The sequence below is a fragment of the Ranitomeya variabilis genome, chromosome 1, assembly GCF_051348905.1.
Source record: "Ranitomeya variabilis isolate aRanVar5 chromosome 1, aRanVar5.hap1, whole genome shotgun sequence".
Taxonomy (NCBI): domain Eukaryota; kingdom Metazoa; phylum Chordata; class Amphibia; order Anura; family Dendrobatidae; genus Ranitomeya; species Ranitomeya variabilis.
Window position 1 is genome coordinate 504,797,598 of NC_135232.1, and position 72,089 is coordinate 504,869,686.

Sequence of the window (72,089 nt, forward strand, 5' to 3'; positions counted from 1 at the left end):
TAAACCACTGGGTGCATGGCAGAGCTCGGAAGGGAAGGAGCGCCATTTGACTTTTCATTGCAAAATTGGCTAGAATTGAGATGGGATGCCACGTTGCGATTGGAAAACCACTAATGTGCCTAAACTTTGAAACCCCCCACAAGTGACACCATTTTGGAAAGTAGACCCCTTAAGGAACTTATCTAGATGTGTGGTGAGCACTTGGATCCACCAAGTGCTTCACAGAAGTTTATAATGTACAGCCGTAAAAATAAAATATAATATTTTTCCACAAAAATGATCTTTTCGCCCCCAATTTTTTATTTTCCCAAGGGTACCAGAAGAAATTGTACCCCAAAAGTTGTTGTGCAATTTGTCCTGAGTACGCTGATACCCCATATGTGGAAGTAAACCACTGTTTGGGTGCATGGCAGAGCTCGGAAGGGAAGGAGCGCCGTTTGACTTTTCAGTGCAAAATTGTCTGGAATTGAGATGGGACACCATGTTGCATTTGAAGAGCTCCTGATGTGCCTAAACATTGAAACCCCCCACAAGTGACACCATTTTGGAAAGCAGACCTCCTAAGGAACTTATCTAGATGTGTTGTGAGAGCTGTGAACCCCCAAGTGTTTCACTACAATTTATGACGCAGAGCTTTAAAAATAAAAAATTCCACAAAAATTATTTTTTAGCCCCCAGTTTTGTATTTTCCCAAGGGTAACAAGAGAAATTGGACCCCAAAAGTTGTTGTACAATTTGTCCTGAGTTTGCTGATACCCCATATGTGGAGGGGAACCACCGTTTGGGCGCATGGCAGAGCTCGGAAGGGAAGGAGTGCCATTTGGAATGTAGACTTAGATGGATTGGTCTGCAGGCGTCACGTTGCATTTGCAGAGCCCCTGATGTACCTAAACAGTAGAAACCCCCCACAATTGACCCCATATTGGAAACTAGACCCCCCAAGGAACTTATCTAGATGTGTTGTGAGAACTTTGAACCCCCAAGTGTTTCACTACAGTTAATAACGCAGAGCCGTGAAAATAAAAAATAATTTTTTTCCTACAAAAATGTTTTTTTAGCCCCTCAAGAGTAACAAGAGAAATTGGACCCCAGAAGTTGTTGTGCAATTTGTCCTGAGTACGCTGATACCCCATATGTTGGGGGGTAAATCCCTGTTTGGGCACACGGGAGAGCTCGGAAGGGAAGGAGCAGTGTTTTACTTTTTCAACGCAGAATTGGCTGGAATTGAGATCGGACGCCATGTCGCGTTTGGAGAGCCCTGATGTGCCTAAACAGTGGAAATCCCCAATTCTAACTGAAAACCAAACACACCCCTAACCCTATTCCCAACCACACCCCTAACCCTATTTCCAACCACACCCCTAACCCCAACTCCAACACACCCGTAACCCTAATCCCAACCATAACCCTAACCACACCCCTAACCCTAATCCCAACCATAAATATAATCCTAACCCTAGCCCTAACTCTTACCCTCATGGGAAAATGAAAATAAATACATTTTTAAAATTTTTTTATTTTTCCCTAACTAAGGGGGTGATGAAGGGGGGTTTGATTTACTTTTGTAGCGGGTTTTTTAGCGGATTTTTATGACTGGCAGCCGTCACACACTAAAAGACGCTTTTTATTGCAAAAAATATTTTTTTGCGTTACCACATTTTGAGAGCTATAATTTTCCATATTTTGGTCCACAGAGTCATGTGAGGTCTTGTTTTCTGCGGGACGAGTTGACGTTTTTTATTATTGGTAACATTTTCGGGCACGTGACATTTTTTTATCGCTTTTTATTCCGATTTTTGTGAGGCAGTATGACCAAAAATCAGCTATTCATGAATTTCTTTCAGGGGGGGGGCTTTTATACCGTTCCGCATTTGGTAAAATGGATAAAGCAGTTTTATTCTTCGGGTCAGTACGATTGCAGCGATACCTCATTTATATAATTTTTTTATGTTTTGGCTCTTATACGATAAAAACTATTTTATAGAAAAAATAATTATTTTTGCATCGCTTTATTCTGAGGACTATAACTTTTTTATTTTTTTGCTGATGACGCTGAATGGTGGCTCGTTTTTTTGCGCAACAAGATGACGTTTTCAGCGGTACCATGGTTATTTATATCCGTCATTTTGATCGCGTGCTATTCCACTTTGTGTTCGGTGGTATGACAATAAAGCGTTGTTTTTTGCCTCGTTTTTTTTTTTTTTTTAACGGTGTTCACTGAAGGGGTTAACTAGTGGGACAGTTTTATACGTCGGATCGTTTCGGTTGCGGCAATACTAAATATGTGTACTTTTATTGTTTCTTTATTATTTAGATAAAGAAATGTATTTATTGGAATAATATTTTTTTTTTCTTTATTTAGTATTTTTTTTTTTTTACACAACTAAATATTTTTTTTTTACTGTATAACATTGCCCCAGGGGGGCATCATGTTATAAGGTCAGAACGCTGATCTGACACTTTGCAGAACACTGTGTCAGATCAGCGATCTGACATGCAGGGCTCCTGGCTTACCAGCGCCTGCTCTGAGCAGGCGCTTGGTAAGCCACCTCCATGCAGGACCCGGATGCAGCCCCGCAGCCATTTTGGCTCCGGGGCCTGCAGGGAGAAGAAGGTAGGAGACCCTCGGAGCAACACTATCACATCGTCTCATGGAAGCATGCAGGGAGCCCCCTCCCTATGCTTCCCTATACTGCCGGAACACTGCATTCATGTTTGATCACAGTGTGCCGGGGATTAATGTGCCGGGGGCGGTCTGTGACAGCTCCTGGCAAATAGTGCCGGATGTCAGCTGCGATAGTCATGATCGCTATGACGTACTATCCCGTCCGTGGGAATTAAGTCCCAGGTCACCTTGACGGGATAGTAGATTGTTGTTAACTGTTTTTTGTACTTTTTGGAAGTTGTATGTCCCATTACATCTGGCCATTACCGTAATTCTGCTGTCAAAAAATCCTGAACGAGAATATCCGGCCATCTGTTCGTGTCCTCAAGCTGAAGCACATTTGGGTTATGCAGCAGGACAATGATCCAAATCAGACTAGCAAGTCCACCTCTGAACGGCTTAAGAAAAACAAACTTAAGACTTTGGAGTGACAGTCAAAGTCTTGACCTTAATTCGATTTGAGATGCTGTGGCATGACCTTAAAAAGGCGATTCATGCTCGGAAACCCTCCAATGTGGTTGAATTGCAACAATTCTGCAACGATGAGTGGGACAAAGTTCGTACAGAGTGTTGTAAAAGACTCATTGGCAGTTATTGCAAACTCTTTATTGCAGTTGTTGCTGCTAAGGCCGGGGTCACACATGCGTGTTTTACGGACGTAAGAGCGCAGAAACTACGTCCGTAAAACTCGCATTACATACGGCACAATTATTCTCAATGGGGCTGCTCCTATCAGCCGTATATTACGGATACGTAATATACGGCTTTCTACGGCCGTACAAAATCGCAGCATGCTGCGTTTGTCAGCGTATTGCGCAAAAAAATCGCCAATGAAAGTCTATGGGGGCGAGAAAAATACGGATTCCACACGGACCAGCAGTGTGACTTGCGAGAAATACGCAGCGGTGTTAGTGAAAAGTCGGTAATTCAATTGCCGGCTTTTCATTTCTCCTGCACAAACCCGACAGGATATGAGACATGGTTTACATACAGTAAACCATCTCATATCCCCATTTTTTTTTTCCATATTCCACACTACTAATGTTAGTAGTGTGTATGTGCAAAATTTCAGCGCTGTAGCTGCTAAAATAAAGGGTTAAATGGCGGAAAAAATTGGCGTGGGCTCCCGCGCAATTTTCTCCGCCAGAATGGTAAAGCCAGTGACTGAGGGCAGATATTAATAGCCAGGAGAGGGTCCATGGTTATTGGCCCCCCCCCGTGGCTAAAAACATCTGCCCCCAGCCACCCCAGAAAAGGCACATCTGGAAGATGCGCCTATTCTGGCACTTGGCCACTCTTCCCACTCCCTGTAGCGGTGGGATATGGAAAAATAATAAACGCACAAGATACATACCTTCTGATGTCCTATCACGTCCAACAAGGTAATCCATCTGAAGGGGTTAAAATATTTTACAAGCAGGAGCCCTGCAAATGCAGCTGTGCTCCGTGCCTGTAATCCCCGGCGAATGAATGAAATGTAGGTCATTGACCTACATTTCCTTCAGTCGCGGTGATGCGCCCCCTGGTGGATGTCCTCATATGACCTGGAGCGTGGGAAAAAGTTCCCAGGCTGCAGTTCATAAGAACATCCAGCAGGGGCGCATCACCGCGACTGAATGTAAGTATAGATCACTCTGCTTTCCTTTCAGCACCCGGGGATTACAGGCACGAGCGAGTGGTTTAGCGCAGCTCGTGCCTGTAGTAATATTAGTTAACCCCTTCAGATGGATTACCTCGTTGGACGTGGTCATCTGAAGGTATGTATCTTGTGCGTTTATTATTTTTCCAAGCGAGGGTGTTGCTGATGGATTGAGAGAGCAATAAATTATTAAAACAGCCGTTGTGTTTATTTCATTAAAATACTTTTAAATTACTTTTAAATCATGTGTGTGTGTGTGTGTGTGTGTGTGTGTGTGTGTGTGTGTGTGTGTTTTTTAACCCTTTCATACAATTGGATTAATAATGGATAGGTGTCATAATTGACGCCTCTCCATTATTAATCTGGCTTAATGTCACCTTACAATAGCAAGGTGGCATTAACCCTTCATTACCCCATATCCCACTGCTACACGGGAGTGGGAAGAGAGTGGCCAAGTGCCAGAATAGGCGCATCTTCCAGATGTGCCTTTTCTGGGGTGGCTGGGGGCAGATGTTTTTAGCCACGGGGGGGCCAATAACCATGGACCCTCTCCTGGCTATTAATATCTGCCCTCAGTCACTGGCTTTACCATTCTGGCGGAGAAAATTGCGCGGGAGCCCACGCCAATTTTTTCCGCCATTTAACCCTTTATTTTAGCAGCTACAGCGCTGAAATTTTGCACATACACACTACTAACAGTAGTGTGGAATATGCAAAAAAAATGGGGATATGAGATGGTTTACTGTATGTAAACCATGTCTCATATCCTGTCGGGTTTGTGCAGGAGAAATGAAAAGCCGGCAATTGAATTACCGACTTTTCACAGATATCGCGCTGAATGAAATCTAAATACAGAATATATATATGTGTCTCAATGACATATATATATATATACTGTATATATGTTTTAATGAACATTTGAGCACATAAATCCATTAGATGTCGGTTTTGCAAGCCTGCGCGAAAATCTCGCAGTACGAATGCCATACGGATTACATACGGAGGATGCCATGCGCAAAATACGCTGACACACCCTGACTACGGATCAATATTTTGGGAACATTTCTCCGTATTACGGCCGTAGTACGGACGTATAATACGTGGCGTATTGTCTTACGCCAAGTGTGACCCCAGCCTAAGGGTGGTCCAACGCATTGTTAGGTTTAGGGGCAATCACTTTCACAGCGCCCTGTAGGTTTGGATTTATTTTTGCTTAATAACAAGTATCTTCATTCATAAACAGCATTTTGTGTTTACTTGTGTTATCTTCTGTCTAATATTTAAATTTGGTGATCTGAAACATTACGCGTGACAAACATGCAAAAGAATAGGAAATCAGGAGGGGGCAAACACTTTCACACAACTGGATATCAGGATGAGGGATATACCATATACCAGGATGGAGTGTGTGTATATACAGTGTCCTTCTCAAAAAATTAGCATATAGTGTTAAATTTCATTATTTACCATAATGTAATGATTACAATTAAACTTTCATATATTATAGATTCATTATCCACCAACTGAAATTTGTCAGGTCTTTTATTGTTTTAATACTGATGATTTTGGCATACAACTCCTGATAACCCAAAAAACCTGTCTCAATAAATTAGCATATTTCACCCGTCCAATCAAATAAAAGTGTTTTTTAATAACAAACAAAAAAACCATCAAATAATAATGTTCAGTTATGCACTCAATACTTGGTCGGGAATCCTTTGGCAGAAATGACTGCTTCAATGCGGCGTGGCATGGAGGCAATCAGCCTGTGACACTGCTGAGATGTTATGGAGGCCCAGGATGCTTCAATAGCGGCCTTAAGCTCATCCAGAGTGTTGGGTCTTGCGTCTCTCAACTTTCTCTTCACAATATCCCACAGATTCTCTATGGCGTTCAGGTCAGGAGAGTTGGCAGGCCAATTGAGCACAGTAATACCATGGTCAGTAAACCATTTACCAGTGGTTTTGGCACTGTGAGCAGGTGCCAGGTCGTGCTGAAAAATGAAATCTTCATCTCCATAAAGCATTTCAGCCGATGGAAGCATGAAGTGCTCCAAAATCTCCTGATAGCTAGCTGCATTGACCCTGCCCTTGATGAAACACAGTGGACCAACACCAGCAGCTGACATGGCACCCCACACCATCACTGACTGTGGGTACTTGACACTGGACTTCAGGCATTTTGGCATTTCCTTCTCCCCAGTCTTCCTCCAGACTCTGGCACCTTGATTTCCGAATGACATGCAAAATTTGCTTTCATCAGAAAAAAGTACTTGGGACCACTTAGCAACAGTCCAGTGCTGCTTCTCTGTAGCCCAGGTCAGGCACTTCTGCCGCTGTTTATGGTTCAAAAGTGGCTTTACCTGGGGAATGCGGCACCTGTAGCCCATTTCCTGCACACGCCAGACTCAGTCCACTGCTTCCTCAGGTTCCCCAAGGTCTGGAATCGGTCCTTCTCCACAATCTTCCTCAGGGTCTGGTCACCTCTTCTCGTTGTACAGCGTTTTCTGCCACATTTTTGCCTTCCAACAGACTTACCATTGAGGTGCCTTGATACAGCACTCTGGGAACAGCCTATTTGTTGAGAAATTTCTTTCTGGGTCTTACCCTCTTGCTTGAGGGTGTCAATGATGGCCTTCTTGACATCTGTCAGGTCGCTAGTCTTACCCATGATGGGGGTTTTGAGTAATGAACCAGGCAGGGAGTTTTTAAAAGCCTCAGGTATCTTTTGCATGTGTTTAGAGTTAATTAGTTGATTCAGAAGATTAGGGTAATAGGTCGTTTAGAGAACCTTTTCTTGATATGCTAATTTATTGAGACAGGTTTTTTGGGTTATCAGGAGTTGTATGCCAAAATCATCAGTATTAAAACAATAAAAGACCTGACAAATTTCAGTTGGTGGATAATGAATCTATAATATATGAAAGTTTAATTGTAATCATTACATTATGGTAAATAATGAAATTTAACACTATATGCTAATTTTTTGAGAAGGACCTGTATATATATATATATATATATATATATATATATATATATACAAAAGCAAGAAAAAAGCGAATGGCACTGAGTAGCGCACTTTACTTACTATTATCGCAGAGTAGACGCGGAATCATGGACACAATACAGTGGTTGAATCACGCTGTTGAAGGTGCTTGCTGGAAAGCCACATGAAGAAATCCCAAAATGAAGAAAAATAGCAGCAACAAGGTCTGGACCCGTGGAAGCATGAATAACGCGAAGCGGCCGTCCTGTTTCTCTTTTCTGCATAATCTGCACTTGTCCTTGCACGCATAATCCATGCAATTCTTTTGAAAAATAAAGGACTAAGGCATTTTTTCACCAACATTTGGAGTGTTGCTGCTATTTTTCGTCATTTTGGTATATATATATATATATATATATATATATATATATATGTACTGTGTATATATATAGATATATTATACATGCACTACCATTCCAAAGTTTAGAGTCACTTAGAAATTTCCTTATTTTTGAAAGGAAAGCACAGTTATCCAATGAAGCTAACATTATATGATTCAGAAATACACTTCATACGTTGTTAATTGTGGTAAATGACTATTCTAGCTGCAAACGTCTGGTTTGTAATGCATATCTTCATAGGTGTATACAGGCCCATTTCCAACAGCCATCACTCCAGTGTTCTTATGGCACTTTGTGTTTGCTAACTGTGTAAGAAGGTTAATGATTGTTTAGAATACCCTTGAAAACCCTTGTGCAAGTATTTTAGCACAGCTGAAAACAGTTTGGCTGATTAGAGAATCTAGAAACCTGACCTTCCTTTGAGCCACTTGAGAATCTGGTGCACTACAATTGTTGGTTCCATTAAACTCTCAAAATGGCCAGAAAAGTTTCATGTGAAACTCGACAGTCTATTCTTGTTCTTAGAAATAAAGGCTTTTCCGGGGGGGATAGGGGTTAGGGTGGGCGTGGCCAGCAGCAGGAGCAAGATGGGCTTTCCTGAGCTCCTCTGTTAGTTTTAGCAATTGGACTTAATTATCGACTTTTGGAGGCCCATCCACATCACAAGGACACAATTTCAACTTGCCCCAGGGGCATTATCTAGCCTTCTCGGACTTATTTGGTGAACCCAGATTCAACACAGAATCGAGGCCTACTGGCGGGCCGGAGACCTATCGGAGGCACCCCACGCCTGCCGTCTGCCTGTGCAGCCGGCCGTATCTCCCCTATTGTCGGACCGGAGATTGCTGCGGACCTGTAGTGGAGCTTCTCTCTACATACTTGAAGAACCGGTGTGTGGGTTCTGGCGTGCTCAAGTGTTTGGGGGAGAGGAGAGAACTCACGGGCGGTGAGTTAACCAGAGACACTACAGCGGCGTATCCCGCCTTCCCCACTTCACAGTAACTTCCGCCACACAGATCTATCCGCCGCGAGGCCCGAGCAACATCAAAGGGGACCCGGTGAGGCTCACCTGACTGCTGGACATACCGGACACCGGAGCCACCTCTCTGCCGCGGAGTCCATTCTCCCACGGCATCTCCTGCCGATGGGTCCCCCGCCGAGGCATCTGCCAGGAGGCCAGCTTCAGAAGGGGTATAGCCCTCCCAATTTCAACAGCAGCGCTGGATTGGTCTCGGATGGCACTTATCTGATCCAGGCATCACTACTACGAGCAGTGAGTCACTCTCTCTGTCAGAGACCCAGGAACACTCCCTTGGAGCCCTTAAGAGACGCAGCAGATACAGCATAAGGGATCGGGGCCACATAACCCCTACACCCCGGGCTTCTGGAAAGGGGCCCTTACTATACTTTACTTAAATTAACTTGTCTGTAGGTGTATCTTCAAGCAATATCTGAGGGTGCGATAAGGACACAGGCAGATTTCCCACCATTTTAGTCTTGCAGCCCAGTGCAGAGCTCCTGACTAAATCCTGCAATGGTGAGGAATCAGTTTAACCCTCCTTGACCAGCACTTAGCTCGGTTGGATATATTAACATCTGCTATACTCTGGCATTGGCAGAGTTATAATTGAATTGGACTATTCTTTACAAATTTCATTTAAGCCCATACTTTGATGATAAAATATAAGAACACTAAATAGTATTGCAGCTATTCTGCCGATTTTTGAGCAAAGTCCGCCACCTGCTGGTCATTTCAAATATCTCAAATAAATAATGTCCACTTTATAAATATGGTTATTTAACCACACTTGTGGGCCCAAACGGCGATCACAGCATATAAAATTGCTAACAGAATGGTACCCTCCAGTAAGAACGGGCAAAAAGTTTAACCAGAAATGCCTCTGTGAACCTACAGTCTACCTCATGTGGTGAACTTGATAAATATCTAATGAAAAAAGCTGAATCTCGAAAGTCCCCAGGCAAATTACAAGGCCAGGACACTGATTCTTCTGTACTATCTAAAAATTCAGATATGAGTCCAGATGAGTCAGAATGTGAATCTACAACAGATGACCAGGTTCCTATCTCATAAAATTTTATGAAAAAACTGTTAGCCACTTGCATGAAACCCTTGATTGAAGAGGTTGCGGGCTTATGGTCATACGTAAAACATATCGGCCAAAGAGTTGAGGCATTGGAAAGTACTCAATCTGACATCATCAAACCTACAATACGATGAGGGAGCACTTGTTGGCCCACCAAAAACATAGACTTGGTCTCTCTGGCTATTGAAGACCAAGAGAACAGGAGCAGGAAAAATATAAGAATTAGGTGTATACCAGAGTCCTTTGCCCCAGAGACTCTTAATAAAGTCTGCAAAGAGATATTTTCCCCCATCCTGAGCCAAGACCGAGCAGATACTGTTATTATTGAAACAGTCCACAGAGCGCTTAGACCGAAACCTAAAATCTCTGAACCACCCAGGGATATAATCTGTGGTCTTCTCAATTACCTTGATACTGCAGCAATTTTAGCAGGGGCCAGAGAGAATTCCCCATTGACGTATGGAGATTCGAATTTTCAAATCTTTCAAGACATCTCTACCTCCACTCTGTCCAAGAGAAGAATTCTGAAACCGCTGATAGAACAATTGGTAGCTAAAGGTTTAAGATTTAAATGGCTCTTCCCTTTTGGTATTGGGATCTCCAAAGATAGTCATCAGATTACCATTCGAACCCCGAAGGACTTCGAGAACTCTTGGGAATTATTGCATATCAACCCTATTCAAGTCCCTTCTTGGATGCCTCTGGATCTTGGTCTAGACATTCGGAAACTTGACAAGCAAACAGAGTGGTCCACAAATTCTTCTCCAAGGGCCAAGAAGAATTCCTTCAAACGGCATCCTACATGAGTAGACTCTGTGGTTTTTCTTTCTTTTTTGTCAGATTTGAACTTGCCTTAGCGTTTTATTTGCTAAAATGGGAACCTATTGAGGTCCATTAGATTTAGACAAAGATCCGGAGACCTCTCGCCTCCACTTTCACTCCATTAGTAACTGCATTGTTTATTGTTTATTAATGCTTTTATCTTAGAGGGAGGAAGAGGGGTGGAGGTCAGTTAGCGGAGTTTAAATTCACGTGAGAGATTTCTCGAGTTGCTTGTTCCGTTTAACCTTCGTAGATTGCTATTTGGGTCAACTATGTCTCGTCTTCAGTGTTGGGGTTTCTTATTCCCCCCCCCCCCCGCCAAAGATGAGAATGTTTTTATATATAGTTCTATGTTGTCTAATTTGTTATTCTACCCCAGGTGCACACTTCTGGCATCAAGACCTATTTTTTCAACATGCTGATGACTAACAGGAACCAAGGAGACTCGATCACTGTGGCCTCATTTATTGTAAAAGGTATTAATATTCCTTCAAAGCGCAGTCAAATACTTACACTACTACGAAAAAATGGTTTAAAGAAGGTCCTTTGGTTTTGGGAGAGATCTCAACATTAAATCCGCACCTTGATACATCAAATGGAAAGTCTGCAATACCATTAAATGAGAGGAAAAACATCCAACACAACCTAAACTCACTAAACCTTATAGATCCATGGAGAATCTTGCACCCTACTACAAAAGACTATACTTTTTATTCAACGCCACATGACTCTTACCAAAGATTAGATTATATATTGATGCAATCTTCATCTATCACACTAATTGAAGACACTTCAATAGGCTCTATCACAATCTCAGATCACGCACCAATCTTTTTGAAATTACGTATCACCTCCCTCCCACGAGCTGTCCCGACGTGGCGACTAAATGAATCCCTTTTAGATAATACAAACCATATATCCCAACTAAAAGTTTGTATTGTTAGATTCTTTAGAGAAAATATATTGGAAAAAGACACTACTCCTATAAGGCTAGTTTCACATTTGCGTTTAAAAACGCAGCGTTTAAAACGCAAACGCAGGTGGTGAAAAAAACGCATGTAAACGCGTGCAAACGCTGCGTTTTTTAGACGCATGCATTTTCTCATGCGGTTAAAAAAACGCGGCATTTTGACGCGTTTACATGCGTTTTTTCCTGCGTTTGCGTTTTTGAAACGCATGCTGAGAAGTGTGTGACAGCTGCCAATCATCAAAATCATCTAGAAAACCCACTATAAATAGAAATAGCTAGGGTTGGGGTTAAGGTTAGGGGTAGGGTTAGGATCCCTAGGGTTAGGGTTAGGATCCCTAGGGTTAGGGTTAGGATCCCTAGGGTTAGGGTTTGGATCCCTTTATCACCTTGATGGTGGGGGGTGGCTTATCAGTGTGTATTCTTGTTTTTTTCTATTGAAACGCATGCGTTTAAAACGCAACCAAACGCATGTGCTTAAAAACGCATGCGTTTACATAGACAGCAATACGTTTTTTTGCGGCAAAAACGCCTCTAGAAATTACTACATGTTGCATTTCTGCAACAAAACGCAAGCATAGAAAAGACGCATGCGTCGTCAAACGCGGCAAAACGCATACAAAAAACGCATGCGTTTTTTATGTTAAATATAGGAAAAAAAACGCATGCTTTTTTTGCGCTAAAACGCAGCGGCAAAAAACGCAAATGTGAAACCAGCCTTATTTGGGAAACCCATAAGGCAGTCCTCAGGGGTGAACTAATAGCATTAAGCACCCACATTAAACGAGAGAGAGATAAAGAAATGTCCTCTCTCTTACATCAAATTAGAGTGATGGAAGGGTTTCATAAGAAAGATAGGTCTGAACGCACCTTAGCTGACCTGTGCTCCCTGTGAGGTAAACTTAAGGACTTACTAAACATTAATACTGGCAAAATGTTTGCACGATGTAAACAAAAAATCTATATGCACGGCAACAAAGGTAGTAAACTTACTTCCAGAATGCTTAAAAAACAAAAGGAAAAATATTTTATAAAGCAGATTTGCTTAAACGGAAATGTTAGAATTAGCGAATCAAAGGATATAAGCTAAAGCTTTTCAGAATTATTACCACTCACTGTATAATCGAGATACTCCTGTTTCCATGGCAGACCCCCAAAAGGCTTCACAGAGCATTCACAATTTTCTTACCCCACTTTCTCTACCTGGGATTTCCCCTTTGGGTCAAGCTATGCTCTTGAAGGAAGTTACCACTGAGTGGGTGACAGATATTTTAGCGGCAATCCCGAACGGGAAATCCCCGGGTCCAGACTGTTTTCCCGTCATTTACTACAAAAAATTTGCAGATGTTTTAATCCCGCGCATGGTTGAACCCTTTAACACCTTTCTTCGAGGTACAACTCCTCCCCAGACTTTAGAAGCCTATATCACAATCATTCCTAAGGAGGGGAAAGACGACACCCTGTGTCGCAGTTACCGCCCTATATCATTACTTAATACAGACGTCAAATTGTGGGCTAAGCTTTTGGCAACTGGAATTAATCTGGACCTGGCAGATTTGGTTCATCCCGACCAAGCTGGGTTTGTGCGTAACATAGAGAGAGCAAAGATAATTCCACTAGGATTCTGCAGGCCATCTCCTATGCGAAACATACTCATCAGCCACTCGCAATTCTTTCTACTGACGCCGAGAAGGCTTTTGACCGTATAAGCTGGCACTTCTTGGTTTGTGTCCTGCAGAAATTCACCTTCCCCGCTACCTTCATTGAAGCTATAATGTCCTTATATGCTCAACCTAAGGCTAAAGTTAGAGTTAATGGAATTTTGTCTGAGCCCTATAAGATATGCAATGGTACCAGGCAGGGTTGTCCTCTTTCCCCTTCCCTATTTATTTTGGTCATGGAGACACTTATACAATATATCAGGAAGGATAGTGATATTAGGGGAGTTAGAATCAACCAATTAGAAGTAAAAGCGGCAGCCTTTGCTGACGACCTCTTATTATTGATCTCCAACCCGAAGACCGCTTTTCCAAAGCTGTTGCAGACCTTCTCATTATTTGGGGAACTATCTAACTTTAAGATCAATCTTGATAAGTCTGAAGCCCTCAATATATCAGCAAAAAGGTCAGACATCCACTTACTTAAAAATTCTATGCCATTTAAATGACATAATGATAAAATTAAATACTTGGGAATCTTTATCTCCAAAGATCCAAGTTCTCTTTTCCTACATAATTTTACCCCTCTCCTGGAAAACATTAGAAAATTGCTCACTTCTTTTGATATGCCCTTCCTATCTTGGATAGGTAGAGTTAATATATTCAAGTCGTATGTCCTACCCAAAATCCTCTGTGTAATGAACATGGTGACATGTCGGACGCTATTCACACTAGGGCATCCGACAGACAGCGGTAATTCCGCATTCGTCCACTATACGCTCAGTGGCGCCTACTAGATTTTATCTAGGTTGTCAGGGGTTAATCTAGCTGGTACTCGGGTTGGAGGCTGGGTCACGCCCACTGCCTTTAAATAGTTCTGCTGGACTTTGGGCGTCGCCGATTATAGCTTGTGCCTAGTGATTCCGGTCTGGAGTGGTTGTCTTGGAGTAGAAATATCGTATCTGGTGGTGTATTATCCTTTGTCATATTTCTCCTTCCTATATTTGTATTTGTTTTGCCCTGTGCACGTTATAGTCTTTTCCTGTGTGTCTGCGGCGTGGTGCGTTTTTAGTTTTCCCTGTCTGTGCTTTCTGTTGAGGTTGGTGTGTGGTCTAATCACTGGGTGGCGGGTGGAGGTTTCAGCATAGGGCTGAAACAGGAGTCAGGGTCAGGCCTGGTGGCCCAGACAAGCACACCATTAGTGTAAATTCTGGGAGAGGGACAGACAGGGTTTTCCCTAGTCTGAGGGATATCGCAGGGGCCCGGGTAACCAGCCTTAGTCTACCCAGTACCCCCGTGACACATGGTCCCTATTTCACTCCCGAAATCTTTCTTTAACGTTCTAAACAAAATTATCTCAAAATTTATCTGGAAATCTAAAAAAGCTAGATTACCTTTTAAGACACTTACCGTATATACTTGAGTATAAGCCGAGATTTTCAGCCCAAATTTTTGGGCTGAAAGTGCCCCTCTCGGCTTATACTCGAGTCACGGTTGGCGGGTGAGGGGGAGAGGGCGCTGAGGCATACTTACCTGCTTCCGGAGCTCCTGGCGCTGTCCCTGCAGTCCCACGGTCTCCGGGTGTCGCAGCTCTTCCCCTGTTCAGCGGTCACATGGGACCGCTCATTAGAGAAATGAACATGGACTCCACTCCCATAGGGGTGGAGCCGCATATTCATTTCACTAATGAGCAGTAACGGTGACCGCTGATAGAGGAAGAGGCTGCGGCACCAAAGACCAGCTGTCCGGGGGAAGGAGCGGGACGCCGGGAGCAGGTAAGTATTACATATTCACCTGTCCGCGTTCCACACGCTGGGCGCCCTCCATCTTCCCGGCGTCTCTCCGCACTGACTGTGCAGGTCAGAGGGAGCGATGACGCATATAGTGTGCGCGCCGCCCTCTGCCTGATCAGTCAGTGCAGAGACGCCGGGACGGGACGCTGAGGAGCTGCAAGCAAGAGAGGTGAGTATGTCTTTTTTTTTTATTGCAGCAGCAGCAATGGCACAGCTTTCTATGGTACATCTATGGGGCAATAATGAACAGTGCAGAGCACTATATGGCACAGCTATGGGGCAATAATGAACGTTGCAGAGCACTATATGGCACAGCTATGGGGCAATAATGAACGGTGCAGAGCACTATTTGGCACAGCTATGGGGCAATAATGAACGGTGCAGAGCACTATATGGCACAGCTATGGGGCAATAATGAACGGTGCAGAGCACTATATGGCACAGCTATGGGGCCATAATGAACGGTATGGAGCATCTATTTTTATTTTTGAAATTCACCGGTAGCTGCTGCATTTTCCACCCTAGGCTTATACTCGAGTTATTAAGTTTTCCCAGTTTTTTGTGGCAAAATTAGGGGGGTCGGCTTATACTCGTGTCGGCTTATACTCGAGTATATAAGGTATCTTACCTAAGCAACTTGGGGGTCTGGGCCTTCCAGATCTTATATCTTATTATCATGCTATACATATAGCCAGATGGATAAAACTAACTCGTTTGGTTGACCAAAATGCACTAGCACATATTGAAATACAATTATTAGGTCAGGATTTGGAAAAATTGTTATGGACCAGTCACCCTATTTCAAAAGTTAGCTTTAATGAAATTCTCTCCACGACTATTCAAATTAAAAGCTCATTGATACCAAACCACCCACCTTCTGGCCTTTTCCTAGATAAAACCCCAATCAGCCTGATTCCTTACATTTTTAACCCGGATTTCACAGACCCCTATTGTATTTGGTCATCTCTCCTGAATAGACCAATCTCTCATCTACTAAATAATAAGATCCCCTGTAATAATTTATGGCTCTTAGATGCTTCAAAGCGTCCACGTAACTTTATGCAACAGATACATGTGTCACATTTTATGACACGAATCAAAACATCACCCACTCCACCTCCTGAGTGGTTTTGGTTAGACTTATTGATTAAAATCAAACCATCTCGAGGCTATTATCAAAAGTCTACGTTAATCTCCTAAGCTCTAAAATTAATACTAAACCATTATTTCTTCACTCTTGGGAGATTGAACTTGGAATCTCCTTATCATCTTAAGACATACAGAGGATTTATTCGAACTCCCATGGCTTTTCTAGATGCATTTTACTCCAAGAATCTGTGTTTAAAATACTGTCACGATGGTATTTTACCCTGGAGAGACTCTTTCATTTAGGCCTAGCTGATTCTCCACTTTGCTGGAGATGTAAGTCATCTAGGGGTACACTAACTCACATTTTTTGGTCTTGTCGGAAACTCCAGCATTTCTGGTATCAAATTAACAAATCTATGAGGGCCATGGGAGTTCTGAAAACGGACTTCACTGCTCCAGAAGTACTCTTGTCCCTTCCCACACCAAATTTTAAACCTAAGAAACATGTTCTCCCGCCTCTCCTGCTGGGAGCAGCAAAACATTTGATTGCTTTGAAATGGAAGCAAACAACCCCACCATCACTGGGGAACTGGATAGAGAAGGTTAGGGACATTTTTCATCTAGAAGAATTGACAAATTGGGAGACTCTCTCACATGACCGTTTCCTAAAGACATGGTCCCCTTGGACCAAGTGGTCTGGAAAGGATTAAAGCATATGGCCGCAACTTTTACTATTTCACTATATTACTATTTCACTTTTTATAATTTACTATGGTGTCCGGGCCCTTTTTGGTGTCGTGCTCCTTCTGTACTAAGGTGACAAGGTCTCCCTTTCCTGTTTCGTTCTCAGTAAACAAATTTATTAACTTCATCCTGATGACAAAATTTGTCTTACAAACTAAAATTTGACAGTAATTTGGCACATACATGTTGGTCTTACGCCATTGTTGGTTTATAGTGTCACAGTTTCTTCCGTTTTTGTTTTGGTTGGTTTGTCATATCATACAGGTACAAACCCCTCTGCTGTTTGCTGTTATCTGCCACCTATGATCCTGCAACCTTCCCTTTAATGGTACAAACCCCTCTGCTGTTTGCTGTTATCTGCCACCTATGATCCTGCAACCTTCCCTTTAATGGTACAAACCCCTCTGCTGTTTGCTGTTATCTGCCACCTATGATCCTGCAACCTTCCCTTTAATGTACCTGCTGAATGTTTGTTAAATTCATTTGTTGCATTGTATTACTTACTGCTGTACATCCATGCTGGGGTCACAGGAGATATTACTGTGTTCAAGGTGTTAGAGCATATGTTTGCAGCCAGGCCCAGTGCCTTTGATCATGTAACCTCCCCTGGGGTGTTGGCCAATTGCTAATTTATCCCAAATAAGGACCCACAATCCCTCTCACCTGATCCTTTACTCTGCCCTATAAATTTAGTAGCTTCTTAAGGGGGGCACGCGTGTGGGGTCAGGCACGCGCATTTCTGCAGCAAAGCATTTCGAAGCTAAGCATTAAGACGCTGCAGTTATTTCAAGGGCAGTTAGTCACGGCAGGAGTCAGAACCCCACTCTATGATCTGTCTCTTTTGGGTATGTCGGCTGAGTAAGCACTTCTTACTACTTGGACCTTGCTTTTCTATTAACCCATCTTACTCCTTCACAATATTTACCTATGCCCTTACAGTATTTGCTCCACTAATCCTCTCTCTCCTTCACTATCACAAACCCCAGCACTCTCTAACCTAGTAATCATCTCCCCTTCTCTCTTACCTCCCCACCTGTCCTCCTCTGCTGATCTGATCCTCAACCTCATATCTGTCCTAAGAGAACATAAAACAAGTCGGCCACTGTCTTTCTCCCACCTGCTCTCTCTCTCTGCTTCTCCTCACTGCTGAAGACATACAGTATCTCCCATCCCTGGACCCCCACATCCCATACCTCCCATTACTACTCCCTCCTATCGCTCACTATCCAACATGAACTACCACAATCTTTCCAACATAAAATCCGTGCCCCTGACACCAACCCCCCTGCTCCCTCTCTCTGGAGCACTCTGGAATGCCCGCTCAATCTGCAATAAGCTTCATGTGATTCACGACCTTTTTCTCTCCCGCAATCTTGCCTTCCTTGGCCTCACAGAAACATGGCTAACACCCTCTGACACCGCCTCCCCTGCTCCTCTGTGTTACGGAGGCCTCCACTTCACCCACACTCCTCGACCCGGCAACAAACATGGTGGAGGAGTGGGTCTTCTCCTTTCTTCAAACTGCACCTTTAACCCAATCCTGCCTCCTCCCTCCCTTATTCTCCCCTCTTTTAAAGTCCATTCTGTCCGCATCTATTCTCCCTCCAACCTCCAAGTGGCAGTCTTATACCGACCTCCAGGCCCAGCCACTGCCTTTATTGACCAATTCTCCACCTGGCTTCTTCACTTTCTCTCTTTCCACCTCCTGTCGCCTCCAGCTCAAAAATATCTCCAGAATCCGTCCTTTCCTCAACCTTCAATCTACTAAAATGCTTGTGCATGCCCTCATCATCTCCCGCCTTGACTACTGCAACATCTGCGGCCTCCCTGCTAACACCCTTGCACCTCTCCAGTCCATCCTTAACTCTGCTGCCCGACTAATCCATCTCTCTCCTCGCTACTCCTCCGCTTCCCCCCTCTGCAAATTTCTTCACTGGCTCCCATTCCCTCAGCGTATCCAGTTCAAATTATTAATACTGACCTACAAAGCCATCCATAAACTGTCTCTTCCATATATCTCTGAACTAATCTCCATATATCTTCCCTCACGTAATCTCCGGTCCTCCCAAGACCTCCTTCTCTCCTCCACACTTATTCGCCTCCAAGACTTCTCCCGAATATCCCCCATCCTCTGGAATTCTCTGCCCCATCACGTCCGGTTATCCACCACATTCGGATCCTTCAGACGGAACCTGAAAACTCATCTCTTCAGGAAAGCCTACAGCCTGCACTGACCCCGCTGCCTCCTCATCACCACCGAAGCTACCGCCTCACCAACACCGGAGCTCCTGCAACCCCCAACCTACTGTCTCCTTCCCCATAATCCTGCAGAATGTAAGCCCGTAAGGGCAGGGTCCTCGCCCCTCTGTATCAGTCTGTCATTGTAAGTTTGTTTACTGTAAGTGATATCTGTAACTTGTATGTAACCCCTTCTCATGTACAGCACCATGGAATCAATGGTGCTTTATAAATAAATAATAATAATAATAATAATGTCTATCTAGATATGTTCAAAATAACTTGTATGCACATACAATGTCTCCTTATAAGTTATGTTATGATGTGAGTCACATGTAACTTTTTGTTAAAAATCATAAATAAAGAATTGAAAAAACAAGAAATGAAGGCTATTCCATGCGAGAAATTGCCAAGAAACTGAATATTTCCTACAAGTACTCCCTTCAGGGAAGAGCACAAACAGGCTCTAACCAGAGTAGAAAGAGAAGTGGGAGGCGCCGCTGCACTACTGAGCAACAAGACAAGTACATTAGGGTCTGTAGTTTGAGAAATTTGATGCCTCACAGGTCCTCAACTGGCAGCTTCATTAAATAGTACACGCAAAACGCCAGTGTCAACGTCTACAGGGAAGAGGCGACTCTCGGATGCTGGCTTTCAGGGCAGAGGCAAAGAAAAAGCCATTTCTGAGACTGGCTAATAAAAGGAAAATATTAATATGGACAAAAGAACACAGACAATGGACAGAGGAAGATTGGAAAAAAGTGCTATAGACACATGAATTCAAGTTTGAGGTGTTTGGATCACACAGAAGAACATTTGTGAGACGCAGAACAACTGAAAAGATGCTGGAAGAGTGCGTGACGCCATCTGTCAAGCATGGTGGAGGTAATGTGATTGTTTGGGGTTGCTTTGGTGCTGGTAAAGTGGGAGATTTGTACAAGGTAAAAGGGATTTTGAAAAAGGAAGGCTATCACTCCATTTTGTAAAGCCATGCCATACTCTGTGAAAAGCGCTTGATTGGAGCCAATTTCATCCTACAACAGGACAATGACCCAAAGCACACCTCCAAATTATGCAATAACTATTTAGGGAAGAAGCAGGCAGCTGGTATTCTATCTATAATGGAGGGGCCAGTGCAGTCGCCAGATCTGAGCCCCATTGACCTGTTGTGGGAGCAGCTTGACCGTATGGTCTGCAAAAAGTGCCCATCAAGCCAAACCAACTTGTTGGAGGGGCTTCTGGAAGCATGGGGTGAAATTTCTCCAGATTACCTTAGCAAATTAACTGCTTGAATACCAAAGGTCTGCAATGATGTACTTGCTGCAAAGGGAGCATTCTTTGACGAAAGCAAAGTTTGAAGGAGAATATTATTATTTCAAATAAAAATCTTTTTTTCGGACCTTGTTAATGTCTGGACTAGATTTTCAATTAATTTGGCAACTCACTTGATTAATAAAAGTATGAGTTTTCATGGAAAACACAATTGTCTGAGTGACCCTAAACTTTTGAACGGTAGTGTGTATATATTTATACACTGCTCAAAGAAATAAAGGGAACACTAAAATCCCACATCCTAGATATCACTGAATGAAATATTCCAGTTGTAAATCTTTATTCATTACATAGTGGAATGTGTTGAGAACAATAAAACCTAGAAAATTATCAACATAAATCGCAACTAATATCCCACGGAGGTCTGGAGTTGGAATGATGCTCAAAATCAAAGTGGAAAATGAAGTTACAGGCTGATTTAACTTCAGTGGAAATGCCTCAAGACAAGGAAATGATGCTTCGTAGTGTGTGTGGCCTCCACGTGCCTGTATGACCTCCCTACAATGCCTGGGCATGCTCCTGATGATGCGGAGGATGATCTCCTAAGGGATCTCCTCCCAGACCTGGACTAATGCATCGGCCAACTCCTGGACAGTCTGGTGCAACGTGATGTTGGTAGATGGTGCGAGACATGATGTCCCAGATGTGTTCAATCGGATTCAGGTCTGGGGAACAGGCGAGCTAGTCCATAGCTTCAATGCCTTCATCTTGCAAGAACTGCTGACACACTCCAGCCACATGAGGTATGGCATTGTCCTGCATTAGGAGGAACACAGGGCCAACCGCGCCAGCATATGGACTCACAAGGGGTCTGAGGATCTCATCTCGGTAACTAATGGCAGTCACGCTACCTCTGGCGAGCACATGGAGGGCTGTGCGGCCCTCCAAAGAAATGCCACCCCACACCATTACTGACCCACTGCCAAACTGGTCATGCTAAAGGATGTTGCAGGTAGCAGATTGCTCTCCACGGCGTCGCCAGACTCTCACGTCTGTCACATGTGCTCAGTGTGAACCTGCGTTCATCTGTGAAGAGCTCATGGAGCAAGTGGCAAATTTGCCAATCCTGGTGTTCTGTGGCAAATGCCAAGTGTCCTGCACAGTGTTGGGCTGTGAGCACAACCCCATCTGTGGACGTTGGGCACTCAGACCATCCTCATGGAGTCAGTTTCTAACCATTTGTGCAGACATATGCACATTTGTGGCCTGCTGGAGGTGATTTTGCAGGGCTCTGGCAGTGCTCCTGTTCCTCCTTGCACAAAGGCTGACGTAGCGGTCCTGCTGCTGGGTTGTTGCCCTCTTACAGCCCCCTCCACATCTCTTGGTGTACTGGCCTGTGTCAGGACTCTGAACATTTTTTACCTTTTGTGCATTACTGCCCTTTTCCAAGATAGCGTCTTTGGTCTCATGTGCACTGTGTCTTCCTGCTATAAAACTCCACCCCAGCCTTCAGTCTGTGCTAGAGTGTTCTGCCTTGCATCCAGCTCCTGACCTCTGATTACTCCCTGGCTATACACCTGCTCCTGTTAACCTGTGTGGTGATCCTGCTACTCTGCTCTGAGTTCCTGCTGCATACACAAGTTTCCAGTAATCCTCCTTCATCTGCTGCTCATGTTTACTTCCATCTGCACTTGCTGGACATGTAAGCTGTTGCTGCTTTGCAATACCCTGACACTATTAACCAGGCCTCTCTGGTTGAGCTAAGATATGATTTGAACTGCCTAATAAGCATATCTATCTGTGTCTGGACTAAGACAAGGATTTATTCGTGTCAAGTATCCTCAAGAATAACTGTGCTTCATAGACTTTCTGCTTGACTCCGCTGAAGTTTCCTATAGACTGCTAAGCTGCGTTTATTATTTGCACCAAGTGTTGTGGACTTGAGTTTCTCTCTGCACCTCTTTGAATCACCGTGTGATAATATAGACTTTACCACTTATAAAACGGTGTCCTGTAGTTGTCTTGTTCCATGCAAAGAGTCTCCTGAGTTATCACCTATAATTAATACAGCCTGTCTACTGGTAGCACCTCCAGCCTCTGGACACTACGCTGACAGCACAGCAAACCTTGCCACAGCTCGCATTGATGTGCCATCCTGGATGAGCTGCACTACCTGAGCCACTTGTGTGGGTTGTAGAGTCCGTCTCATGCTACCACGAGTGTGAAAGCACAACCAACATTCAAAAGTGACCAAAACATCAGCCAGAAAGCATTGGTACTGAGATGTGGTCTGTGGTGCCCACCTGCAGAACCACTCCTTTTATTGAGTGTGTCTTGATAATTGCCAATAATTTCCATCTGTTGTCTATTCCATTTGCACAACAGCATGTGAAATTGATTGTCAAATAGTGTTGCTTCCTAAGTGGACAGTTTGATTTCACAGAAGTTTGATTTACTTGGAGTTATATTCTGTTGTTTAAGTGTTCCCTTTATTTTTTGAGCAGTGTGTGTGTGTGTGTGTGTGTGTATGTATATATAATTATATTTACAACAGTACTCAGCAGCAGCTGCTAAGCAAAATATGGTGCTGATGTGGTGTTCCCTTACTTCACTTATCTGGTTTATGTTGGAGCAGTATTCAGGAGATTGGACAGGGTCCAATACATAGCACCTCACCAATTTTATATGAACACCTATCCCACAGTTAGGTCTTTAATTGTTAAATCCTGACCATCCATTTAAATAAATTAATGGGATTTGCAGTAGCGTAGTAGAAAAGAAAAGGCAGCACTCACCCTTGTATGCTTCTGTTGTGATAGTTTCTTTAATCCATAAAGGTCAGACTTTACAAACAAATGCGGGGTTGGCTAAGGCATAAAAGTGGAGAGGGAGCGGTGATGACAAGACGGATGACGGCCGTTTCGCTCTTACGAGCTTCTACGGGTCCATGTGTACTTGTGCAGCAACGTCATTTCCTTTATCAGGTGAGAGACGTAACACGTGCTGAATAAATACATATATCATTAAAAACAACATTACATTCTTTTATCTATTTCTTTCGGATTTAAATGAAAATGGCCATATCTAATCTGTCGTTTAATCCCCAGAGACCCTGGGCATTAGTTTTTAGGATCCATTTAGCTTCGCTCTGGAGGAGTAATTTATTGTGATCTCCTCCATGGGGTGGAAACTTAACTATTTCTAACCCTGAAAATTTTAGCTGATTAGGATCTCCTCCATGAACTTCTTGGATGTGTTTAATTAAACGAACACGTCCCTTCCCTGTGAGCACTGAGTTGTAGTGCTCTCGGAAGCGGACATAAGAGGCCTAATTGTTTTCCCTATATAGAATTTATTACAGGGGCAAAGGATCACATACACGACAAATTTAGTTTTACATGTGATGAAGTCTCTTACGGAATGGGTTAACGTGCCTATTTTAAGAGGATTATTAGTACAATGCAAGTGGCACATACTACAATTTCCACATTTGAAATTTCCCTGTGGACGTGACTTTTTAATCCAATCTGGATTATCTATTGTGATTTTATTCTTTACCACTAAGTCACCTATATTTCTCGAGCGTTTGTACGCAAAACGTGGGCGACAATCGGGCAAGTTCCTAAAATCTGCATCATTTTTTATAATGTGCCAATTTTTTCGTATCACTGAATAAATTTCCTTGTCCAGTGGACTATGTTTAAAGATAAAGGTAAAAATCCCTTCTCTCTTTTCCCTATCATTTCCGTTAGTTTTTTTTCTTTTTTTATTTTTCCCTTTTTTCAGGAGTTCTAGTTGGGAAAGATTTGCTGCCCGTGATTCGGCCTGCTGCAAAATATCTTTAGGGTATCCTCTCTTACTAAAGCGCGATTTCAGATCCTGTACCTGACTTTTATAGCCTTCATCGTTGCTATTTAGTTTTCTCAAACGTACCATCTGGCTATATGGGATACTGCTCTTTGTGTGGTGAGGATGCGCACTTTGAAAGTGTAATATATTATTGGTGGCTGTTTCTTTTCTATGGGCCTTAGTGACGATTGTATTGTCCTGAATCTCAATTTTCACATCCAGGAATTCTAGGGAGTTTCCTCCGAAGACTGCTGTGAACAACATGTTATCCATATTATTATTGTTTAGGAATGTTACAAATTCATTAAAACTCGATTCATCACCGTCCCATACCATGAATACATCGTCTGCAAATCGCAGATACATTCGTATATGATTCAGAAAGGGATTTTGGGGGCCGGTGACGTGCCTCTCCTCGAACGCTGCAAGGAATAGGTTCGCAAAGACGCACGCCACCGGCGTACCCATCGCGGTACCGACCCGCTGAGAATACCACCTATTAAGAAATTTAAAGGTGTTATTGGTGAGTACGAAGTCCAATCCTTCTACGACGAAGGAAATGAAATTCTCGTCCTTTTCCGTATTTACTAATATCCGCCTTATGGCGTCCAGGCCTTTTTCGTGTGGTATGCGGGTGTATAGGTTGACTACGTCAATTGAGACCAGTGAGAACGTGGGTTGCCAAGTTAGATCTTTTAATGTCAACAGAAAATCCCCCGAGTCTTTAACAAAAGATGGTATCTCCAATAATAAAGGCTTCAAAAGCCAGTCAAGAAATTGGGATAGGGGTTCAGTAATAGAATTCTTTCCTGATACTATTGGGCGACCTGGAGGGTGTTTTGCATTTTTGTGGATTTTTGGGATGCTATACCAGTTTGCGTACTGGGGGAATTCAGGAATTAGTTTTTCTGCCCGTGTTTTTGTTAAAGTGCCCATTTCTACATATCTGCGCAGGAATGTTCTTAATTTTGTTTTGATGCCATTTGTAGGATTTTGTGCCAGCAATACATACGTATTAGAATCATTCAGCTGAGAGAGAGCTTCATCTTTATAGTATTTTTTATCAAGGATAACGATGTTGCCCCCCTTATCGGCCCTACGGACTACCACATCGCTCCATTTTTGTATGTTTTTTAAAGCTGTCAATTCCTGTGCAGGTATGTTTTGGTGGGCCTGTTGGTATAATAGGGCTTCTATATCTTTGATGACTAGGTCTTGGAATAAGTCTATGTTATTTCCGGGGGAAATTGGGGGCATCCAATTTGATGCATTATACTTATATTACTATATTATACCAACAGGCCCACCAAAACATACCTGCACAGGAATTGACAGCTTTAAAAAACATCGTTATCCTTGATAAAAAATGTAGAAATGAAGATATGTAGAAATGGGCACTTTAACAAAAACACGGGCAGAAAAACTAATTCCTGAATTCCCCCAGTACGCAAACTGGTATAGCATCCCAAAAATCCACAAAAATGCAAAACACCCTCCAGGTCGCCCAATAGTATCAGGAAAGAATTCTATTACTGAACCCCTATCCCAATTTCTTGACTGGCTTTTGAAGCCTTTATTATTGGAGATACCATCTTTTGTTAAAGACTCGGGGGATTTTCTGTTGACATTAAAAGATCTAACTTGGCAACCCACGTTCTCACTGGTCTCAATTGACGTAGTCAACCTATACACCCGCATACCACACGAAAAAGGCCTGGACGCCATAAGGCGGATATTAGTAAATACGGAAAAGGACGAGAATTTCATTTCCTTCGTCGTAGAAGGATTGGACTTCGTACTCACCAATAACACCTTTAAATTTCTTAATAGGTGGTATTCTCAGCGGGTCGGTACCGCGATGGGTACGCCGGTGGCGTGCGTCTTTGCGAACCTATTCCTTGCAGCGTTCGAGGAGAGGCACGTCACCGGCCCCCAAAATCCCTTTCTGAATCATATACGAATGTATCTGCGATTTGCAGACGATGTATTCATGGTATGGGACGGTGATGAATCGAGTTTTAATGAATTTGTAACATTCCTAAACAATAATAATATGGATAACATGTTGTTCACAGCAGTCTTCGGAGGAAACTCCCTAGAATTCCTGGATGTGAAAATTGAGATTCAGGACAATACAATCGTCACTAAGGCCCATAGAAAAGAAACAGCCACCAATAATATATTACACTTTCAAAGTGCGCATCCTCACCACACAAAGAGCAGTATCCCATATAGCCAGATGGTACGTTTGAGAAAACTAAATAGCAACGATGAAGGCTATAAAAGTCAGGTACAGGATCTGAAATCGCGCTTTAGTAAGAGAGGATACCCTAAAGATATTTTGCAGCAGGCCGAATCACGGGCAGCAAATCTTTCCCAACTAGAACTCCTGAAAAAAGGGAAAAATAAAAAAAGAAAAAAAACTAACGGAAATGATAGGGAAAAGAGAGAAGGGATTTTTACCTTTATCTTTAAACATAGTCCACTGGACAAGGAAATTTATTCAGTGATACGAAAAAATTGGCACATTATAAAAAATGATGCAGATTTTAGGAACTTGCCCGATTGTCGCCCACGTTTTGCGTACAAACGCTCGAGAAATATAGGTGACTTAGTGGTAAAGAATAAAATCACAATAGATAATCCAGATTGGATTAAAAAGTCACGTCCACAGGGAAATTTCAAATGTGGAAATTGTAGTATGTGCCACTTGCATTGTACTAATAATCCTCTTAAAATAGGCACGTTAACCCATTCCGTAAGAGACTTCATCACATGTAAAACTAAATTTGTCGTGTATGTGATCCTTTGCCCCTGTAATAAATTCTATATAGGGAAAACAATTAGGCCTCTTATGGTCCGCTTCCGAGAGCACTACAACTCAGTGCTCACAGGGAAGGGACGTGTTCGTTTAATTAAACACATCCAAGAAGTTCATGGAGGAGATCCTAATCAGCTAAAATTTTCAGGGTTAGAAATAGTTAAGTTTCCACCCCATGGAGGAGATCACAATAAATTACTCCTCCAGAGCGAAGCTAAATGGATCCTAAAAACTAATGCCCAGGGTCCCTGGGGATTAAACGACAAATTAGATATGGCCATTTTCATTTAAATCCGAAAGAAATAGATAAAAGAATGTAATGTTGTTTTTAATGATATATGTATTTATTCAGCACGTGTTACGTCTCTCACCTGATAAAGGAAATGACGTTGCTGCACAAGCACACATGGACCCGTAGAAGCTCGTAAGAGCGAAACGGCCGTCGTCCGTCTTGTCATCACCGCTCCCTCTCCACTTTTATGCCTTAGCCAACCCCGCATTTGTTTGTAAAGTCTGACCTTTATGGATTAAAGAAACTATCACAACAGAAGCATACAAGGGTGAGTGCTGCCTTTTCTTTTCTACTACGCTACTGCAGATTGAATGTGTTGTCTTTCATGGCTCAAGCACCGCCCGAGCTCTTGAAGTAAGCATTAACCCCCGGAGATCTGTGCTCCATAACTGCAACAGTCAAGCAGGAACATTTGAAGTATATTCAGTGCCAACCAACCCTTTCTTCTCTCATATAACTTTAAATTAATGGGATTGTCTTGATATGAGTCAATTAATTATTTAGCTGAAGTGCCTCTAGTTTCACTCTATTCTCGCTCAGCATGCTGCAGTGACTGGGAACCATAAGGTAAAAAAAAGACAGCAGGCTAAAAGAAAGAACTAAGAACTGGTCTAAAAACTGCTCCTTCTCAGGCCGGGGTCACACTCAGCGTAGGGAAATACGGTCCGTTTTTTACAGGCATAATACGCAGAAATGATCCCAAAACAGTGAACCGTATGTAATCTGTAGGCAAGGTGTGGCTGCGTATTTTGCGCATGTAATCCTCCGTATGTAATCCGTATGGCATCCGTAATGCGTATTTTTCACGCAACCTTACAAAATGGACATTTCATTGTTTTGAGGCCTGAAATTAATTTAAATCATCAGCATGAACCTATTTAAGGCCTCTACAACAGGTTGAACCCTCCCATATGGCCATTTTGTTGCTGTGCTTGTGTAGGTGTTTTGGTGTTACTTGGGCAACATGTGTGACCTCCTGCATTTCACACCAACTCAGCGTGTCTTCTCACGCCGCTTTGGGCAGCCATACCCCGTGATAGTTCATCCGCAAAGGAGGAGAAGAAGAATGTGGGTGCATCCACTTTTGCGGCAACGCCTCACTAAAGGGCATTTTCACAGGCTCTATTCATCTCTGCAGACACATCCAGACAAATTCTTCCAGTACTGTCGTATGAAAATACCCACTTTTGATATCTTGTTGGAGACAGTACGTCCAGGAATTACGTATCAGGATACCAGGATGCGGAAATGCATATCCGCAGAGGAGCGTCTTCTCCTTACCTTACGGTATTGTCACGGGGAGACTAGGTGGGCAAGCGCTAATAACCCGGGCCCCTGCAATTTCCCTCAGACTAGGGAAATCCTGACTGACCCTCTACCTGGAGTTTACACTGATGGTGTGCATGTCCAGGCCTCGAACCTAACCCTGTCTCCTGTTTCAACCCTAGGCTGAAACCTCCGCCCACCACCCAGTGAAGAGGTTATACACCAATACCCACAGTTAGCACAGACAAGGATAAAGGAAAATATACACCACGCCGCAGTCACTCAGGAATACACTATAAATGTGCAGGGCAAAATAAATACAAATATAGGAAGGAGTAAATAAGACTAAGGAAAATACACCACCAGCAACGAATCTCCAACTACCAGCTCACCACTCCAGACCGAGATAACAACGCACAAGACAGAAGCTATAATCGGCGAACTATATATATATAATATATATAATAGGAGAACTATTTAAAGGCAATGGGCATGGCCCAGCTTCCAATCCGAGCATAAGGTAAATTAACCCCGGACCAGCTAGATAAAATCTAGCCGACGCCAATGAGCACATAGTGGTCAAAAGCGGAATTACCGCTGTCTGTCGAACGACCTGGTCTGAACAGCATCCAACATGACAGTACCCCGCCTTCTACGAGGGACTGGATGGCGACGGTGAAAAAACCTGACCAGCCAATCCGCATGAATGTCCGAGGCTGGTACCCAGGACCTCTCCTCAGGCCCATAACCGCGCCAGTGTACCAAGTACTGTAAAGTGCGGCGCACTACACGAGAGTCAACCACCTTGGGGACTTCAAATTCCAAATTACCATCCACCAAGACTGGAGGTGGCATAGGCGCCGCGTCCACAGAACCCACCACCTTCTTTAGAAGAGACCTGTGGAACACATTGTGTATATAATACACCGTAGGGAGCTCCAATCAGTACGCTACTGGGTTAATGACGGCGGTGTCCCTAAATGGACCAATAAACCGTGGACCCAATTTAAGGGACGGTATTTTTAGTCTTATGTTTTTTGTGGATAACCACACCCAGGCTGAAACAAAACTCTTCTTAAGAAATTCAAATGCGCGCACAGCAGCCTCAGGCCAAACGGAGAAATTGGTACCCTTTTTAGTCATGTCAGTTAGCGGTTTAGCAATGATGGAAAAATCCTTGATAAATTTCCTATAGTAGTTAGAAAACCCAAGGAACCGCTGAAGTGCTTTCAGGTTATCAGGACGTTCCCAATGCAGCACCGCTTGCACCTTAGCGGCATCCATTTTAAAACCAGAAGCAGACACAATATAACCCAAGAAAGGCAACTCTTGAACAGAAAATACACATTTCTCAAGTTTAGCATACAGCTTATTCTCTCTGAGAAGCTGTAACACCTGCCTGACATGATCTAAATGAGCATCACGGTCGCAAGAATATATGAGAATGTCATCTAGGTACACGATAACGAATTTCCCCAATACATGCGAGAACACATCATTGATGAAATGTTGGAACACTGCAGGTGCGTTAGTCAACCCAAATGGCATCACCAAATTTTCAAAATGACCCTCAGGGGTATTAAAATCCGTCTTCCACTCATCACCTTGACGGACTCTTATGAGGTTGTACGCCCCCCTGAGGTCAAGCTTGGTAAACCACTTAGCACCTGCCACCTGGTTGAACAAATCTGGTATCAGTGGCATAGGGTATGGATCACGAACCGTAATCTGGTTCAACTCCCTGACATCCAAACACGGGCGTAATCCACCATCTTTCTTCTTCACGAAGTAGAACCCTGCTGCCACAGGCGAAGATGAAGGCCTGATGTGCCCTTTGCTCAAATTTCAGCAATGTAATCTTTTAACGCTTGTCTCGCCGGACCGGAGATGTTAAACATCCTTGCTTTAGGCAATTTGGCCCCTGGTTTAAACCTGATAGAACAGTCATAGGGACGATGTGGCGGCAACTCTGAACAACCCTTCTCAGAGAACACATCCACAAAATCCAGAAGTAACTCCGGAATGCTTGAAGTCACCGCAGCCACACATGTGGCCAGGCAATTCTCCTGGCAGAACTCGCTCCACTGAATTATGTCCTGAGTCAATTACCGGGTTGTGCATAGACAACCATGGAAAACCCAAAACCACCTGAGCAGGAAGATTCCTGAGCACCTTACATGTAACCCGCTCGGAATGTAGAACCCCAATGTGGAGTTTCACCTCAGCCACAAATTCAGTAATCTCCCCCTGAGAGAGAGGAGCAGCATTGATGGTGACCACGCGGATAGGATGAGGCAGTTTTTCAATCCTAAAACCTGCTGTGCGCGCAAACTCCTCATCAATGAGATTTGTGGCTGAACCACTATCCACAAAAACAGTAATTGGCAGCTCACTGCCAGCGATAAAAACCTTAGCAGGGAGCATGCATTGAGAAACCACCATGGAGGATATACATAAGCTCAGATTGGTCTCCTCCACACCCTCTGAGCTTAGAAGTTTTCCGTTGCATTTTTCTTAGACAGCTGAAGACAGATGTTAATAAAATGACCAGTTTTACCGCAGTAAAAACAGGCTCCCTGCTTCCTGAGCTCAGGGGCTCGACGCTTCACATGTGACACCCCTGCGATTTGCATAGGCTCCGTGGGCTCACCTGCAGCAACCTCACGTGAACCTAAGCCCTCTCCCATAGGCGGTGTCTCATGCTCCCCTTGATGCAAACTGCGATCAATGCGGACAACCAGACTCATAGCCGAATCTAGAGAAGCAGGAGTCTTATACATCAGAAGGGCTTTTTTAACCCTTCCAGAAATCCCATGTATAAACTGACTCCGCAATGCTGGATCATTCCATTGTGTATCGATCGCCCAGCGATGAAATTCAGAACAGTAATCCTCTGCAACTCGCTCCCCCTGGTGAATAGTGCTTATCTTAGATTCTGCTAGAGCCATTCTGTCAGGTTCATCGTAAATTTTTTGAAGAGAGGAAAAAAAACTCTCCACAGAGTCAAATGCAGCAGAATCAGATGGCAAAGAAAACGCCCATGCTTGGGGATCCCCGCTTAACAATGACAACACCAAGCCCACACGCTGAGCCTCATTGCCCGAGGAGATCGGGTGCATACGGAAATATAGTTTGCAAGCTTCACGAAAAGAAACAAATTTACTGCGTTCCCCAGCAAATTTTTCAGGCAAAGGAAATTTAGGCTCAGCACCTCTTCCTGTCGCTCCAGCTTGCACATTAGATACTGCTAGTCCCTGTTGCTGCACTGCCCCCCTCAACTCAGTGACCTGTAGGGACAGCGCCTCCAACTGGCGGGTTATGGAAGTCATGGGATCCATGACAAAACAAAAAAAAAAAAAGAAACCCTTTTTTTGTGTTGTTGGGCCAATTATAATGTCACGGGGAGACTAGGTGGGCAAGAGCTAATAACCTGGGCCCCTGCAATTTCCCTCAGACTAGGGAAATCCTGACTGACCCTCTACCTGGAGTTTACACTGATGGTGTGCATGTCCAGGCCTCGAACCTCACCCTGTCTCCTGTTTCAACCCTAGGCTGAAACCTCCGCCCACCACCCAGTGAAGAGGTTATACACCAATACCCACAGTTAGCACAGACAAGGATAAAGGAAAATATACACCACGCCGCAGTCACTCAGGAATACACTATAAATGTGCAGGGCAAAATAAATACAAATATAGGAAGGAGTAAATAAGACAAAGGAAAATACACCACCAGCAACGAATCTCCAACTACCAGCTCACCACTCCAGACCGAGATAACAACGCACAAGACAGAAGCTATAATCGGCGACGCCCAATGTTCAGGAGAACTATTTAAAGGCAATGGGCATGGCCCAGCTTCCAATCCGAGCATAAGGTAAATTAACCCCGGAACAGCTAGATAAAATCTCACCGACGCCAATGAGCACATAGTGGTCAAAAGCGGAATTACCGCTGTCTGTCGTACGACCTGGTCTGAACAGCGTCCGACATGACAGGTATGTATTCACCATCCTCACATACTGCATGTTGGTGATGTTTTTTTGCCCTATTTTGATTTTCTAAGCATCAGATTTAAATGATATTATTCAATTTTAACAAAATATGAAACAAATATGTAGTTAATGTAAAATGTAAGTAGCCAGTGTACATTTTGTAAGGTACACTGGTATCCTGCCTTTTAATATCCTCATATTACTTGGCTTTACTTTGGATTTTAACAAGCATTGTAACATTGCTACTATTTTATTTTTGTTGTTTGCTTTCAGATTCCTGTCAACTAGATTGTCTTCTGCTGGAATACATCTGGAATTTCTGATTGGGAGGTCCACTATTTCCGGCATTGTGCATGATACTTGTGTTCAAGTATGGGACAAACTACATGAACTTGTGATGCCGGAGCCCAAAAGGCAGGATTGGCTGAAAATAGCTAGTGGATTTTCTGACTCTTGTGATTTTCCTCACTGTATTGGAGCCCTAGATGGGAAACATATCAGGGTGTGTAAGCCGCTGAACTCGAGCTCCCAATTCTACAATTATAAGCAGTTTTTCTCTGTAGTTCTGTTAGCTGTAGTTGACAGTAACTACAGGTTTATAATTGTAGATATTGGGGCCTATGGGAGAACTGGAGACTCTAGAGTCTTCAATGTGTCCATTATGGGTCGGCGGCTACGTGAAGACCTGTTGGACCTCCCACCACCACATCTCCCAGGCTCCAATGCTGAAGCAGTCCCTTATGTACTTGTGGCAGATGAGGCCTTCCAATTGACCAGGCATGTCATGAGGCCTTATCCCCTGCGCAACCATTGACCACCTGCGGCGGATGTTTAATGTCAGACTTTCACGGGCGCAGCTAATGGTGGAGTGCGCCTTTGGCATTATGGCATCCAAATGGCGTGCTATTCAGCTGAGTGAGGCAAATGTTAATGAAGTCATAAAAGCTTGTGTTGTTTTACACAACTTCACAAGAATTCATGAGTGTTCCTCAGCAGTGGTGAAGGCATGTTGGCCAATGTGGGTAGTCCTACACCACAAGACCTTCATCAGTGGCAACCCCTTTTTGACCTAAAAGTTAGGGATATTTATACCAATTATTTTCTTTCTCCTCAGGGTGCTACTCCCTGGCAAGATAATGTTGTCTCTATGTTGTAATTTTTTATTTTTTTTTGTTATAAAATTAACATTTGATATATTTCAAAATTTTACATTTGTGTATGGTGTAATAATGATTTTTCAAACACAAAGAAATGGGCTTGATATTGTTTTCTTATAAATTATATGATTTTTCAACAACCATATTTACATCATATGACTTTTGGGGCCATTTTAACTTGGCCAAACTGTAAAATATAAAACAAACCTCAGTGCTATCACAGCAGATTAAATAATTTTGGGAGATAACACAAAATTATCAACAAGAAAATATTTTTTAAAGATTCTGATACGTTGGTGGAGGTGATGGCGGTAGTTCGGGTTGCTGCTCTTGTGGCCTTTGTTGGTGTTGGGCCAGTTGTGTCCTTCACCCTGTTGGTGACTTCTCTGCTGGGCCTGCTTCAAAATCTGACCATGCTCAGATTGCCCATATGAGTACTGGCCATAAGGGTGGACACTATGGGCATCATGACTAGAGTACTCCTCACGGGATTCATAACCCCCACCAATATGTCCATGTCGTCCAAACCCAGGTTGGGACCAGCCTCCAACACTGGGTCTAGACAAGTGGCCATATTGGTAAGGTTGCTGGAAAGGAGGCATTTGGTACGGTGTAGGCATTGGTGGGTTATGTTGTGGAAAGGGTTGAGGTGTAGGCATTGGTGGGTTATGTTGGGGAAAGGGTTGAGGTGTAGGCATACATGGAGGAGGTGCTTCAAATCCCTCTTGAGCATGCACTGGTTGATTTGTTGGCATACGCAGGACATTACTTGTTGACAGCTACCACCTCCCAATGTACTGAAATAAATCATAAGGGCTATTTGGGGGGGTGCATGCATTAAGAAGGATTTGAAAGCACCCTCTCACACGAAGCCTCACCAAATGGGGTATGGTATGGAGATATCAGGCCAGGCTTCGAGAAAATGCCTCCTCACCATTATCATGAGCAGCCCTGGCCAAATAATTTAAGATACCAGTGTCCACATTTCTTTGGGTTTCCATTAGCTCTCTCCTTCTGCGGCCACGGCATGAGGTCACAGCAGGCTGTGGGGAGGCCTCCAGTGGAACAGTGGGGCTGCTGCTATGGCCAGGATCTTCTGGCATCCCTGAAGCTGGTGCATCTGTGGGTGGGGCTGCATCATCTGGCCCAGGTGGATGTTGACCATGAGGGGCAGCCAAAGATGGATCCGGAGGGATGAACGTGGTAGGAGCCGTAGATGGTCCAGCCACCTCTTCTTCTCCTTCCCCAACAAGATCAATCAATGACTCCAATTCGGACCCTGTTGTCTCCCTCTCAGTGAGGTTGGATTGTGTTCTGTTATGAAAAATTAAAAATTTAATTTGAAAAATCATCTATCAGCATTACAAACATATGTGTAATGTGGTGTGAGGTTTGTACTTACGGTCTGAGATCCATACTGGGATCCAGAAAGGACATCCGGTCAAAATATACATATTTCCTTTTTGCAGGAGCAGATGACCCACTTCTGGACCAAAGCAAATAATGTATAAGGCCATTTTGCACAGTGGTACCACAAGGTGTCTGAGATTTCCCAGCTTGTAATATGCCCTAGTAAGCTGCATTTCTTACTAAATATCTTCAAAAATCAAATTTTACACACAAATCCCACAATACCATAAAAGGGAACACCATAGAATGTAAGTACACAAGGACAGGGTCCTCTTCCCTCTATACCAGTCTGTCATAGTAAATTTGCTTACCGTAAGCGACATCAATAAATGCTGTACATAACCCCTTTCTCATGTCCAGCACCATTAAATAAATGGTGCAATATACATACAAATTCAGAATAAGAAATAGTAATATTGTTAAAATATTGTTCTTACGGCAGTTTTCAATATTAAATACTTGATAAACATGAGTGTACTTACTTATCTGCCTCTGTCCCTCACGTGGCCGCTGCTCATAATCTGGGAAAAGGATCCCACAGATGTTCCTCCAAGCAGCCTCTTTCCTTGCCCGGTTAGCGTAGTTGGAATCACGTTGGTCCCAAATTTCGGGGACCGTGAAGCATGGAGGAGGAGGTGTGATGGTGTGGGGGTGCTTTGCTGGTGACACTTGGGGATTTATTCAAAATTGAAACTTCTCAACCCTTCATTCAATTTTAATGTGGATACCCTCAAAGGAAAGCTGAAAGTCTAAACTTCAACTGCATCAGAATTGTTTTGTTTAAAATTCATTGTGGTAATGTCTGTAACCAAAATTAGAAAAATGTTGTCTCTGTCCAAATATATATGGACCTAACTGTATATATGTCTTTATATTTCATGGAGAGATAGAGAGATAGATAGAGAGATAGATAGATAGAAGATTAGCCGTTAATTCATTTGTTGGCTTCTGTAAAATCACTGCAGAAGCCGACAGGATAGAAGACATGGATTACATACAGTAAATCCATGCAGAATAGTTAGATATATAGATGTCAGTGACCAATATAATTAGTGCAGTGTGTGCAAATTATGGGTCATGTGTTTATTTAATAAAAGAATCTTTTCGGGGGGAAGAATCGGATGGGCTCCCGAGCATCTTTGCCCAGCTGAGGTGCGACAGTTCGTGATGGACAGAGAGCCCAAAGACGTGACAAAAGCAGCGCAGATTGCCGATGCCTATGAGGCCAACCGTAGATCGGAAGTATGGAACCAATCTCCGCCAGCTGGAGAGGGGGTAAGCCTGCAACCAACACCAGTGCCCCTGCCAGCCAACACAACAGAGGCCCTGTCCCTGTTGCCAACAGCACCAGACCTACCACCGACCGCCAGTGTTTTTCCTGCAAACAGACTGGTCATATCAGTGCCTACTGTCCAGCGAAACAGAAGAACCCCCCAGCCAAGGCCCCAGGGCCTAATGCAGCAGTACTCTTGGTGGGTGGGGTGGTTGGGAGGGTGTGTGACAACGTGCAGCACGTCACCGTGGGGGGACATGTCGCTACAGGCCTCAAGGACAACGGGGCGGAACGGACCCTCATCCGACCCGAACTGGCGGCCCCTGAAGAGATCATTCCGGGGAAAACCCTGACTGTCACCGGGATTGGGGGCATCCACTGTCCCTTGCCGATGGCCTGGGTTTTCATTGATTGGGGTGCCCGGAGCGGGGTGAAGGAAGTGGGGCTGTCCGATAACTTGCCCACTGATGTTTTATTGGGGACTGATTTGGGGAGAATGGTTGCATACTATGTCCCTGACTCTTCTCCCCGATCGAATGCTGGTGATAGCAATGGGAAGTTGCATGTGTTACCTGGCCATGCTTTACCAGTTAATGATGTACTTGACAATGATTTTTCAGAAAATGCCGAGGGTAATACCGATAATGCTAACGATGAAAACGATGCATCTGTTAACCATTTTTTCCCTAGGAATGTGGCTGAAAATGATGTAAATGTGCCAACTGAACCTGATAACCATTTTTCCACAGAGGTTGATGTGTCCACAGGTGCAGGAGTGCTCAGCCACGTCACTCTGTGGGGTGGGATGGCTGAGGAACCACTAACAGGAGCAAGCAACCAATGGCTTGTGTGAACGCTTCAATGGTACCCTCAAACAGATGCTCCGCATGCTGGTTGAGACCCAAGGGTGCAACTGGGAGCGGTACCTCCCACACCTGCTGTTCACTTACCGACAGGTTCCGCAGGCCTCGACGGGGTTCTCCCCTTCGAGCTCCTGTATGGCAGGCGAGTCTGGGGACCCCTTGGGTTGGTAAGAGAGTCCTGGGAAGAGGAGTCGAACCCTTCTGAAGTGACCGTCATGGAGTATGTTAGGCGCTTCCATGACAAGATGCAGACCTTGACGTAGTTGGTGCATGACAACATGATGCAGGCTCAGGCTGATCAGGAACACTGGTATGACCAGAACGCCCTGGAACAGACCTACCACGTGGGTCAAAAGGTGTGGGTGCTAGTCCCTGTACCAAGGGATAAGGTTCAGGCAGCCTGGGAAGGCCCGTACGTCATCCACCAACAGGTCAACCTGGTCACCTACGTGGTCACGCTTGACCACGCTCTGGGTAGGCGAAAGGCCTTTCACGTCAACATGATGAAGGCTCATCACAAACTACCAGTCTGCAGCCTGCCCGAAGACGTGGAGGAAGACCCCCTCCTGGAGATGCTGGCCCAAGCCAAGGCCAGTGGGTCCATTGAGGACGTGGAGGTAAGCACCTCGCTAACCGAACCCCAGCGGTGGCAGTTGCAGAAAATGCTGGAACCCTTCTGCGCTGTGTTCTCCAACCGACCTGGGAGGACTGAGTTAGCGGTCCACGAGGTGGACACCGGAAATCATGCCCCACTACGGCGAACACCCTATCGAATCTTCGACCAGGTGCAGCAGGTTATGCGCCAGGAGATCGATGAGATGTTGCAGCTGGGGGTGATTCAACAGTCAAAGAGCGTGTGGGCCTCACCTGTAGTCCTCGTGCCAAAGAAGGATCGGACCACCCGGTTCTGCGTGGATTACAGGGGGCTCAATGCCATCACAGCCTCTGACGCGCACCCAATGCTGCGCATCGAGGAGCTGCTTGAGGTTAGCTGGCGCAAAATGCAAAATATCTGACCATAATGGATCTGAGTCGAGGATACTGGCAGATTTCCCTGAGCCCCGAGGCGCAGGAGAAGTCTGCCTTTATCACACCCTTCAGACTGTACGAGTCCACGGTCATGCCCTTCGGCATGAAGAATGCCCCTGCCACTTTCCAGCGGATGGTCAACCACCTGCTTGAAGGACTGGAGAAGTACTCGGTGGCGCACTTGGATGACATTGCCATCTACAGGTCCTCCTGGGATGAACACCTGCAGCATCTCGAGAAGGTGCTCAGGCGAATTCACTGAGCCGGACTGACTATCAAGCCGGGAAAGTGCCAGATGGGCATGAGTGAGGTCCACTACCTAGGGCACCAGGTAGGCGGGGGCACCCTAAAGCCAGAGCCTGATAAAGTGGGAGCGATTGAGAAGTGCCCCACCCCCCAGGACCAAGAAGCAGGTGATGTCCTTCCTGGGCACTGCAGGGTACTATAGGCGCTTTATACAGCACTATAGTAGCCTGGCAAAACCCTTGATGGAGGAAGCTACACCACATCGTCAACTGGACCGATGGCTGTGAGGGGGCCTTCCAAGCATTGAAAACAGCACTGTGCAATGCCCCTATGTTGACAGCAGTTGTCCGTTCTTGGTGCAGACCGATGCCAGAGAGTTTGGCCTCGGTGCTGTGCTTAGCCAGGTTGACTCAGGACCAAGAGCACACCATGTTGTACCTGAGCCAGAAACTTCTGCCGAGGGAAGGGCCTACTCTACCATCGAGAAGGAGTGCCTGGCCATAGTCTGGGCCCTGCAGCACTTGCAGCCCTACTTGTATGGTCGCACCTTCACTGTGGTGACTGACCACAACCCTCTGCGATGGCTAAATGCCATGTGTGGAACTAATGGAAGGTTGCCACATTGGTGCCTTGCCCTCCAGCAGTTTGACTTCACCATCAAACACAAAACGGGCAGGGAATATGGCAATGCAGTTGGGTTGTCCCGCCAGGGTGAACCTGCTGAGGTGCGCATGATGGAGTACCGAGAGGTCCTACCTCCATAGCGCACACCAAAAAGGGGAGGTGTCACATTAATGTATAATATGATTTTTATTTTTCCTTGTTAGCACACGTGCTGTGGGCTCTTACCCCCTTTTCTCTGTTCTTCTGCCTGCTGATATGTGTGTGTGTGTGTGAATCCCAAACCTCATTGCCCCCACCTAAAGAATCGTTATTACTCCTGTAGCTGCAGTAGACAATTCTCCCATCTAGTACCAGCTAAAACTGGTCCAAGTCACTCTCAAAGGCATGGATTTCCATTGTTCTAGTAAAGTGATATATTGCAGTACTGAGTTGGGCTAGAAATACACCAGTTTCATATTTTAGATGTCCATCGGTAGACCTATCTTCCACTGAAAGCGTGAGCCGCTAGACACAGCAAGTGCAAAGTGTGGATTTCTCCTTAAGCAGTTCATGTAATTGCTTCGTAATTCCACTTAAAAGAATCACCCCGACGTGGCACACCTAGAGATCCGGGTGTATTCCGGATACGAAGTTCGTACATCAAGATATGCGTAACAATAGTTTTCTTAAGTGTAAGTCAAAAGGAGGTCTCAGCTTCTAAGTGATGTCACTACAAGGGAAGTGACTGGGATTGGGGCTAGAATAACTTAGTAAGACAGGATGCTTGGGGTGTCTTTTTCCGGGGGATTCAGCTGGACACAGGCTGTGCAATCTGACCTGAGGAAAAGTGGGGAAGGTCCCCTCCCCCAGCCAGCACACTGCATACCATGGAATGATATGAAAGAATCGTAAGTCCATTTTCACTGTTAATCCCTGCTTATTTGTAATTGTAAAATACACATGACTCGTCTCCTTTATAATATCTTTTTAATATTTTTTGTAAATACTGCCTATCTTTTACGGAGTAAAATATATAATTTTACTAAGCTTGTCTCTTCTGCTCTATACGAACTGTGTGTCCTCTGAAGTGAATTGCGCTACTGATTTGGGTTGGCTTCGGACCCGTTCAACCCCTTTCTGACCTCGGACGGGATAGTACGTCCGAGGTCTGATCCCCCGCTTTGATGCAGGGCTTCGGCGGTGAGCCCGCATCAAAGCCGGGACATGTCAGCTGTTTTGGACATGTGCCCGCAATAGCGGCGGGTGAAATCGCGATTCACCCGCCGCTATTAACTAGTTAAATGCCGCAGTCAAACGCAGACAGTGGCATTTAACCGGCGCTTCAGGCCGGGTGGCCGGAAAGGAGCACATCGCCGACTCCGTCACATGATCGGGGGTCAGCGATGCTTCTGCAGAGTAACCATAGAGGTCCTTGAGACCTCTATGATAACTGATCCCCAGTAGCTGTGAGTGCCACCCTGTGGTTGGCGCTCATAGCACACCTGCATTTCTGCTGCATAGCAGCGATCTGATGATCGCTGCTATGTAGCAGAGCCGATCGCATTGTGCCAGCTTCTAGCCTCCCATGGAGGCTATTGAAGCATGGCAAAAGTTAAAAAAAAGTAAAAAAAAAATGTGAAAAAAATAAAAAAAATATAAAAGTTTAAATCACCCCCCTTTCGCCCAATTCAAAATAAATCAATAAAAAAATCAAACCTACACATATTTGGTATCGCCGCGTTCAGAATCGCCCGATCTATCAATAAAAAAAAAGGATTAACCTGATCGCTAAACGGCGTAGCGAGAAAAAAATTCGAAAAGCCAGAATTATGTTTTTTTGGTCGCCACGACATTGCATATTAAAATGCAATAACGGGCGATCAAAAGAATGTATCTGCACCAAAATGGTATCATTAAAAATGCCAGCTCAGCATGCAAAAAATAAGCCCTCAACCAACCCAAGATCATGAAAAATGGAGACGCTACGGGTATTGGAAAATGGTGCAATTTTTTTTTTTTTTAGCAAAGTTTGGAATTTTTTTACACCATTTAGATAAAAAATAACCTAGACATGTTAGGTGTCTATGAACTCGTTGAACTCGTAATGACCTGGAGAATCAAAATGGCAGGTTAGTTTTAGCATTTAGTGAACCTAGCAAAAAAGCCAAACAAAAAGCAAGTGTGGGATTGCACTTTTTTTGCAATTTCACCGCACTTGGAATTTTTTCCCGTTTTCTAGTACACGACATGCTAAAACTAATGATGTCGTTCAAAAGTACAACTTGTTTCACAAAAAATAAGCCCTCACATGGCCATACTGACGGAAAAATAAAAAAGTTATGGCTCTGGGAAGGAGGGGAGCGAAAAACGAACACGGAAAAACGGAAAATCCCAAGGTCATGAAGGGGTTAATCTGAGCTGGTGGCAGCATACCTTGTTCTGTGTGATTGGGAATCTGCAGCAACGGCGGCGTTGATACTTATTGTTCCCGCCTGTGAGGGAGTAGTGATATAGCCCTCGCTGCAGTGTGCCCAATAGACAGTACATAGCAGGCAGCCTTTCTGGCAACTAATTACCCTAGGTGCAGTTCCTAATCTGACCTGAGGGTAAGGGGGGCACCAGAGAGCTGCAAGTTCCAAACCGGAACTGGGAAGTGGGATATAGATAAATCCCCTTCAGAAGGAACCAGGGGCAACCCAAACAACCCCGGTTCATGATAAATTGGTGTGAGTAGTGGGGACGATAAAGGTATCCTCCCCGGGATCCCTGACATACTGCTGGGATCCGTGACATAGTGTTGGCAGCACGGTGTGAATCGTGACAACATCTATATATCTAACTATTCTGCATTGATTTACTGTATGTATACCACGTCTCCTATCCTATCGGCTCCTGCATTGATTTTACAGAAGCCAACAAATGAATTAACAGCTACTCTTCTATCTACATCTCTATTCACTAGTGTGACTCTGGGCCTAAGGGCTCATACCCATATGTGAGAAAAAAAAGTTCCGTAATCTGTACCAAAAAAACGGACGAGTGCTATGCGATTGCCATGTGAGTGTCATGCGAGTACAATGCGATTTTCACACCTATCATCCGATTTACATCCTAGTACATTGTGATTGCTATCCGATTGCAATGCGATTTTAACATGAGCTACATGCAGCAGTTCTCTATGTCATTTACACATTGTTTTCAAAGGAAATATATACTCTGGAGCGTAATAAAATGGCATTTTCCTACACTCCAGAGTAACGGCATCGCTAGTCACTGAAACTGCGCTGGCAGCATCTCCTCATTCACCAGTGGTTTTCAGCCAGGGCGGTTGCATTTTGGCACCATCCTGGTTTAAAACTGTATATACCCCAGATATGGATTACGGCTTGGGACAGAACGACAGACAGATATGGTATATTGTTGCTTTATTATTTTATGTTTATTACAGGAGAACAAGGGCGTTGCAGGAATTAGGAGTACAAAAAGATGGGAAACTGCTGTATTTGATTTCATTAAAAGACTTTATTCTGGCTAAGTCTTTATTTAACATGTACCAACTATCTTATTGACACCTCTCCATTATTAAGCCATGAGCTTGATGTCACCTTTTGATACAAAAGGTGACATCAATCCCAAAACTATTACCCCACTTGCCACTGCTACAGGGCAAGTGGGAAGAGCGAGGTCAAATGCCGGAATTGGCGCATCTTAGAGATGCGTCTTTTTGAGGTGGCTGAGTGATGATTTTAGCCAGGGGTGGGCAATATCCATGGCCATTCCTAGGCTATTAATATCACCCTGAAGCTGTCTGCATAGCCTTTGCTGGTTATTTATTATGGGGGAACCCCACATCATTTTTTGGGGGGTCCCACATTTTAATAGCCAGTAAAGGCTAAGTATACAGCTGTGAGCTGATATTAATAGCCTGGGAAGCTCCATGGGTGTTACCCCCTTCCCAGGTTATAAATATCTGCCCCCAGTTGCTGGCTTTCCCTCTGCTGGTTCAGAAAATTGTGCGGGAGCCCACGCCATTTTTTTCCAAAAAATAATTATTAAATACATGTCCAGTAATTTGCACACACGCTGTACTAATTGTATTTGTCACTGACATCGATATATCTATCTATTCTATATGTATTTACTGTATGTAATCCATCTCTTCTATCCTGTCTGCTCCTGCAGTGATTTTATAGAAGCCGGCATATGAATTACCGTAAGTGTGATTTTACTGTACGCAGCACATGAATTACTGGCTTTTCAAAGGACACCAGTGTGTAAAAAACGGACAGCACTCATATGGTGTGAATGCTGTGCGTTTTTTTTCTTGCATCCATTGACTTGCATTGGCGAATCTTGTCAGAGATACGCAGCAAATCGCAGCATGCTGCGATTTTTTTCTCTGTCCAGTTTCAGTTGAGAAAAAAATCGCAGATAAGATGTAACTCATTGAATAACATTGGTCAGAGTGCAATCCTATTTTTTATCTGACTGCACTCGTCCGTTTTTCTCGCAAATGAGTATGAGCCCTACTTCTAGCGATTGGTAGTATGGGACTACTAATCAATCAATGCAGGCATAATTTGACAAGTTTCTGAGTTTGCTCTGTTATGAACTAAGAAATATGAATTTCTGTGTGTATGAATGCCTGCCTGATGTTTTTTTGGGGGAAAAGAACAGAAAGTCATTTATCCTTTTTCACTGTGTAGGCAGAATACAGAAATTACATACTTTTACTTAAGAATTTCAGCAATTCTACATTTTATGTGTGCAGAACAAATGCTTTTCGTCCATCTTGTGATTATATGCTAAGCAGTGTGCTGTCTTATAGTCTTCTTGTTCTGAAATAGCCATTTTCAAAATCTTTACCTCATCCCCATACTTAGAGTAATTACTCATTGTGATTAATTGATGAGCAACTTAGATCTATTCACTTTCTGTAAAATTTTCGAGAGCTTCATGATTTCCATGTGAAAAGAATAGCATTGTCCTTGTGTCCCTTTGTCTTTTAAGTATCAATGAAACACAAAACTCAAGCTATGATTTTTTTTTAAATGGTAGCTATAGTGAAGGACAAGATTATAATTCTCGTGTACCTCATAGATTGGAAATATCACAGGTCTATTATTGAAAACGATAAGTCGGTATAGTAATCTAACACTTTATTCACAAAAACTAATACCTAAAAATATTTCTTTATTAATGAAAACTACTAAAAACTTGTTAGACAAATAACCACAAACCCACAACTAAGAAAAATGACAATGACTCCTAATATACCCTATCACTCCCTAATATACCCTTCCTGACAGCGGAGGTTGGCACCCTACCTTGTTCGCAAATTGGCCCCCCCTGCTCACCGGCGGCTCACCCTAGATACACTCTATTGAACCCTAAATAGAAAATTGCTATGTAGTCCATAAAATGAGATAAACCGGTTCAACCATAAGCGTGCCGCACAGAAGAAGAAGGTGAAGGGTGATCAAGGGGAAAAATACTAACTAAATTTAGAGAAGCAGATCCAATTTATCTTGCCTCTTTTACACACGGAGCCAATAATACCTTAAGTATAAATACATGACTAATAAATGAAAATCCAGATAAGTGGCTAGTAGCTAGGGTGAAAATGTTGATAAGAACTTGGGGAGGCCTAATCTAGCTAACCCTTACAACACCCTAGTGTCACTGCCCCTGCCTGACAGCGGAGGTTGGCACCCTACAAATCCACGCCAATGGCGCCCCCGCTCCCGTCGGCTGACCCTTGGTCACCCTACACATTTACCCTATCACCTCCTAAGATAACGGGGGTGGTGGGAAGACCACGTGTTTATGGAAAAATAAGAGGGGGGGGAGAAAAAAAAAGGGGGGTGCAAAGGACAGCGTGACAGATAAAAAATTAGAACAGGCCAAAGAAGGAATAGTCAATAGTGGTATCTTATATTATATCGATAGTTACATGATTTATACATGCGTCAGACCAATTATGGATTGCAAAAGAAAAGAAAAAAAAGGCAACCCTTTTAAAGTCAAACCTAGGGATGATACCCTGGCGGACAAAGCCTAAGTCTGTTTGTATAGACCGCACTAGTTTGATATTATTACACAGTCACTCAATAGGTGTATGAATCCCCTTGAAAACTGCGTACTGTTATCTGGGGTCAGAGAGTCATACACAGATACCTCAAAAAGACATTAATGATAGTTTTTAAGCCTAAGTGGGTTTGGATAGACAACCCTAGTTTGATATTATTGCACAATCGCTCAACAGGTGTATAAATCCTTTGAAAAATTGCGAACTGTTATCTGGGGTCAGAGAGTCATACACAGGTACCTCAAAAAGACATTAATGATATTTTTTAGGCCTGATTTTTAACCATTAGAGGTTCGTCACACTCAACATCCATAAGATGAAAGTAACCAGCAATCCCCACACAGATTCAGTAAACTAATGTCTCCAAAGGCAATGATGATAGCTATTGAGTCTAATCTTTAACCACTAGAGGTCCATCACATTCAATATCCATAAGATGAAAAGTAACTAGCATTACCCACATGGATTGTGTAAACTGATGTCTCAGCAGTTCTCCCCTATGGCACTATACCCAACATATGTAGCTCAGCAGTACACCCCTATTGCACAATACCCAACATATATAGAAAGCCACATAAAAACAACATGATCTTATCTGGAATCCATATGATCAACATGCGCCTCAACGCGTTTCCCTTCCATGTTGATAGTTCGTCAGGAGGCTAATGGAAAAGCCAACGCCTCAAGATGCAGCATACGGCAGTCATGACATCCTGGTTGCAGGTGTGCAGTCCAGCAAAAAACTGGGGTTTAAAATCTCCCGCGGCTGGTTAATCCAGCCCACCTGTCAGATGGGAAGGAGCGCCGGGGGGAGCGCCAGGTACGTAAATACCCTGTACACTTGTCCTCACTCCGGAACCGCGCATGTCACGGGAAGTACAGGCACTAGAGGTCCAACCGCTCCTCCTCCTGTAGGTGCTCACATCCTGTGATGCTGTGCAGGCATGCGCAGACCCTGGCTCAGTATATCACCCCACACAGGCGCACTTCAGGTAATACCCAATGCCCTACGGTAGTGTTAATCACACAGCGCATGCGCCAAGCGTCGCACTACTTCCAGTGCCGTCCACGTTGCCAGGGAGCGGTAATACAAAAGATCTAGCGCTAACAAAAATCACATCCAGGGCTGCGCTTGCGCACTGCCACAAAGGGCAGTAATATACTCAGAATGGCACTACAGATCGCGCTTGCGCACTACGAAAACCACTACAAAGTAAATAGTGGCCTCGCTAAAATAACCCATTGGGGAGGTGCCGTTCTCGAGTATACGTCCCGAATGATTTCAACCTCAGAGAGTTTAATACTTATCCTCATCGGGTAAGATAACCTCCAATAACCCCAGCTTAGACCAATTGGAGAAATTTGTCAAGATAATGTAATAAAATAGAAGGGGGAGATAAACCCATCCCCCTAAGAAAGTCACACAAACTGTCTCATAAGTATGTGCTAAAAGGCTGGATGTGCAAGATAAATGGGTAGAATAATCCATGTCAATTGACATGATATAACAAACAAAGTTCCTCAGATGAAACAGCTATACGTGAGTTGTTCATTTAACCCTCTAGGGGTCACTGACTCCATTCTGAAAATCCACTGAGATTCTCTTTGTAATAGTGATTTGTCCCAATCCCCCTGTCTGCCGTTTGGTCTGACCACCTCCAACACACAGAATCTGAGTGTGTCTGCAATACCTTGATGGCAATCCCACACATGTCTGGCTATAGGGGTGTCTCTTTTATTTCTCACATCACCCAGATGCTCACTTATCCGTTTCCTAAATTCCCTTTTAGTCTTCCCTATATAGTTCAAAGGGCAGGAACATGTTGCCATGTAGATAACTCCCATGCTTTTGCAATTGGCAAAATCTCCTCCGATTAGTTGACGCACTCACAAAACTCTTACCCGGTGAGATAACTTTACAAAAGGAACAGCTTCCACATTTAAACATGCCACACACTTTTCTGTCAAGCCAGGTACCCTGCGGTCTCTGTCTGATGTAGTGGCTATGTACCAAGCGGTCCTTTAGGGACCTCCCCCTACGAAAGGTAATCTGTGGCTGAGAGGGGATGACGTCCTCAAGAGTGTCATCTGCCTGTAAAATTTGCCAATGCTTCATCAGAATCCTGTATATATTGTCTGATTGGGAATCATATGTCCCGATCACTCTACAGACATTCTCGTCCTTTTGTCGATCACGGGGTTGGAGAAGAGTACATCTTTCTCTCTCTAAAGCATTTCTAAATGCCGGGTTCAATACCGCATCTAGATAGCCACGCTCCCTAAACCGATTTCTCAAATCGTATGCTTGTGTCCTAAATGTTTCAACCTGGCAACAGTTTCTCCTTATACGTAGGTACTGTCCACGGGGAATACCCCTCTTGAGCGGGACCGGGTGGTGACTGTCCCACCTCAGAAGGGCATTCGTGGCCGTTGATTTACGAAATACTCTAGTGTCCAGGGAGCCGGAATCATTTTTACTGATCATCACGTCCAGAAAGGCCAACTCATTATGATGACATTCGGAGGTAAAGTGAAGACCAATGGCATTGACATTTAGTTCTCGTATAAGGTTCTCAAACTCCAACTCTGAACCATTCCAAATGACAAACACGTCGTCTATATAGCGGTACCATGCTGAGATTTTCTCAGCCCACCAGACTTCCACATCAGGAAAGATGGTAATTTCCTCCCACCAGCCCAGGAGGAGATTAGCGTAAGAGGGTGCACAAGAGCACCCCATCGCAGTCCCCCTGCGCTGGTGGAAGTACTTGCCATCAAAAAGAAAAAAAATTATGATTCAGGATATTTTCCATTAATGACAATGTAAACTCATTATGTCTATTGAAATAGACCGCCCTGGTTTTAAGATAAAATTCCATGGCTCTTAAACCAAACTGATGTGGAATGCTGCTGTACAAAGCTTCAACATCTATAGAACAGAGTAATGTTCCTCTGTCTACACTAATGCCATCAATCTTACTTAATAGGTCCGACGTGTCTCTCACGTATGAGGGAAGCGAGGTTACAAAATGCCGCAGGATACGATCCACATTTTGACTTAGAGAGCCCACTCCAGATACAATGGGGCGTCCCTTCAAAGGGGTCAGCCCCTTGTGGATTTTAGGTATAGCATAAAAGGTGGGAATAGTGGGATTCCGGGGTGCCATAAATTTGTATTCACTGACAGAGATAAGTTTGTCCTCCAAACCACTGTCTAGTATTGTCATGAGCACCCTCGTAAACTCTACAGCAGGATTTGAGTCGAGTAGCCTATATGTTTCTCTGTCATTTAGGATGAGTTTACACATGTCAATGCGGCGCGCCCCCACACCGCCGCAGGGCCGAGGGGTACCCGGAGCCGGGCCTCTAGTTCTCAGTCTCGGGGTTGTCACGGTGGCTAGACCCGGTCCGTGGCCCTGTCCGTCAGTGGGGGACGTCCGGTGTAATAGGTGGTAGTAATGGTAGCGATGTAGCGGTGCGGTTGTGGGGTGTAAGTCGCGGTAAATAACGAGGACACCAGGTTGCAGTCTCTTTACCTCTTTACTGGAGATCTCTGAGTCCTCAGTCCAGAACACGGTTCACCAGGCTACGCAAGTCCGGCCGGTCCAATGGCACCTCCAGAGTTCTCCTCTCAGGTGGAAATCTGTGCCTTCCTTCTAGCGCTATGTGTTGTAGTCCTTCCCTGCTGTGCTCACGGAAAGTAACCCCACAACGGTTGTGTCTGTTTCTTAAGTTCCCTCACAACTCGATTTGATGTTCCTCTGTAATCCACCCCTTCCCTGTATTCAGGTTGGAATGGCACCCGTTTGTCAGGTAGGCCTGGAGTTCTTCCGGGACCCTAGAGTCGCCCCTCTCCCGCAATTGCCCCCCAAGACTTCATAGGTGATATGTGGTAGACAGCCCGCCTGAGACCGACTGTCCTGCCGCTGTTTGGAGTATGGCTTGAAGCTGTATTCTAATCCACTCCCTCGGCGTTCCGGCCACCGGTATTGCGCCTCAGCAGGGTGCTGCCTCTTTCAACAAAACCCCTGCTGGTATTCTCCTTCTGCTTGATCTCGTTTCTCACTCAGCACAATCTATCTCGCTTCTAGTCCTTTCTTGAGTCCCGCCGCTTCCAGGAGCTTGCGCGGACCCGTTACGTTCTTTCAATGCCAAGCCTCTGCCAGGATCCCACCCCTGGCAGAGACCCTACAGTCTCTCCCTTCACAACACCCCCTGCCACAGGGTGTTGCTCCGTTCAATCCCGTCAGCGTTCTCACTAACTTCCTGCCTGACCCCCAGTTTACCCACTATGGTGGGGAGTGGCCTAATGAATAGCACCCTTAGCTCCCCCCGGAGGCCCTGCTGTGAAACATATTGGTGTCTGTGATACCTGATTGGAGGAACTCCTTCGGTGCCATTGAACGTACCATGGCTCCCCTTAGTGGCGGAGCCACAGTACTGCAACGACCAGGACTCTGGGGCGCTGCACTCCCCCCTGGTTAAACACAGTACTCCGGGACTGGGAAGAAAAACAACAATACAGATTAGCAAAAAGACATACAATTTTGTTGAGTGCAAAACAATAAGTATACTTGAACAGGCTTCCCTTTATGGGAGGTGAGGACACTTCTAACGTTACAAACATAGTCAACATTATAAATTACAGGCTATGCATAACTCCTGTTACCCAACCGGGTATTCTACTTAGTGCAAATTCTGGAACAATAAATTAACATTGCCTTTAAGAAACATACACTCTTAGTTTACCAAAGGCCTTCCTATAATCACATTACAGGGTAAGGTAACTTCACATTCTCCTACTTTGAACCTGCAGGACCGCCTGTCCCTATGGCACCAGACCTACTGCCTCTCCTTTCTTTTACAGGACCGCCCCGTTCAGCCAGGGCCTACTGCCTTTCGCTACTATACATAGTATAGACATAACATTCCTTTCGTTTAAAGAACTCTGAGCCCGCTCTACTCGGCTCCTTTAAGGACTCACTCTCTAACCCCTACGGGTTCGCTTTCTGTCCTTAGTAACAAAGTAACTTTCTATGGGGACGCAGGGTTGACCTTCTATCCTCACCTTCATCATTACTTCCTTACTTTCAGCTATGCAGATCTCTATCTCTACCCCTACGGGCTCTCTGCATCTTTTCTTTCTGCAAAACATTATTTAGATTTCACATTTCAACAAATTCAACACATATAACTTAACATGTAAAACAGTTACATTTCTTTTTCAAGCTTCATTATCACATTACTGTTCTGCAACAGTATCTTTCTCAAGTTCAATTTCACACATCCCCTTTAAGAGGGGACCAAGTCTTTCTGAGGTAGCTCGTCTTCTCAGCCTACCAGCCCACGCAAAGGTTCCGGTATGGTATCTTCGCAAAGTGTCTTTAACTAGAACCGGTAGAAAAGGTATCTTCACAAAGTGTCTTTGGCTCAAACCAATAGGGCAAATATCTTCGCAAAGTGTCTTTGGCTAAAACCAGTAGGGAGCACCTTTAAGAAGGTGCAAACTATTTACAAAAGAAAGTTCGAATCATGCACAGTCCATGATTTCTGCAGTTTGTGTAACTTTAAAACTTGTATAAACTTCAGGAAAACAACAGTGACCCCGGATCAACAAAGGGGTCACCTTTAACCCTGAACGGGTCTAGCAGCAACTTGGAAGAACAGTAACTATGTACATTTAGCAGTAATATTACTTTACCGTTGAGATGTGGCCGGGGGTCTTCTCTCCGGCCTCACCAAACCAACAGATCGTTCTGGTGAGCCAGGGCGTCGTTCCGGTCCCAGCAGTGCCAGAATCCCCCGCTGGGAGATCCTCGTTGTCGGCAACCGTACACGTTCCCCCGGGGCACGGTGAGGTCGAGCTTCTGATGGTTCCGCGGGACCGGGCTCTGCAGCTTTCCTCGCCGGAGTATCGTCTTCCGGTGCCCCTGCAGCAGCCTGGAAGGCAACGCATCGCTGCACGCCTCGGGCTATCCAGCCCGTCTCACCCGCGGCCCTCCTCCACCGCGTGTAGGTGACAGCATCACCTGGCTCTAAGTTGCAAGCGAACCTCCCGCTGCTTGGTTCCACCTCTATCCGATCCACACGGACCTGTAGTGGCTCCCCAATCTCCTGGATTATTCCCCGTCCAGACTGGGGATTGAAGGCCACCACTACACCCCAGTGCGACGGTGGGATCTCTGGGGGGCTTACCAGGTCAATCTGCTCGGTGGGCTGGGGCCGGCTCCGCCAGGCTGCCATCAGACGCCGGAAGTGTTCCGCATCCGGAATTATTTTCAAGTCCGGCGTCGGTGGTGTATCTTCGGACGCGGCCAGGTGGGAAGGAGCAGGGGACACTGGGGACAGGCGGATTTCCGTTGGCTGCCCCATCCGAGCTAGCACACGGGTGTCATTCTTTAGGCGGCGTGCCAGCTGTCGGGTCTCGGCTGCAGCCGCACACTCCGCGGACATCGGCGGAGGGGGTCGTCCCATCGGTGGCCCTGCCAAGGCCGAACCCCGCAATGTGGGCGCCCCTGAGGCTACCTCAGGCTGCGTATCCTCAGGCCGAGCCGGGTCAGCTCCGCGTGGTACTCTGGATGTCGCCATCTTTTTCTCCTCTTCCGCGTCGTCTTCCCGCGGTCTCTTCCGTGGGCGGCCCCGTCCCCATGGTCTCCACCCTCCGGCCAGAATCAGGAGGCGGACCTCGGCAGTTGACGGGCACGTCCTCAGGACACAAAAATACTTAGACTGAGCGGCCATTATTCTTCGCGCTCTCCAGCTCGTCTACGCCCACTCCACGCCCCTCTTCTCTTCCTGCGCTTTCCTCAGCGCTGCAATGGCGGCGGATTTTGGCGGCAACTGGCGCAGCACAGTCTTTGTAATAAAGTACAGTCCAAGCACAACAAATCACAGTCTCTAGGCACACATGACCTGATTCTTCAGGCTTAAGTAGATCCTGTTCGTGACGCCAAGTCTGCGGCGCGCCCCCACACCGCCGCAGGGCCGAGGGGTACCCGGAGCCGGGCCTCTAGTTCTCAGTCTCGGGGTTGTCACGGTGGCTAGACCCGGTCCGTGGCCCTGTCCGTCAGTGGGGGACGTCCGGTGTAATAGGTGGTAGTAATGGTAGCGATGTAGCGGTGCGGTTGTGGGGTGTAAGTCGCGGTAAATAACGAGGACACCAGGTTGCAGTCTCTTTACCTCTTTACTGGAGATCTCTGAGTCCTCAGTCCAGAACACGGTTCACCAGGCTACGCAAGTCCGGCCGGTCCAATGGCACCTCCAGAGTTCTCCTCTCAGGTGGAAATCTGTGCCTTCCTTCTAGCGCTATGTGTTGTAGTCCTTCCCTGCTGTGCTCACGGAAAGTAACCCCACAACGGTTGTGTCTGTTTCTTAAGTTCCCTCACAACTCGATTTGATGTTCCTCTGTAATCCACCCCTTCCCTGTATTCAGGTTGGAATGGCACCCGTTTGTCAGGTAGGCCTGGAGTTCTTCCGGGACCCTAGAGTCGCCCCTCTCCCGCAATTGCCCCCCAAGACTTCATAGGTGATATGTGGTAGACAGCCCGCCTGAGACCGACTGTCCTGCCGCTGTTTGGAGTATGGCTTGAAGCTGTATTCTAATCCACTCCCTCGGCGTTCCGGCCACCGGTATTGCGCCTCAGCAGGGTGCTGCCTCTTTCAACAAAACCCCTGCTGGTATTCTCCTTCTGCTTGATCTCGTTTCTCACTCAGCACAATCTATCTCGCTTCTAGTCCTTTCTTGAGTCCCGCCGCTTCCAGGAGCTTGCGCGGACCCGTTACGTTCTTTCAATGCCAAACCTCTGCCAGGATCCCACCCCTGGCAGAGACCCTACAGTCTCTCCCTTCACAACACCCCCTGCCACAGGGTGTTGCTCCGTTCAATCCCGTCAGCGTTCTCACTAACTTCCTGCCTGACCCCCAGTTTACCCACTATGGTGGGGAGTGGCCTAATGAATAGCACCCTTAGCTCCCCCCGGAGGCCCTGCTGTGAAACATATTGGTGTCTGTGATACCTGATTGGAGGAACTCCTTCGGTGCCATTGAACGTACCATGGCTCCCCTTAGTGGCGGAGCCACAGTACTGCAACGACCAGGACTCTGGGGCGCTGCATCAACATACGCTGTATGGTCTAAGATGACCAAATTGCCCCCTTTATCTGAGGGTTTTATAATGATGTCTTTGTTTCTCTCTAGTGCATGCAAGGCATTGGATTCCTCCGAACCCAAATTGGAAGAGGCTTGATGATTATGTCCTCCTAGCCGTTTAACCCCTTCCCGACCTTTGACGCCACGTAGGCGTCATGAAAGTCGGTGCCAATCCGACCTGTGACACCTATGTGGCGTCATGGAATGATCGCGTCCCTGCAGATCGGGTGAAAGGGTTAACTCCAATTTCACCCGATCTGCAGGGACAGGGGGAGTGGTACTTCAGCCCAGGGGGGGTGGCTTCACCCCCCCGTGGCTACGATCGCTCTGATTGGCTGTTGAAAGTGAAACTGCCAATCAGAGCGATTTGTAATATTTCACCTAAAAAACTGGTGAAATATTACAATCCAGCCATGGCCGATGCTGCAATATCATCAGCCATGGCTGGAAACACTTATGTGACCCCCCCACCCCACCGATCGCCCCCCCAAGCCACCGATCTGTGCTCCGCTCCCCTCCGTCTTGTGCTCCGCTCCCACGTCCTCCTGTCCGCTCCCCCCCGTGCACCTATGCCACCCCCCGTGCTCCGACGCCCCCCCCGTGCCCCGATCTCCCCCCCTTATACTTACCGAGGCTCCCGGTGTGCATCCGTCTTCTCCATGGGCGCCGCCATCTTCCAAAATGGTGGGCGCATGCGCAGTGCGCCCGCCGAATCTGCCGGCTGGCAGATTCGTTACAAGTATATTTTGATCGCTGTGATAGGTTCTATCACAGCGATCAAAATAAAAAAAATAATAAATAACCCCCCCCCCCATTTATCACCCCCATAGGTAGGGGCAATAATAAAATAAAGAAAATATTTTTTTTTCTTTTTCCACTAGGGTTAGGGTTAGAACTAGGGTTAGAACTAGGGATAGGGTTAGGGGTAGGGTTAACGTTATGGCATGTGCACACAGTGCGGATTTGGCTGCGGATCCGCCGCGGATTGGCCGCGGATCCACAGCGGATTGGCCGCTGCGAATTCGTAGCAGTTTTCCATCAGGTTTACAGTACCATGTACACCTATGGAAAACCAAATCCGCTGTGCCCATGGTGCGGAAAATTCCGTGCAGAAATGCTGCGTTGTATTTTCCGCAGCATGTCAATTCTTTGTGCGGATTCCGCAGCGTTTTACACCTGTTCCTCAATAGGAATCCGCAGGTAAAATCCGCACAAAAAAACACTGGAAATCCGCTGTAAATCCGCCTGTAAAACGCAGTGCCTTTTACCTGCAGATTGTTCAAAAATCGTGCGGAAAAATCTCACACGAATCCGCAACGTGGGCACATAGCCTTAGGGTTAGGGTTGGAATTAGAGTTAGGGTTGGAATTAGGGCTAGGGTTGGAAATAGTGCTAAGATTAGGCTTGTGGTTAGGGTTACGGATAGGGTTAGGGGTGTGTTGGGGTTGCAGTTGTGGTTAGGGTTGGGATTAGGGTTAGGGTTGGGATTAGGGTTAGGATTAGGGTTAGGGTTGGAATTAGGGTTACGGGTGTGTTGGGGTTAGGGTTGTGGTTAGAGGTGTGTTGGGGTTAGGGTTGTGATTAGGGTTATGGCTACAGTTGGGATTAGGATTAGGGGTGTGTTGGGGTTAGTGTTGAAGTTAGAATTGAGGGGTTTCCACTGTTTAGGCACATCAGGGGTCTCCAAACGCAACATGGCGCCACCATTGATTCCAGCCAATCTTGCGTTCAAAAAGTCAAATGGTGCTCCCTCCCTTCCAAGCCCCGACGTGCGCCCAAACAGTGGTTTACCCCCACATATGGGGTACCAGCGTACTCAGGACAAACTGGGCAACAACTGTTGGGGTCCAATTTCTCCTGTTACCCTTGCAAAAATAAAAAATTACTTGCTAAAACAATTTTTTGAGGAAAGAACAATTATTTTTTATTTTCACGGCTCTGCGTTATAAACTTCTGTGAAGCACTTGGGGGTTGAAAGTGCTCACCACACATATAGATAAGTTCCTTGGGGGGTCTAGTTTCCAAAATGGAGTCACTTGTGGGGTGTTTCTACTGTTTAGGCACATCAGGGGCTCTGCAAATGCAACGTGATGCCCGCAGACCATTCCATCAAAGTCTGCATTTCAAATGTCACTACTTCCCTTCCGAGCCCTGACGTGCGCCCAAACAGTGGTTTACCCCCACATGTGGGGTAACAGCATACTCAAAACAAACTGGGCAACAAATATTGGGGTCCAAATTCTCCTGTTACCCTTGTGAAAATAAAAAATTGCTTGCTAAAACATCTTTTTTGAGGAAAGAAAAATGATTTTTTATTTTCACGGCTCTGCGTTATAAACTTCTGTGAAGCACTTGGGGGTTGAACGTGCTCATCACACATCTAGATAAGTTCCTTGGGGGGTATAGTTTCCAAAATGGGGTCACTTGTGGGGTGTTTCTACTGTTTAGGCACATCAGGGGCTCTGCAAATGCAATGTGACGCCCGCAGACCATTCCATCAAAGTCTGCATTTCAAATGTCACTACTTCCCTTCCGAGCCCTGACGTGTGCCCAAACAGTGGTGTACCCCCACATATGGGGTATCAGCGTACTCACAACAAACTGGGCAACAAATATTGGGGTCCAATTTCTCCTGTTACCCTTGTGAAAAAAAAATTGCTTGCTAAAACATCTTTTTTGAGGAAAGAAAAATGATTTTTTATTTTCACGGCTCTGCGTTGTAAACTTCTGTGAAGCACTTGGGGGTTGAACGTGCTCACCACACATCTAGATAAGTTCCTTGGGGGTCTAGTTTCCAAAATGGGGTCACTTGTGGGGGGTTTCTACTGTTTAGGCATAACAGGGGCTCTGCAAACGTAACATGATGCACGCAGACCATTCCATCAAAGTCTGCATTCCAAAACGTCACTACTTCCCTTCCGAGCCCCGGCAAGTGCCCAAACAGTGGTTTACCCCCACATATGGGGTATCAGCGTACTCAGGAGAAACTGGACAACAACTTTTGGGGTCAAATTTCTCCTGTTACCCTTGCAAAAATAAAAAATTCTGGGCTAAAAAAATATGTTTGAGGAAAGGAAACACATTTATTATTTTCACGGCTCTGCGTTATAAACTTCTGTGAAGCACTTGGGGGTTCAAAGTGCTCATCACACATCTAGATAAGTTCCCTTGGGGGTCTAGTTTCCAAAATGGAGTCACTTGTGGGGAGTTCCTACTGTTTAGGCACATCAGGGGCTCTGCAAACGCAACCTGACGCCCGCAGAGTATTCCATCAAAGTCTGCATTTCAAAACGTCACTACTTCCCTTCCGAACCCCGGCATGTGCCCAAACAGTGGTTTACCCCCACATATGGGGTATCAGCGTACTCAGGAGAAACTGGACAACAACTTTTGGGGTCCAATTTCTCCTGTTACCCTTTGGAAAATAAAAAATTGTGGGCTAAAAAATCATTTTTGAGAAAAGAAAAATTATTTTTTATTTTCATGGCTCTGCGTTATAAACTTCTGTGAAGCACTTGGGGGTTCAAAGTGCTCACCACACATCTAGATTAGTTCCTTGGGAGGTCTAGTTTCCAAAATGGGGTTACTTGTGCGGGAGCTCCAATGTTTAGGCACACAGGGGCTCTTCAAACGCGACATGGTGTCCGCTAATGATTGGAGCTAATTTTCCATTCAAAAAGCCAAATGGCATGCCTTCCCTTCCGAGCCCTGCCGTGCGCCCAAACAGTGGTTTACCCCCACATATGGGGTATCATCGTACTCAGGACAAACTGGACAACAACATTTGGGGTCCAATTTCTCCTATTACCCTTGGAAAAATAAAAAATTCTGGGCTAAAAATCATTTTTGAGGAAAGAAAAATTATTTTTTATTTTCACGGCTCTGCGTTATAAACTTCTGTGAAGCACCTGGGGGTTATAAGTGCTCACTATGCATCTAGATAAGTTCCTTGGGGGGTCTAGTTTCCAAAATGGGGTCACTTGTAGGGGAGCTCCAATGTTTAGGCACACAGGGGCTCTCCAAACGCGACATGGTGTCCGCTAACGATTGGAGCTAATTTTCCATTCAAAAAGTCAAATGGCACGCCTCCCCTCCCCTTCCGATCCTTGCCGTGCACCCAAACAGTGGTTTACCCCCACATATGAGGTATCGGCGTACTCAGGAGAAATTGCCCAACAAATTTTAGGATCCATTTTATCCTGTTGCCCATGTGAAAATGAAAAAATTGAGGCTAAAAGAAATTTTGTGTGAAAAAAAAAAGTACTTTTTCATTTTTACGGATCAATTTGTGAAGCACCTGAGGGTTTAAAGTGCTCACTATGCTTTTAGATAAGTTCCTTGGGGGGTCTAGTTTCCAAATTGGGGTCACTTGTAGGGGAGCTCCAATGTTTAGGCACACAGGGGCTCTCCAAACGTGACATGGTGTCCGCTAGCGATGGAGATAATTTTTCATTCAAAAAGTCAAATGGCGCTCCTTCCCTTCCGAGCCTTACCATGTGCCCAAACAGTGGTTTACCCCCACATGTGAGGTATCGGTGTACTCAGGAGAAATTGTCCAACAAATTTTAGGATCCATTTTATCCTGTTGCCCATGTGAAAATTAAAAAATTGAGGCTAAAATAATTTTTTTGTGAAAAAAGTACTGTTTCATTTTTACGGATCAATTTGTGAAGCACCTGGGGGTTTAAAGTGCTCACTATGCTTCTAGATAAGTTCCTTGGGGGGTCTAGTTTCCAAAATGGGGTCACTTGTGGGGGAGCTCCAATGTTTAGGCACACGGGGGCTCTCCAAACGCGACATGGTGTCCGCTAAAGATTGGAGCCAATTTTTCATTCAAAAAGTCAAATGGCGCTCCTTCCCTTCCGAGCCCTGCCGTGTGCCCAAACAGTGGTTTACCCCCACATATGAGGTATCAGCGTACTCAGGACAAATTGGACAACAACTTTTGTGGTCCAGTTTCTCCTTTTACCTTTGGGAAAATAAAAAAATTGTTGCTAAAAGATCATTTTTGTGACTAAAAAGTTAAATGTTCATTTTTTACTTCCATGTTGCTTCTGCTGCTGTGAAACACCTGAAGGGTTAATAAACTTCTTGAATGTGGTTTTGAGCACCTTGAGGGGTGCAGTTTTTAGAATGGTGTCACTTTTGGGTATTTTCAGCCATATAGAACCCTCAAACTGACTTCAAATGTGAGTTGGTCCCTAAAAAAAATGGTTTTGTAAATTTTGTTGTAAAAATGAGAAATCACTGGTCAAATTTTAACCCTTATAACTTCCTAGCAAACAAAAAATTTGTTTCCAAAATTGTGCTGATTTAAAGTAGACATGTGGGAAATGTTATTTATTAACTATTTTGTGTCACATAGCTCTCTGGTTTAACAGAATAAAAATTCAAAATGTAAAAATTGCGAAATTTTCAAAATTTTCGCCAAATTTCCGTTTTTTTCACAAATAAACTCAGAAATTATCGACCTAAATTTACCACTAACATGAAGCCCAATATGTCACGAAAAAACAGTCTCAGAATCGCTAGGATCCGTTGAAGCGTTCCTGAGTTATTACCTCATAAAGGGACACTGGTCAGAATTGCAAAAAACGGCAAGGTCATTAAGGCCAAAATAGGCTGGGTCATGAAGGGGTTAAGGTCATCCTCTACTACTTTTAGAAAGATGTCAATGTTGGCATAGTCACCCACAGGAGGCATCTTGTTACTTTTTAGTTTGAGGTCTGTACATGGTCCCAGTCCCCTATCTCGTTCATTCTCCTCCAGAAGATGTACTAGGGTGCTCATATCATTTAGATCCTCCTCTACAATACCCAGTTCACGACATCTTTCTTGATCATTTAGTTTAAAAAACTTTTTCCACTTTAATTTGCAGCAAAACAAATTGATGTCCTTAACCCAGGTAAAAGTGTCAAATTGTGTCGTCGGAACAAACGTTAGTCCCTTTCTCAAGACCCCCAATTCAGCTGCAGAGAGATTGTACTCACTCAAATTAATAATTTGATTATCTCTCTGTACCGGGGTTATGGCCGTTTTCTCAGGTCGTAAGACTCGTAACCCATCGGTGCTCTCTGATCTAAAAAAGTAGCTGATGAGGAGGAGGCTGAGGAAGCTCCTAATAAGGAGACGGGCATCAGAGATTTGGAGGATTGACCCATTGATGTATTCCCTTGGGTTCCCTGATCTCGATCTCTTCCTCCATGAAACCTCCCAGAGTTTCCTCTCTGATTCCTCCATCTTCCCCTCTGTTGATATGTATTGCCTCTCCCCTTACGTCTCCAATAAGTTGTCACAGGAGCCCTCTCGGTATCAGACGTTTCTGCCTCTGAAGAAGATATCTCAGAGCCAATAATCACTGGGTGATCAAAATCATATGCTATGTTATCTCTAAATTCAGTAGAATCCCCCAGATATTGAGTGTTTGCGATTTTTTATTTGTGTTTGGTATCTCTCAATCGACACTTGCAGTTCACTTTCTTTCCTGTTGAAATTTGGATCTGATTTGAATTTTAAAGTTTTATCTATCAGCTCGTTTAGTTTCTTGGAAGAGGATTCTAGAATGATTTTCTCTTCTTCCAATAGAAGTTTCATAAGTTTAATGGAGGATGCAATTGATTCCTCCCGCCATGCTTTTAAGAGAGTAGGACTGCTCACTCTTGGTGAAGGAGAGATATTTATCCGTAGGCCCTTAGGTACAATATTGCTCTTAATGTAGTTTTCTAGGGCCTTTGTCTCCCACCATGATTTGAGGTAGTTTTTATAACTGCCTGTCAATTCTTTAAAAACTGAGTGAACTGATGGATTAAGGTCAGTGCCAGTATAATCTGCCTCTACCGAAAAAACCTTGTTTGCCTCGTTTGCCCAGGACTCACAATTAATTGGTCCAGATAGAAATCCAGCCATATCAAATCAGAATATTATTGAAAACAATAAGTCGGTATAGTAATCTAACACTTTATTCACAAAAACTAATACCTAAAAATATTTCTTTATTAATGAAAACTACTAAAAACTTGTTAGACAAATAACCACAAACCCACAACTAAGAAAAATGACAATGACTCCTAATATACCCTATCACTCCCTAATATACCCTTCCTGACAGCGGAGGTTGGCACCCTACCTTGTTCGCAAATTGGCGCCCCCGCTCACCGGCGGCTCACCCTAGATACACTCTATTGAACCCTAAATAGAAGATTGCTATGTAGTCCATAAAATGAGATAAACCGGTTCAACCATAAGCGTGCCGCACAGAAGAAGAAGGTGAAGGGTGATCAAGGGGAAAAATACTAACTAAATTTACAGAAGCAGATCCAATTTATCTTGCCTCTTTTACACACGGAGCCAATAATACCTTAAGTATAAATACATGACTAATAAATGAAAATCCAGATAAGTGGCTAGTAGCTAGGTTGAAAATGTTGATAAGAACTTGGGGAGGCCTAATCTAGCTAACCCTTACAACACCCTAGTGTCACTGCCCCTGCCTGACAGCGGAGGTTGGCACCCTACAAATCCACGCCAATGGCGCCCCCGCTCCCGTCGGCTGACCCTTGGTCACCCTACACATTTACCCTATCACCTCCTAAGATAACGGGGGTGGTGGGAAGACCACGTGTGTGTGGAAAAATAAGAGGGGGGGGGAGAAAAAAAAAGGGGGGTGCAAAGGACAGCGTGACAGATAAAAAATTAGAACAGGCCAAAGAAGGAATAGTCAATAGGGGTTGGTAGGGTGCCAACCTCCGCTGTCAGGAAGGGTATATTAGGGAGTGATAGGGTATATTAGGAGTCATTGTCATTTTTCTTAGTTGTGGGTTTGTGTTAAATATCACAGGTCTAGCATCCACTTGAACAATTAAGTGGCAGAGCAGCATTAGTCGACCACAGCAGACTGCACAGTATATTTTTTTTCCAGGATTGTTCTGTAAGGCTGGGGTCAGACCTAACATATAAAAATACAGTCCATTTTTTATGGGCCTAATACCCAGAAATGTTCCCTGAACAGTGATCCGTATGGCATCTGTATAGCGCTTTTTTTCTCGCAACCTTGCAAAATCGACACTTAACGGTTTTGAGGCCTGAAATTAATTTAAATCATCATCAGCAACCCTATTTATTGCCTCTACAACAGGTGGCAGCCTCCAATCTGGCCATTTTGTTGCTGTTCTTGTGTTGGTGTATTGGTGCTTTGTTGGCAACATATCAGACATACTTCATTTCATCCCAAATAAGCGTGTCCTATACAACTGGGTTTTGTCATGCCACTTTGGGCAGCCATACTGTCACGGGGAGACTAGGTGGGCAAGAGCTAATAACCCGGGCCCCTGCAATTTCCCTCAGACTAGGGAAATCCTGACTGACCCTCTACCTAGAGTTTACACTGATGGTGTGCATGTCTAGGCCTCGACCCTCGCCCTGTCTCCTGTTTCAACCCTAGGCTGAAACCACCGCCCACCACCCAGTGAAAAGATCATACACCAATACCCACAGTTAGAACAGACAAGGATAACGGAAAATATACACCACGCCGCAGTCACTCAGGAATACACTATAAATGCGCAGGGCAAAATAAATACAAATATAGGAAGGAGTAAATAAGACAAAGGGAAATACACCACCAGCAACGATACTCCAACTACTAGCTCACCACTCCAGACCGAGATAACAACGCACAAGATAGAAGCTATAATCGACGATGCCCAATGTTCAGGAGAACTATTTAAAGGCAATGGGCATGGCCCAGCTTCCAATCCGAGCATCAGGTAAATTAACCACGGACCAGCTAGATAAAATCTAGCCGACGCCAATGAGCACATAGTGGTCAAAAGCGGAATTACCGCTGTCTGTCGAACGACCTGGTCTGAACAGCATCCGACATGACAGTACCCCGCCTTCTACGAGGGACCCCAGGGCCCTCACAGCTTATAGGACCCGGCTTGTCCGGATGGCAACGGTGAAAAAACCTGACCAGCCGATCCACATGAATGTCCGAGGCTGGTACCCAGGACCTCTCCTCAGGCCCATAACCACGCCAGTGTACCAAGTACTGTAAAGTGTGGCGCACTACACGAGAGTCAACCACCTTGGAGACTTCAAATTCCAAATTACCATCCACCAAGACTGGAGGTGGCATAGGCGCCACGTCCACAGAACCCACCACCTTCTTTAAAAGAGGCCTGTGGAACACGTTGTGTATCTTATACTGTACAACATAGGAAGCTCCAATCGGTACGCTACTGGGTTAATGACGGCGGTGACCCTAAATGGACCAATAAACCGTGGACCCAATTTAAGGGATGGTATTTTGAGTCTTATGTTTTTTGTGGATAACCACACTCAGTCATCCACACTCAGGTCCGGACCTGGCACACGCCTACTGTCAGCCACACGTTTGTACCTAGCACCCACACTCAACAGGCGCTGTTTAACTCTCCTCCAGACTGATGACAATTCTGCTCCTAACTGGTCCTCCTCCGGAACGCCGGAAGAGCCCCTCTGACTCAAAGTACAAAATTGAGGATGTAGCCCGTAAACACAAAAAAACGGAGACTCCCCAGACGACTCCTGGCGGTGATTATTGATGGCAAACTCAGCCAAAGGAAGGAACGTAGACCACTCCTCCTGGTTATCAGAGACAAAGCAGCGTAAGTACTGTTCCAAATTTTGGTTCATACGCTCAGTCTGACCATTTGACTGAGGATGAAACACCGAAGAATGAGACAACTTGATCCCCAGCCGTGAGCAAAATACTTTCCAAAATTTTGCCACAAACTGAGTACCCCTATCAGACACGATGTCAGACGGAACCCCATGAAGTCTGACCACCTCCTGCACAAATACCTGAGCCAGAGTCTTAGCGTTAGGCAACGAAGGCAAAGACACAAAGTGCGACATTTTTGAAAACCGATCAACAATCACCAAGATGACCGTGTTCCCAGCTGAGGAGGGCAAATCAGTGATGAAATCCATGGAGATTTCCGTCCATGGCTTACTAGGTACCTCAAGAGGAAGTAGTGTGCCAACAGGACGGGAGCGCACGTGGTACAAGCTGACACGTATGAGACCACATCCTGTCGGATCTTGGGCCACCAAAACCGATGTGACACCAACTCCAAGGTACCTCTAACCCCTGGGTGGCCAGCCAGGACAGCATCATGATGTTCCGCCAAAACCTTTAAGCGGAGATGAAGCGGTACAAAAGATTTGATGATGGGAAGCTCAGATGGTACCTAGCCTCGGCAATCTCAGCCTCAACCTCGGTAGTGAGAGCCGAAACCACAACACCCTTTTGGAGGATGGGTACTGGATCCTCCCGAGGTTCTCCCCCTGGAAAACACCTGGACAGAGCATCCGCCTTAGTGTTTTTAGACCCCGGTCTGTAAGTGACAACAAAATTGAACCGCGTGAAAAACAATGCCCAGCGAGCCTGCCTTGGGGACAGACGCTTGGCTGACTCCAAATACAGCAGATTCTTATGATCGGTAATAACAGTAACCTGATGTACCGACCCCTCCAAGAAGTGTCGCCATTCCTCAAAGGCCAACTTGATTGCCAACAACTCCCTGTTGCCGATATCGTAGTTACATTCGGCGGACGACAGTTTCTTGGAGAAATAGGCGCATGGACGCAAATCACTCAAAGATGAGCCTTGTGATCAGGGCCGTATTTGCCACTAGGCACTTGAGGGCACGTGCCTAGGGCGGGGACAATGCAGGGGGCGGCACCTGAGCAAGTTAAATTAAAAAAAAAAATATTTTTTTTTTAACCCCTTAAGCCCCGAGGCTTAAGGGGTGGTTTGCACGTTAATGACCGGGCCAATTTTTACAATTCTGACCACTGTCCCTTTATGAGGTTATAACTCTGGAACGCTTCAACGGATCTTGGCGATTCTGACATTGTTTTCTCGTGACATATTGTACTTCATGTTAGTGGTAAAATTTCTTCGATATAACTTGCGTTTATTTGTGAAAAAAACGAATATTTGGCGAAAATTTTGAAAATTTCGCAATTTTCCAACTTTGAATTTTTATGCCCTTAAATCACAGACATATGTCACACAAAATACTTAATAAATAACATTTCCCACATGTCTACTTTACATCAGCACAATTTTGGAACCAAAATTTTTTTTTGTGACGGAGTTATAAGGGTTAAAAGTTGACCAGCAATTTCTCATTTTTACAACACCATTTTTTTTTAGGGACCACATCTCATTTGAAGTCATTTTGACGGGTCTATATGATAGAAAATACCCAAGTGTGACACCATTCTAAAAACTGCACCCCTCAAGGTACTCAAAACCACTTTCAAGAAGTTTATTAACCCTTCAGGTGTTTCACAGGAATTTTTGGAATGTTTAAATAAAAATGAACATTTAACTTTTTTTCACACAAAATTTATTTCAGCTCCAATTTGTTGTATTTTACCAAGGGTAACAGGAGAAAATAGACCCCAAAAGTTGTTGTACAATTTGTCCTGAGTACGCTGATACCCCATATGTGGGGGTAAACCACAGTTTGGGCGCATGGCAGAGCTTGGAAGCAAAGGAGCGCCATTTGACTTTTCATTGCAAAATTGACTGGAATTGAGATGGGACGCCATGTTGCATTTGGAGAGCCCCTGATGTGCCTAAACATTGAAACCCCCCACAAGTGACACCATTTTGGAAAGTAGACCCCCTAAGGAACTTATCTAGATGTGTGGTGAGTACTTTGACCCAACAAGTGCTTTACAGAAGTTTATAATGCAGAGCCGTAAAAATAAAAAATCATATTTTTTCACAAAAATTATCTTTTCACCCCCAATTTTTTATTTTCCCAAGGGTGAGAGAAGAAATTGGACCCCAAAAATTGTTGTGCAATTTGTCCTGAGTACGCTGATACCCCATATGTGGGTGTAAACCATTGTTTGGGCGCAGGGCAGAGCTCGGAAGGGAAGGAGCGCCATTTGACTTTTCAATGCAAAATTGACTGGAATTGAGATGGGACGCCATGTTGCATTTAGAGAGCCCTTGATGTGCCTAAACATTGAAACCCCTAACAAGTGACACCATTTTGGAAAGTAGACCCCCTAAGGAACTTATCTAGATGTGTGGTGAGCACTTTGACCCAACAAGTGCTTTACAGAAGTTTATAATGCAGAGCCGTAAAAATAAAAAATCATATTTTTTCACAAAAATGATCTTTTCACCCCCAATTTTTTATTTTCCCAAGGGTAAGAGAAGAAATTGGACCCCAAAAATTGTTGTGCAATTTGTCCTGAGTACACTGATACCCCATATGTGGGTGTAAACCATTGTTTGGGCGCAGGGCAGAGCTCAGAAGGGAAGGAGCGCCATTTGACTTTTCAATGCAAAATTGACTGGAATTGAGATGGGACGCCATGTTGCGTTTGGAGAGCCCCTAATGTGCCTAAACATTGAAACCCCCCACGAGTGACACCATTTTGGAAAGTAGACCCCTTAAGGAACTTATCTAGATGTGTGTTGAGCACTTTGACCCAACAAGTGCTTCACAGAAGTTTATAATGCAGAGCCGTAAAAATAAAAAATCATATTTTTTCACAAAAATGATCTTTTCACCCCCATTTTTTTATTTCCCCAAGGGTAAGAGAAGAAATTAGACCACAAAAGTTGTTGTGCAATTTGTCCTGAGTACGACGATACCCCATATGTGGGTGTAAACCATTGTTTGGGCGCATAGCAGAGCTCAGAAGGGAAGAAGCGCTATTTTACTTTTCAATGCAAAATTGACTGGAATTAAGATGGGATGCCATGTTGCGTTTGGAGAGCCCCTGATGTGCCTAAACATTAAACCCCCCCACAAGTGACACCATTTTGGAAAGTAGACCCCCTAAGGAACTTATCTAGATGTGTTTTGAGAGCTTTGAACCCCCAAGTGTTTCACTACAGTTTATAACGCAGAGCCGTGAAAATAAAAATTATTTTTTTTTTCACAAAAATGATTTTTTAGCCCCCAGTTTTGTATTTTCACAAGGGTATCAGGATAAATTGGACCCCAAAAGTTGTTGTCCAATTTGTCTGGAGTACGCTGATACCCCATTTGTGGGGAGGGACCACTGTTTGGGCGCATGACAGAGCTCGGAAGGGAAGGAGCGCCATTTGGAATGCAGACTTAAATGGATTGGTCTGCAGGCGTCACGTTGCATTTGCAGAGCCCCTGATGTACCCAAACAGTACAAACCCCCCACAAGTGACCCCATATTGGAAACTAGACCCCCCAAGGAACTTATCTAGATGTGTTGTGAGAACTTTGAACCCCCAAGTGTTTCACTACAGTTTATAACGCAGAGCCGTGAAAATAATTTTTTTTTTTTTTTTTCACAAAAATGAAATTTAGCCCCTAGTTTTGTATTTTCACAAGGGTATCAGGATAAATTGGACCCTAAAAGTTGTTGTCCAATTTGTCCTGAGTACGCTGATACCCCCTATGTTGGGGGGAACCACTGTTTGGGCGCATGACAGAGCTCGGAAGGGAAGGAGCGCCATTTGGAATTCAGACTTAAATGGATTGGTCTGCAGGCGTCACGTTGCATTTGCAGAGCCCCTGATGTACCCAAACAGTACAAACCCCCCACAAGTGACCCCATATTGGAAACTAGACCCCCCAAGGAACTTATCTAGATGTGTTGTGAGAACTTTGAACCCCCAAGTGTTTCACTACAGTTTATAATGCAGAGCCGTGAAAATAAAAATTATTTTTCTTTTTCACAAAAATGATTTTTTAGCCCCCAGTTTTGTATTTTCACAAGGGTATCAGGATAAATTGGACCCTAAAAGTTGTTGTCCAATTTGTCCTGAGTACGCTGATACCCCCTATGTGGGGGGGAACCACTGTTTGGGCGCATGACAGAGCTCGGAAGGGAAGGAGCGCCATTTGGAATTCAGACTTAAATGGATTGGTCTGCAGGCGTCACGTTGCATTTGCAGAGCCCCTGATGTACCCAAACAGTACAAACCCCCCACAAGTGACCCCATATTGGAAACTAGACCCCCCAAGGAACTTATCTAGATGTGTTGTGAGAACTTTGAACCCCCAAGTGTTTCACTACAGTTTATAACGCAGAGCCGTGAAAATAAAAATTATTTTTCTTTTTCACAAAAATGATTTTTTAGCCCCCAGTTTTGTATTTTCACAAGGGTATCAGGATAAATTGGACCCTAAAAGTTGTTGTCCAATTTGTCCTGAGTACGCTGATACCCCCTATGTGGGGGGGAACCACTGTTTGGGCGCATGACAGAGCTCGGAAGGGAAGGAGCGCCATTTGGAATGCAGACTTAAATGGATTGGTCTGCAGGCGTCACGTTGCATTTGCAGAGCCCCTGATGTACCCAAATAGTACAAACCCCCCACAAGTGACCCCATATTGGAAACTAGACCTCCCAAGGAACTTATCTAGATGTGTTGTGAGAACTTTGAACCCCCAAGTGTTTCACTACAGTTTACAACGCAGAGCTGTGAAAATAAAACATATTTTTTTTCCCACAAAAATGATTTTTAGCCCCCCAAATTTTTATTTTCCCAAGGATAACAAGAGAACTTGGACCCCAGAAGTTGTTGTTCAATTTGTCCCTAGTACGCTGATACCCCATATGTTGGGGTAAACCCCTTTTTGGACGCACGGGAGAGCTCGGAAGGGAAGGAGCACTGTTTTACTTTTTCAACGCAGAATTGGCTGGAATTGAGATTGGACGCCATGTCGCGTTTGGAGAGCCCCTGATGTGCCTGAACAGTGGAAACTCCCCAATTCTACCTGAAACCCTACCCCTAACCGTTTACTGAACATTTTCTGACAGTCATAAGTGCCACGTATATAAGTGCCACGTATATAAGTGCCACGTATATAAGTGCCACGTATATAAGTGTCACGTATATAAGTGCCACGTATTTAAGTGCCACGTATTTAAGTGCCACGTATTTAAGTGCCACGATATTTCAGTGCCACAATATTTCAGTGCCACGTATTTCAGTGCCACGTATTTCAGTGCCACGTATTTCAGTGCCACGTATTTCAGGCACTGAAAAATACGTGGCACGTAAATACTTCAGTGCCACGATATTTCAGTGCCACGATATTTCAGTGCCACGTATTTCAGGCACTGAAAAATACGTGGCACGTAAATACGTGGCACTTAAATACGTGGCACTTAAATACGTGACACTTAAATACGTGGCACTTAAATACGTGGCACTTAAATACGTGGCACTTATATACGTGGCCACTGAAATATCGTGGCACTTATATACGTATATACGTATATAAACGTATATTTCAGTGCCACGTATTTCAGTGCCACGTATTTCAGGTTAGGGGTAGGGTTAGGGGTAGGGTTAGGGTTTTTTGTTTTTTTCTTGTTTTCTTGTGTTTTTCTATAAAAACGCATGCGTTTTACCGCGTTTACATGCATTTTTTCACACATGCGGTTTTTTTAAAAAACGCATGCAGATAAAAACGCAAGTGTGAAACCAGACTAAAAGACGCTTTTTATAGCAAAAAAGTTTTTGCGTCTCCACATTTTGAGACCTATAATTTTTTGACATTTTGGTCCACAGAGTCATGTGAGGTCTTGTTTTTTGCGGGACGAGTTGACGTTTTTATTGGTAACATTTTCGGACACGTGACCATTTTTTATCACTTTTTATTCCGATTTTTGTGAGGCAGAATAACCAAAAACCAGCTATTCATGAATTTCTTTTGGGAGAGGCGTTTATACCGTTCTGCGCTTGGTAAAACTGATAAAGCAGTTTTATTAGTCGGGTCAGTACGATTACAGCGATACCTCATTTATATCATTTTTTTATGTTTTGACGCTTTTATACGATAAAAACTATTTTATAGAAAAAATAATTATTTTGGCATCGCTTTATTCTGAGGACTATAACTTTTTTATTTTTTTGCTGATGATGCTGTATGGCGGCTCGTTTTTTGCGGGACAAGATGACGTTTTCAGCGGTAACATGGTTATTTATATCCGTCTTTTTGATCGCGTGTTATTCCACTTTTTGTTCGGCGGTATGGTAATAAAGCGTTGTTTTTTGCCTCGTTTTTTTTTTTTTTTTCTTACGGTGTTTACTGAAGGGGTTAACTAGTGGGCCAGTTTTATAGGTTGGGTCGTTACGGACGCGGCGATACTAAATATGTGTACTTTTATTGTTTTTGTTTGTTTTTTTTAGATAAAGAAATGTATTTATGGGAATAATATTTTTTTTTTATTATTATTTATTTAGGAATTATTATTTTTTTTTTTTACACATGTGGAAATTTTTTTTTTTACTTTTTTACTTTGTCCCAGGGGGGGACATCACAGATCGCAGATCTGATAGTGTGCACAGCACTCTATCAGATCTGCGATCATACTTTCATCGGAGCAGGCTGCAGCTTTCATCTGCAGCCTGCTCCGACCCGGAAGTGCTCCCTGCAGGACCCGGATACAGCCCCTCGGCCATTTTGGATCCGGGGCCTGCAGGGAGAAGACGTTCGGTACGAGGTGAGTACATCACCTTGTACCGATCGTCTCAGGGAAGCCCGCAGGGAGCCCCCTCCCTGCGCGATGCTTCCCTGTACCGCCGGTACACCGCGATCATGTTTGATCGCGGTGTGCCGGGGGTTAATGTGCCGGGGGCGGTCCGTGACCGCTCCTGGCACATAGTGCCGGATGTCAGCTGCGATATGCAGCCGACACCCGGCCGCGATCGGCCGCGCTCCCCCCGTGAGCGCGGCCGATCGCGTATGACGTACTATACCGTCACCGGGAATTAAGGCCCACCCCACCTCGACGGTATAGTACGTCATATGGGATTAAGGGGTTAAAGTCCGGGGTCGCCCCGCCCACCCACCTCAGTCCCGGCTGCTGCGGGGGGAGGGGGTCTCGGGCGCAGGCAGGGCCGCCATCAGGGCATTACAACCCTTACTTGTGTAAGGGGCCCGGTGGTCAGAGGCAAGGAGGGAGGGCCCGGACTTACTGAGACACGCAGGCAGCATGTCTGACACACTTCGGGCCCCACCTCTTTTCCTCCTGCTAATCGAGCCCCAGGGACAGGGGTGGCACTGTCCTGCTGGTCTGGAGGCATTAGAGCTGACACACTGCATCGCTCCTCTCTGATGTTACATAGTTATTAAGGTTGAAGGAAGACTGTAAGTCCATCTAGTTCAACCCATAGCCTAACCTAACATGCCCTAACATGTTGATCCAGGGGAAGGCAAAAAAAACCCATGTGGCAAAGAGTAACTCCACCATGGGGAAAAAAATTCCTTCCCGACTCCACATACGGCAATCAGACTAGTTCCCTGGATCAACGCCTTATCAAGGAATCTAGTGTATATACCCTGTAACATTATACTTTTCCAGAAAGGTATCCAGTCCCCTCTTAAATTTAATTAATGAATCACTCATTACAACATCATACGGCAGAGAGTTCCATAGTCTCACTGCTCTTACAGTAAAGAATCCGCGTCTGTTATTATGCTTAAACCTTCTTTCCTCCAGACGTAGAGGATGCCCCCTTGTCCCTGTCTCAGGTCTATGATTAAAAAGATCATCAGAAAGGTCTTTGTACTGTCCCCTCATATATTTATACATTAACATAAGATCACCCCTTAGTCTTCGTTTTTCCAAACTAAATAGCCCCAAGTGTAATAACCTATCTTGGTATTGCAGACCCCCCAGTCCTCTAATAACCTTTGTTGCTCTTCTCTGTACCCGCTCCAGTTCAGCTATGTCTTTCTTATACACCGGAGACCAGAACTGTGCACAGTATTCTAAGTGTGGTCGCACTAGTGACTTGTATAGAGGTAAAATTATGTTCTCCTCATGAGCATCTATGCCTCTTTTCATGCATCCCATTATTTTATTTGCCTTTGTAGCAGCTGCCTGACACTGGCCACTGAATATGAGTTTGTCATCCACCCATACACCCAGGTCTTTTTCATTGACGGTTTTGCCCAGAGTTTTAGAATTAAGCACAGTTATACATCTTATTACTTCTACCCAAGTGCATGACCTTACATTTATCCCCATTAAAGCTCATTTGCCATTTATCAGCCCAAGCTTCTAGTTTACATAAATCATCCTGTAATATAAAATTGTCCTCCTCTGTATTGATTACCCTGCAGAGTTTAGTGTCATCTGCAAATATTGAAATTCTACTCTGAATGCCCCCTACAAGGTCATTAATAAATATGTTAAAAAGAAGAGGGCCCAATACTGACCCCTGTGGTACCCCACTACTAACCGCGACCCAGTCCGAGTGTGCTCCATTAATAACCACCCTTTGTTTCCTATCCCTGAGCCAGCTCTCAACCCACTTGCACATATTTTCCCCTATCCCCATTATTCTCATTTTATGTATCAACCTTTTGTGTGGCACCGTATCAAAAGCTTTTGAAAAGTCCATATACACTACATCCACTGGGCTCCCTTGGTCCAGTCCGGCACTTACCTCTTCCTAGAAGCTGATCAAATTAGTCTGACATGATCGGTCCCTAGTAAACCCGTGCTGATACTGGGTCATGAGGTTATTCCTCTTCAGATACTCCAGTATAGCATCCCTTAGAATGCCCTCCAGGATTTTACCCACAGTAGAGGTTAAGCTTACTGGCCTATAATTTCTGAGATCAGTTTTTGTCCCCTTTTTGAATATTGGCACCACA